Below are 72,089 nucleotides of genomic sequence, written 5' to 3'. Positions count from 1 at the left end.
ACAGAAAGCTCAGATTGGAGCATTTTGAAATTAACACCTATGGACAAAGCACCCGAGACCCAAAAAGAGATCCAGGAAGAGATTCACTCTTTTAAAAAGACGAGTTCTCACACACAAATTTAAAACACAGATGTGCTTGTTACAACACTTATGGTGTGGAAGAATATTTTTTAAATCAAAATTTCATCCCCATTTGTGGTGGTATGGACTCATCTCATATTCCAGTTTTACAACTCATTCAGAGGAATTAGAAATGATACCTAGACATTTTTAATATTTTGAGTATGGATATAATTTTTTTTGTATATTTAAAGTTAAGTGAATTTACTGAGGGCATCGTTATAAGAAATTGAACATGAAGGAAGCTATTAATAATTTGGGAACCTCGGTTCTCATAAGAAGTGTTAAATGTACCTACTGAAGAACTATACCAGACGTATTTAACTCATAGAGCCTAGTATTGTTAAATGCAAAGCAGGCTGGATATGATTTTTCATGCTATTAGGCTAGCCTCTAAATTTCTTCCTGCAGGTGGCAGACAAAGAAAAGCATAAATAGATTCTGAAGGGATTTCTGGTCCTTCTATGATGGTCAAGAGTCAGAGCTTAACTCTCCTTAGTTGGTTCAGTAACAATTGATCATTCAACAACTTTTTGAAAACTCTTTTAGCAGTCTATAGCTTTGGCCTTCAAAAAGTCACAGTTCAGTGGATACAAAGAGATACAAACAAGTAAAGTTAACAAGATTTAGTAAGGGCTTCTGAAGAGAGATGGATGCAAGACCCTAGAAGCTCTTAGGAGGGAGTGAAGATCTCTTTGCTCTTGAGGTGCGAAAGCTGTCTCGTAGAAGGTAGCATTTGCACTCCCAAAGGGAAAGCAGGAATTACCACATTTAAGAGAAAGTCGCTCAAGGCAGAAGGAAGAGCAAAATGAAAAGAAATTGGGGTATGAAAAGGTGTGCTCCAGGGAGGAGGGAGATGGCTAGAGCCCCCGGACATAGAGCATGTGGCATACAAGTGGGGGAAAAGGCAGCTGTATGAAATGGCAGCAGGGTAGATAAAGAAGGGCTAAAATTTTAGGGAAAAATAAAAAAAGCATTGACAGCACAAAAACCTTCAGAAAACCAGTGTTGGATTTGACATTCATTTTAGCCTTGTGCTTGTTCCTAATTCTGAACCTCCTAGTAGGTAGTTTATTCAAGAGAATGTCAAGCTGATGATAAAAATCAGCAGGAAAACACGTTTTTCTCTCTAGAAAAATGCTTTAGTTTATTTGCTGGAACACACTTCTTTTATATTAAACTCATGATTGTTATTTTCATATTTGAAATTGTTTACCAAAAAAAAAACCTAGAAAGGATTTGTACCTTGATTATTAAGAATTGCCAGATTCTCACAATTCTATTGGAGAACTAAAAAGACTTCAAGTATATGAATTTAATGAAACCACAATCCACATTTATAACTGAATACTTATAAATGAGACCAAATTTTCACCTCCTGTGTTTCCTCTGGCTATAATCTTCCCAAGTATACTAAAAAGCTGCTGGGAAGTATGCCTATCATGAAAATTGCTCAATTTTCAAAATGATCTATGAATCATAATGGGAGTCTTGGTAGTTAAGTGTCTACAATAACATAAAAATGCCTCCCAGCCCTTTAACAGGTGGTAGAAAAAAGTCAAAAGTGACTCTTACAATGGTCTTTTTTTCATCCTTTAAATGCCAGTATATCAGACAGTATTAGGAGAAATAAAAAAAATAGAGCATGACTATAATAAGATATATAAGCTTACAGTATAATAATGATAAGAGAGATAGGCCTTGTACGGTGGGGCCAGACTGCCTGGGTTAAAATCCTGGATCTATCTTTTCCCAGCTGTGCAATCTTGAGCAAGTTACTTAACCTCTCTATGCATCAGTTGCCGTATATATATATATATATATATATATATGGCATCAATAGTAGCTACTGCATAGGGTTATTATGAATGTTCTGAGGATCTTCTCTTTGCCTCCCCTGATCCTCTTCTGACCCTTCTCCATCCTGCTTCTGGACCGCTGGAGGCTGACCTATAAAGTTGGAAACATTGAGCTCTTTCCCCTCTGGTTTTCTGACCTGTTTGGCTGATGGGAGGCAGAGGAACATGAGGCTGGGGTTTTCTTCTTGTTCCCTCCCTGCCAGGTTGCTAGGATTGTCTGCCACCTGCCCATGGGGGTCCGGGGTGAGGGCCCCTCTCTGGGTCTCTCTAACCGCGCTCTCTGCTTGCGCCTTCAGGCAGGCCTAGGGGTGGAGAGGCTCCCTGCTGCTGTGAGCTAGCGCAGCGTGCTGCACAGTCCCCGCTGCATTTTTCTAAATCCCACTCACACCTTTGTAAATATTCCTTTTGTTCAATTCACTTTGATTTACCCCCATTTGAGTGTGCCATCTGTTTCCTGCCAGGATCCTGCCTAATAGAGTGAGTTCCCCTTTGTCAAGCACTTAAAATAATAGCTGGCCCAGGATAAGCACTATATAAGTATTTGATAGATAAATAAAATAAATGAGATTTAGAAACTTTTTTTTTTTGTAGTCAATTTTAGCATATCTTTCTGTGGCCTCTGCCATACAAAGCAAAATCTTCAGAAACATTCTCCCACAAGCAACACTGTTCCCTTCGGGAGACTTTCTGTGCATCACGTCACCATCGTTTTATTTCTAATCATGTTTGTAGTGCTTTGGTTTAAAAAATACTAAGTAAAATATTATTAAGGTTTTTAATTCCATACAAGCCTATGGGGAATTTATATAACTATACTCATTATAATCATTACCTATAGATATGTTCCCCCTTTTTTTAATACTCTTTGAGGTGTCTTCTCTATACACCTTTTATTCCATGTACAATATTATCTCCTTTGATGCTTTTAAAACAAGTTGAATTTCTACGCCATTGGTTAAATGTAACACCATTCCCTGGTTTCTAGAATTCCAAGTATATCTCTTACAAACAATAGGCTCGTTACTTCTTTGTGTGAGAGATACAAGGTTTTGTATACTGGATTCCACTTCCCTTCCTTTTTTTCTCTGTCTTCCTTTGTTTCTTTTTTATTTTTTTTTTTTAGAGAGAAACCCAGTGGGGGTGGGAGGGGCAGAGAATGAAGAAGAAGGGGAGAGAGAGAGAGAGACTCTCAAGCATGCTTTCCACTGAGCTCAGAGCCCGCCCAACCTAGGCTCCACCCGAAGACCCTGAGATCATGACCCAAGGCAAAATCAAGAGTCAGATGCTTAACCGACTGAGCCTCCCAGGTGCCCCATCCCCTCCTTCATTTCTTAAATCTAAGGTTCGAAATGTTCTAGAATATGTATCTATTTTGTACATTGCTATTTTTAAGTCACTTGAACCAGATAGCAGAAGCAGCCTTCTTGTTTGAGCTCTTATTTACTTCTTAGTGAACAGTGGTTGTCTCAGATTCATCTCAGCAGTACCATCTCCATTCAATTTTTTTTTTTTTATTCTAACTCAGATCCTAATATTATGGAGTATAGGCTCCAGCAAGCTGCAGAAGAGTCTGAAACTTTGTGATCTGCGAATATCCTTCCTTTGGCTTTTATATCTAAGTGAAAACTTGACCAAGGGGCCCAAATCTTTTTCTAAGGGTTCTCTAGATGTTACTCCAGCATCTTTCAATACTTGCTGTAGTCGAGAAATAAGGAGGTAGTCTGCCTTTACCAATTTGATATTAAGCAAAGTTGCTGTCTAGAAGACTGCCTTACAAATATCAATTGTGTTTTTCTACTCCAGCAGCAAATATTTGAAAAAATATGTAATCTTATTTTTTTTTTTTTAAGATTTTATTTATTTATTTGACAGGGAGAGAGGCAGGCGGGGGAGGGGGGAGCAGGCTCCTTGCTGAGCAGAGAGCCTGATGAGAGCTTGATCCCAGGACCCTGGCATCATGACCTGAGCTGAAGGCAGAGGCTTTAACACTCTGAGCCACCTGAGCTGAAGGCAGAGGCTTTAACACTCTGAGCCAATAAGATACTGTAATCTTATTTTTAAAAGATATGATTGACAAAGTAACTATATGCATAAGATATCTAGGAATAAATTGATCAAAAGTTATTTGGGGCGCCTGGGTGGCTCAGTGCTTTTAGGAAATCCAATAAAATTCTGGATTTTCTCCCTGGATTAAAAAAATAAAATCATAAGTATGAGTTTTGTATGTGATTTAAGATGTTTCATGGGTCTCAGTTAAAAATCCCTGGCTTAGAAGTAAAACTAATGTCTGCCATAGATTTTTTTTTTCCATAGTAAAACAAAATTCAAACAGATCAAATCTAGTTGTAAATAAGTTGAAAATTCTTGTAAGAGGGATGAGGCTAGAAAGTAGAACAAAGATACAAAAGATAAGCTTAAGAAATATATCTGGAATATGATAGAAAAAAATTCAAGAAAAGAGGACTGATGCGGAAAGGATCCTAACATGGAGACCCAAACAGTGTGAAAAATAGATGTTTGCAGATCAAACAATAGTAAAGGCCCAAAAGATAAGCAAAGTCACACAAGGGTAAAACTATCCCCAATTAAAAAACAATTAAGTCATAAAATAAGAAATATTCTCATACCCACTTATAATTAAGATACCAGATTTTTCCACTTTCAAAGAGAAAGTTAAGGCTTGGATTCCTTTTAAAATGTAATATAATTGTTATTTCAGGTTTATTTTGAAATTTTTCATATATCAAGAAAAATTTCAAAATAATGTGGCAAACTTTTGCATACTCTCCACTTCATTTAAGAAATAAAATCTTACCAAATGTTCCACCATCCACTGCCCCTCTTTGAAAGTATTTCTATATATACATTCCCAGTAGTAATGACTATATTGAGTTTTATCAACACCTTGACTTTCTAAGATAAGTGCACTTACTGTTAGGCAATATATAGTTTAATTTTGCATGCTTTTGAATTCTAATAAATTGTATTGCACTGTATGCTTTCTACTTCAACTTACATTTTTTACTCAACGTTGTGTTTTCTGATATTCATTCAAGTAAGTGGATGAACATCCCTGCTGTTCATTCACTTTCCTTCCTCCAGAGTATTCTAGAAACACATTGCACTTCACTTTTTCATTCTCTCTTCTGTGACTATTTGGATTGTTATAGTTTTTTGCTATTACCAAACCATGCTTCTGGGAACATTCTCATATGTAAATTCGTATTCGCATGCTTGAGAGTTGCTCTAGAACAGTGGTCCTCAAAGTGTTGTCCTGCGTCACAACTTGCGCATCAGAATTTCCTGGAGAGCTCAGTAAATGTCTGTGAAGGGGTCCAAATATTTGCATTGCTCACAAGATCCCAGGGGATACTGAAGCAGCTAGAACAGGACCTCTGAACTGTAACAAAAAATTCTGTGAAGTTTCAAATAACTTTTTTTTTTTTTTTTTGACAGTGAGAGAGATCACAAGTAGGCAGAGAGGCAGGCAGAGAGAGAGAGAGGAGGAAGCAGGCTCCCCGCTGAGCAGAGAGCCGGATGCGGGACTCGATCCCAGGACCCTGAGATCATGTCCTGTGACAGAAAAATGTTTGATTCTAAGAACTACTCTGTTCTTTTAATGCTGAAGAAAATTTGTCTCATCATTTTTCTGTTAATTTCTACTTTTTCACTCCCTCACATTTTCCTTCCTTATATTTAAAAATTTTCCTTATTGACAAGAATCTTGTTTTATTTTGCAGTTACCCTAACAAGGTATCACAGATTAATTTCTTGGTTTAGATTTTGATTAATATCCAGATATTTTTGTTCCACTGAGAAAAGAAAAATTAAAGGCTAAAAATTAATTCCTGATCATAGTTACTGTGAATCAGGCTGGGATTTCAGGTGCATGATAAGATATCAAATGTTCTTCATTGTTATCATACAAAATGACATTAAACGAATACAGAAGTATTTGTTTGAAAGGAAGAGGTTATTTCCAGTTGCCAGAATTTTGGGAAATGTGTTAGAGAGGCTGACACTCACCCTGAGCCTGCAGATGGGTAGGGATAGGAGAAGAAAGTGCTTTAGGGTTTAAAAAATATTTTAAAAAGGCAGCATAGCAAAGACAAGACTATCAGTAAAGTCTGCAAGAATGTCAAGCCTTTCAAGGAACCAACTGTTGGCCTTATTAACTTCCTATATTGTTTATATGTGTGTGTTGTTTTTTTAAATTTCACTAATTTCTGCTCTTTCACTCCCTCTTATTTTTCTAATTAATTTGGGCTTACTTTGCTCTTGTGTGTATAGCCCAAAACATAGGCCATTAATCTTATTTTTATCCTTTTTTTTCTAATTAAAGCATTTCAAGCTATAAATTTCCTTGCAAGCACTGCTTTAGTTATAGCCCACAAATTTTGATGTGTTATATTTTCACTATCATTCAATTTAAAATATCTCACTATAATTCAGTTTAAAATATTTTCTAATTCCCTGTATGTTTCTTATATTCCCTATATTTTCTTCTTTAATCTATGAATTACATACTGTGTTACTTAATTCTGAAATATCAGATGGAAGTGATCTAGATGTATTTTTGCTATTGATTTCTAGTTTAATTTCATTGTGGTCAGAATACATGCTCTACCTTCAAATGTTTTTATATTGATTTGGACTTGCATAATCCACATATGGTCTGCTTACTGAATTTTGTATACACACTTGAAAAATTGTGCATTCTGCTAATATTGGTGATAATATTCTGTAACCATCAATTAGGACAAGATGGTTGATAATGTTATTTTAGTTACCTATGTTTTTATTAATTTTTAAAAAGATTTTATTTATTTGAGAGGGAGAGAGAGAGAGAATGAGACGAGAGAGTGAGAGAAGCAGACTCCCTGCTGATCAGGGAGCCTGATGTGGGACTCCATCCTGGGAATCCAGGATCATGTCCTGAGCCAAAGGCAGCCACTTAACCAACTGAGCCACCCAGGTGTCCTATTTTTATTAATTTTTTAAATCAGTTTTTAAAAATGAATTATTGAGAAAAGAGGGTTAAAATTTCCAACTATGATTGTGGATTTGTCTATTTTCGCCTTTAACTTGCTAATTTTTTTTTAAATATATTTTGAAACTTTATTTTAAGACACACATATGTTGACAATGATTAGGTCTTCCTTACTTAATATACATATGTATAATCTATAATTTAATAAATACATTCATATGTAATATATATGAAATCTAAAATTATATTTTAGAATATACCCATATTCCCATGGCATTTGTCATATATATTACATCTATATATACCAAATTTCCTTTAAATTTTTCTTTTTTTTTTAAAGATTTATTTCTTTTTTTGGGAGAAGGGGGTGAGGGGCAGAGGGAGAGGGAGAGAATCTCAAGCAAGTACCCCACTGAGTGCAGAGCCTGATGCAGGGCTTGATCTCACAATCCTGAGATCATGACCTGAGCTGAAATATTTTGGATGATATCCAAGAAACTGAGAATGATACATTGCAGAGCCTCTGGATTCTGTTGTGTTCCTCTGAAGAGTACTGATTTTTTTTTTTTTAAAAGGAATCGACTATCTTAACTGACCTCACATGCCAAATTGTCTCCCTTGTATTTAGCAGCAACAGAAATCTCTGTTCCTTTAGCCTTAGCAGGTCTGGCTGCTTTGCACTCATGGTTGGGGTGTCAGCACTGATTTGTGTAGAGTTTATACTCAGAACACATTGTCTCCCTTCTTTGGATCTCTTCTTTGCACTATTCCCCCTCACTTTCCAGTTACTAGAATTACCTTGAACTCTATCTCCTGGCTGTTAATGCCAGTGAGACAACGGGGTTTCTATCCAAATTTTAGTCACTTCTATTTGGCACAGTTTGAGTCCTGCTTTCTGGTAAAAACAAACAAAAAACAGACAAACAAAAAAAGTAACAATGGGAAACTTGCCCATTGTCTTGCCATCTTCGAAATGCAGACTATACTCCTGTATTTGCATGCTTGGTTGCTCTCTAGTGCCTTTAGACAGCTGCTTTTATATTTTCTCCAGATTTATAGCTGTTATGTGCAGGAGGATTACCAGAAACCAGAAGCCCATTCCATTTCTTTGAGTTTGCTTGTATCTCATGGGTTATTTCTTTTTATTATTATTTATCACTTTTCCCTCTGGGACCCAGGGCAGCTCTTCTGGTGCCCAAAGTCTCACAGTCTTTCCTGAAACAGTTCCAAAAGGCCTCATCTTTTGAGTTCCAGAGGCTCAAATCCAATTCAAGGGCCAGGCAGGGGATGAGGATAAGCTATCAATGACCTTGTCTTAGACCATACTTCAGCATAGACTATAAACCTAGAGCTGTTTATTCAACTCAGCAAATATTTACTGAGTGTCTATAAGGTGCAGGGTTCTGTTTTTGACCTTTTGGATACATTGATAAACAAAACAGTCAAATAACCTTACCCTTGGGGGAGTAAGATTATGAACAGGGACACAGACAATAAGCAATATAGATGTAATAAATAAGCAGGATAGTATGTTAGCAGGTGGTAAGTGGCCACCCTACTTCTCATCCTTAAGCAGTTTTGGCTCTTGGGAATCACAATCATTTCAACATTTTCATTTCCCTTAACTTTATGGACTTGTTCGAGCTGTTTGCCCAGAACTCAGAATTAGGCGGTGAGCCCTGAAGGGAAAGCACTGGGAGCCAGCTCCTGCAATGATTCCCTTTCACCACTGGGTGGGAAAAAAGGAAAGGAGCCAGGGAGTTATTGCAAAGAGACAGATGGCAAAGGAAGAACAATTGTTCAATAATTGCTAAATTCCACCTAATCTCACTCTCCATGAGATGGCTCTTTTACCTTTAGGGCAAAGGTCATACAATCAGGTGAAACAGTTTTATCAGAGGGTGGTTGGTTGGTGTCTAGAAACTGAGAAAGAGTTGGGTTTTTTGGCATTGGATTTTATATGTGTGTGTATGTGTATGTATGTATATGTATTTTATTTTATTTTTACATATATTATATGTAATATATACATGTGTATGTGCATATGTGTTCTACTTGCACTAGTACCTAAATGTATATATTTTATATATTCATCATACGTGTGTACATTTTATACATATATAATCTATATATTATATATAATGTATAATAGTATATATAGTATATAATATATATATTACATCATATTATGTCATAGGCCTTCAATAAGCCACTTTTAAAGTCTTTTTGGGACATCATGTTCCATGAATGGTGATTTTACCCATTTTTCACCATCACCATCATCGTTGCTCACATTTAATAAACTTACCATGTTACAGGTCCTACATTATATTTGGATATGTAATACAATAACCCTATAAAGTAGATGCTTTCATTATTCCCATTTTATAGATAAGGAAGCTGAGTGTAAAGAGGTTAACTCACCCAAGTTGGGAATAGGATTTTTTTTTAAAGATTTATTTATTTATTTGAGAGAGTGCGTGCACATGTGTTCATGAAGCTGGGGGAGAGGGAGAGAGAGTAAGAAGCCCAAGCAGACTCCTTGCTGAGCACGGAGCCCAATGTGGGGATCGATCTCCCAAGCCTGAGATCATGACTTAAGTGGAAATCAAGAATCAGACACTTAACTGACTGAGCCACCCAGTTGTCCCAGGAATAAGGATTTTGTCAGTTTTGACTGACAAAGCCATTTTTTTCTAACCAGAATCATTAAACTTTCTCTGAAAAGGGCCACATAGCAAATATTTTAGGCTTTGTGGGCCATACAGCCTGTGTTGCTACTGCTCAACTCTTCTATTGCAGTGTGAAAGCAGAGACAAGAAATAAACATATGGGTTTGACTCTCTTCTGATAAACTTAATAAAATTGGGATTTGGGCAGGATTTTGCCTACAGGCCATAGTTGACCTGTCCATACTCTTAATCACCAGGCTTCGCTGCCTTTGTGATGGCAAAGATTTAGATGAAAACCGCAAGTTCTTCCTCTCTCCTTCTTCACTATGGTGTTCATCAAAGTCATATTGCTTGACGACTCTGGGCCTCAATCCATTGGTTCTTTGCAGGAAAAGAAAAATTTGACTGATGATGTGGCTCTGAAATCTATATTCTGGGTTTTCAAGAACTGAGCACAGCTACAAGGAGTGGCTAGAACCACCCAGAGCCAATGGGTGGAGAAGTCAGAAATTCTGATGTTTGGGGAATTCTAAATGTTAATGTGTATAGGTGCGATGTTAGTCGCTTGGCAAGGCTTCTTTTACTGACAATACCCATTTGTGGGTAAGTGTGGTATTCTGGGGTGGAGGAGGAGAACACTTGGTTGTTAAAACACAGATGGTTACAGGCAAGGGTCTCTCAGGACAATACCTTGCCTGGGAACCTGGCAGGTCTAGAAACATGATATCATTAGTACGTCCTGGGACGACAAAGTCAGCCACTAAATGAATAGGCCATTTGCCTGATGCATAGGCTGAGCTGTCAGTTTATTCACTCATCTGGGAGTATCCGTACTTAATGGGGAGAAAAGTTGATTCAACAATCACTTCTTGAATACCCAACATGGTCAAAGCCTCAGAAGCAGAGGTAGCAAAGAGGACCTGGCCTTTACCTAAATGAATTTTCTGAGTGGTCCCACATGCCTCTCAAGGATGTGAGGATTGTGGGGTGGAGATGGGTCAAGGGCCATCTGAAAGTGGGTTGGACCCAATATGGACCTACCCTTTGAAGAACACTCATCTAGAGTCTATGTATAGGATGGAAAGGACACTAAACTGATCTAGGAGACCATCAACCCTTGCTCAGCCACAGCTCCTTTGGAGACCTTGGATGATAATAATAGCAGCTCATATATACCGAGCACTCACAATGCACCTGGTACTGTGTGCTAAGTACCTTACACACATGACCTTACAACCAAATCTGAATTCCCAAGTGCCTGGTAGAGGCTTCTCATGATGCAGCCCCAACATAAGGTTCCATTTTTTTTCTCCTCTCCATGTGCCCTTATCTGAAGCCATAACACATTACTTTATATCGTTTTTATTTCCAGCTTTACCTTGCATAATCTTTTCCACCTGGATTGCCTTTTCCAACTCAGTCTATCAGAATGCTGGCCATCCTTCCAGGCGTAGCTTTCATGTTAACCCTTCCTTGAAAATTTTCTTTGGGAAGGATCTCTCTTATAAACACCAATGAAACTTTGTCCTCATTCGATAGCATTTAAATGCCTTTAAAAACCCCATATTAATGTTCTCAGTTCTGATTACAAAAATAAGACATAGCTCATTATAAATAATTCAAAGAATAATGGCAATTTTTTTAATAAACATATTACAATCTTCTTATGGTTTTAAGTTCCTTAGGGACAAGGACTGTGTTTTAGTCATCTTTATATTTCCCCAGAATCTTTCAGAATGCCTACCCCAGGCTTGATTCATAGTAAGAACAAAGTACATGTTTATTTGAGCTATTACTCCTATGCTTAGGACTTTAATAGCGAAACTAAGAGCTGATTTTCAAAACTTAGGTGAGATTTATGGTCAATGATGTTATTAACATGTCTTTATTCCTAATATTACAATACTTCTTCAAAATTTGCTAATAAAATCATTTTGTTGCTAGATTCGCGATATGTCTTTGCTTTCTTGGAGCATGGGCCGAATCCATCTCTGATCATCTGTTATTGCTAGAAATTCTATTGCCTCTATCTTCAGACCACTTTTGAGATGAATTATTTAATTCATGCTGAGAACATTTCAGTACTTTGGGTTGTTCACCTTTCAAAGTTCCTCAGGTATCTGTGAGAATTTGTGAGTGAAAATATTCTTGGGTTATAGGTCTTAACTTCATTGAAAATTGACTGCACATTTTTATCATTAAATCATGAGCATCACAGATGACTTTCACATTTCTGCTGAAGGCATGTTTCTTATTAGGCTAAAGCTTTTCAGTCTGTACAATTAATGGTGCATAGCACACTAGGGAACATTTATTAATTTTCATTTTCCTCGTTTTTTGAAGGTTATGGGGGTTACAGGTTCTAAATTAGAGTTACTGAAATTTTAAAAGGTATAAATAGGTAAATATTATGGTTGCTGGAAAAGTGAGACTTTTTTCTTTTAAGCATGTGATTAATATGACTAATAAAAATGTCATCAACTTTCCCTGCCAGGGTCACACAGTTAGAAAGATATTTTGTATAGATGAGTGTGGTTTGGTTTCCATATCTAACAGGATATTTTAAGAGAATGCTGAAGATAAGAAAATTACTTTTAAAAGTAGGTCCTTGATGCTTTTTTGGTCTTATACAATAATTCTAAATGTCATATAGCATCTCCCTATGCGTTTACCAAAGATTTTTCCTGACTCCATTCGGTGGCTTATGTCAGCATGTGAGATGCAGGGAATATTTCCCTCCGGTCAGATGACTTGACATAAATACCATTCTTGTTGAAGGCTACAGATCTGAAAGGCAGACCTCTCTCCCACACTTTTGTGGATAGATTGCCGATTTTATGTTTCCATTTATTTTCACTTGTGAGCGACTCTCCTAAGTAGATACTTCCTCTTACTTATAGTTCATGATGTTGTTTATATATGGTAAAATATTTATTTTGGGCATATGTCAAACAATAGTTTTTAAATACTTTTAGTGAAATTTGATTTATATGCCACACAGTTTGCCCATCTAAAGTGCACAACCTAGTGGTTTTTAGTCAATTCACAGACTTGTGCAATTTTAAAACATTTTCCTCTCCCCAAAAAGAAATCCTGTGTTCACTGCCAGTCACTCCTTCTTTCCCCCACCTCACCTGAACCCTAGGCAACCACTAATCTATTTTCTCTCTCCGTAGATTATGTAGCACTTTTTAGAACAACTTGTAATTATCTAAAAATGTTGGTGATTTTGAGACATTATTAAAGCTTGTACAGTCAACGCTATCCTTAGCTAATGCCATTTTTCTTTGCCTTCTTATCATCTTTATCTTTAAAATGAAGCATCTGTCTGGTTTGAGGTGATTTCAGATCTACTGGTATTTTACTTGCACTGCCCTTCCTCTTGGCTGGTGCTGTAGAGCTCCATGTCTCTGTCTACACCAATGTAGAAATGCCAAGTTAGAAAAAAATGGTAAATAGTTAAATGGTCAGCATGAAGCACAATCAGAGAAGAATATCTCAAACTACTGTATTTTTCTTCCTTTCCATTCTTCAGTCCCTCCCAACACACACACACACACACACACACACACACACAGCACACACACACGCGAGTAGCCATGGTCACATATGGTGGAAGACGCTAGTGACTTTATTCAGTGACAACCCAAAGTAGTAATGCACGTCCAGTATTGATATATTCTTACGCATGCTATAAAAATAACATGTGTATTTTGACTGCATATACATATGGTCTATTTCCAAATCATAGTGGGAGTCACATTCTCTAGAGGTTGGAAGTGTTAACACAGAAAGCAGAAATGTATAAAATACAATTCTAGGTCGATGCTTGTTTCTACTGATATTATTCATGGCATTATCAGAAAACCTGGAGGGCATTCATCTACTCACTCATTCTTGCAACACATATTTATTGACTAAAGACAATGTAAAGTACGTAGGCAGGGCCCCAGGTAATAAGGGATGCCTAAAAATCAGCTTTCTTGGGAAGTGTTGCCCAACCTCAGCACATAAAAGGGGGAGCTGTCTTCTGAGAAGGAAATAGCTCAAAGAATCATGTGTCTCTTCCTTTTTTCTTGAAAAACCACTGCCTATATTTTTCAGGAAAATTCAACATAATTGGTGTATACCCATCTTTTTAGGTGAATTAGGCCTTAACTGACAGATAACCCATTTTGTTCTAAAATTCAACAAACTCTTGGAAAATCTTATTCCATACAATCTTTTGAATATGTCATTTGCCTTTTATATTTGATGGCCTTAAGCAAAAAAAAGTTATAAAAAGGTATTAATGCAAGGAGATAATAAAGCTGCATTCTATAAATCTGTAGCAGCTTACAGTAATCATTAAAGCATGCAAAAGTCTTTCATCTATTCAAAAATATGCAGTGCACAGAATGTCTGCTAAGGTGCATGACAAGTCAGAGTTAAATATATATTAATAAATGAATTAGCTTCATAAATAATAGCCATAATGACATTTTAGGAGACAATAAGTCTGAGGATTGTCAGAAAACGGTTGATGTATGAGCTTCACGTCTCAGTGATTCTTCAAAATGAATAGGCTTTGCGAGATAGTTCAGACCCGCGACCAGCCTATTTCCTTGAATAATTTACTTGTTGTCAATTTGTACAGCCACATTACACATGCAAATTGTGCTGCCTGTGCAAACAGCACTTGGAGATGATAAAAACAAATTTACGAAGGCTATAGAAGAAGGATTTATTTCACTTTCTCACCCAGGTCAAGCAATACATGTATCTGACGATTGTGTGTACCCAATTTTGTTGTAATTATATCAGCAAATTATTCCTTATAATCTTATTATTTTTAGCAGTCTCCTTGTGCTTGGGATAATTAGCTTTCTTCACTCAGTGTAAAAACAATTCAACTTGCCAGCCAGGCAGGGCATAGCTCCATTATCTGTTTTGGGTTTAAATTTATTCCCTATATTCTTGGACACTTTGTGTAAATTAAAAATTTCATAGTCCCTAATACTGTACACGCTGTTCATTCAGTGATGAATTAAGGCCCCTAAACCTCTCCGTTTGCTATTAGATATCTCACCCACTTTATATGTTAATCTGTGCTAATGAATTCCACAACCCCTAGCCACAGCGAGATGACTAAAATTATTACCACTTACAGAGATATGCCTTTTTCATTTAAAGTTCAATTCAAATTGCTCCCATAAACAGTCTGCCACACAAAGATACCTCCTATAAAGGAGAGTTACTTACCTATAAGTAGAGTTCTCTGAAGGTAGTATTATCTTGGGATGCACATTCCTAGGTCACGTGCCCTCAGGTCTCTGGCCTTGGTGGGAGGGGGAGAGAATTCATAGCTGATAGGTAAGACTTTCTTTCCTGGGGCACTTCATTAGCTCTGAGGCCTATATTCCTGAGGGCTCTTTGTGCCACACCCCTCCACACAACCAATCCCTTCTTAGCAGAAACGCCCCAAGTGAAGCAGTAGGGCCGTCTAACTACCAAAATAGAGTCAAGGCGCTGGTTGCCTACGATCAACAGTTGCTGATGGTCAAGAAGCACATTTCCTGTGTTCACAGATGACACCTATAAACTCCTGCATCCGGTAATCAGGGGAAAAAATCTCATTTTTCTGGACAAATAATATGAAGTTTAAAATCTATATTTCCTTTTTTATATAAACAACATTTTTGTTGCAGAAATAACACATTTTTATTATGGAAGAATTAGAAAGTGTAAACCACAAGAATAAAAATCGCTCATGTGCCTACCCATGGTCCCACCACTTGGTGCCAACCACAGCTAGCGTCCGTGTCTATATTTATAGACGAATTTAATACATACCCTCAAGTTGGCAACAAAACCACTAGTCTCTTCGCGTTTTCTCTTCAACCCATTCCAATCAGAGGTTCTAGGCCATTTGCCTCTGTCTCTGACTTAACCCATTTTAAGAATGTTATTTGCTGTCTTCCTGTGAAGTTGAGTGGTTCCTAGAGTTTCAGGTGCTGAGCCCTCTGCCTCCTCCACCCCTTTTCCCTCAAAAAACCTTCAAGCAAGTTCTCATCCGCCTTTAGCTCTCAGGTGCGGTTGGGGATTACCACTTTCCAAAAGAGCCGTCCATGAGCAGTACAACAAGGCACAGGGTGTCAGGCACCGTCTGAAGTTGGTTCTTGTGCCAGATGGCGCCATGCTTTGTAGGCATGAGTGTCCTATTGGTATGGGTACGGACCCTCATTCATGGCTGCCTTTGCGCTTGAGCCTCATGGCGGTTGAGGAAACTGGGACTGTTATTCCTGTTTCACAGATGAGAGTATCTAAGGTCCAAGAGGTGAAGCCACCTGCCTGTGAGAAAACAATTAGTGCCCAGGTCTATGTGACTTCAGAGCAAAGCGTGCTGCCTTTCCATTCTTGCCCTCAATTGTCCCCAGTGGCCCTGGGACTTAGGGTGCCTGGTGTGTTTGCAGTATCTCTCCCTAAAGACAGAGTATTTCCAAAGGTAAGTCTTTGGAAGTCTTTTTGGTTAGAAATTCAGAGCTTCATACATTACTTTATTTTGAGCTTCCTTAATTATTGATTACCTCGAGAGGACTATTTACATAAAGCAAATACAGTGTTTTGCTTCAGGGGAGTTTATGAGTCTCCCTTTTATGGTATCCTCTGCTTAAAAGTCAAAACAACTGCCTGAGGATGAGATTTTTTTAGTCCATGGTCAAGAAAATACTCACAGGTTAACTTAATTCAATATCACACCTGGATGTAGCATAGTTAGATCTGAACCTTCCTCATTCTGTTTGCTCTTCTCTTTTTGCCACTGGGTCACACACAGCATCAAGCACCCAAGCAGTTAAGATGGCGAATCACACATGACGTTCGGTGTGGGAGGAGCATCCATCTAGAAGAACGATGTGACGTGTCACTTAAAATTGTGAAACCATCTCATGAATGCTAGATTGGGCAGCCTGCCGCTGACTGAGTTAGTGTTTGGCCGAACCAGATGGACTGATCCTAACATCTCATCTCACACTAAGCGTCATATGTTCTTTAGTTAATAAAACACAGATGCACTAAAAAACAAAACAAAAAACAAAACAAAACAAAACCCCAAAAAACAAAAAACAAAACCCCAAATGCACTTTAACTCAACATCTTCTTTGGAACAGTGTATTCACCTGATTGTCTCATCCCATTTGTGAATCACAAAGGTGAGTCTGGCTTTAGCCCAGGAAAACATGAAGTAGGCAAGGTTGGTGTCCTGTGCCTCCACCTTCCCCAAGAGCGTCTTCTCCCATCCCCGTCCCCCTGGCCCTACCCTTTCCTCCTGTGGCCTACTGGTCTCCTTTTCCCTACCGAAGCCACCTGTCCTGACACCAGCTCGTCCTTCAGTCACAAAGCAGTGCGGTTAATTAATAAAACTTCCTGTATTTTCACTTCCAAGATTATCTTCATCTTGAGGGGGACAAATCCTGGCAAAAATATTTAGAGACCAGGTAAACATTCCCAGGGACCGTCAAATAATGTGACTTAGCTCAACATTCTTGGTGATTAGGGATATTTTACTCATAGACTTGTTGAATGCCACATGGAAGATCTGCTTCCTTTCCGGGTCCAAGTGACAACTTACTCTCTTTTGGGGAATAGTGTACTCATACACAAAACCAGGGTAACAAATCTCTCTCATACGATCGCTGTGATGACTTAATTAGTTGGTATGAGTAAAAGTGGATGGCATGGCGCCAGCATTTAGGAAGTACTCTATTCATTTTGTGGATACTCTTCACCCCTTTCTCTTCCTCCTCCTCATCTTCCTGGTGGAGGCAATGTGGCAGAAAAGAAAACACAGAGAAGAGGTTGGAAATGAGACGATTCTGGGCTCAGATCTGGATTCTGCTATGTGATAGTGGGCCCATTACGTTTCAGAAGCTAAATTTCCTTTTGTATAAAATAGGGATTATACAAGTATCTCATCTTGTTATATTAAGTGAGAGAATGCATATGTGGTGCTTAACAAGGTGTTCTGTTGACATGCATTAATGAATTATTGTTGTTGATGCTAATAAAGGCAAAAGACATCCCTATATATGAAGTCAACAGCACAGTTTTCTAAGTATTAAATTGCCTCTTAGAGTCTCTTCAGTAAATATGGTGGCAGCTTGTTTGCACTTAAATAGTAAGAGCTTCCAGGTTTATGAACCATAAATACCATCTCCTTTATGTGAATATTTTCCCACTATCCAAAACAAATAAACAACAGCAAAAAAAAAAACAAAAAAAAAACCTCACTAGTATTATTTGGGGAAAGCATTCCAATGAAATACTAAGCAGGTGCTAAGTGAATAGGTTGTTATTATGAAGAAAGCTTTAATATATTGGAAAGTATGAAGTCTATGTTAACAAGACTTCAACAAGCAAAAAAGTAGAAAAAAGAAAATATAGAAATTTTGTTTGAAGCAAAATTGTGGAGAAAGTTTCTTGAGTTACTTCTTAACTAAAACATTAGAAAACTTTGCATCCAATGTCACTTCTAAGCAGCTGATATCACTTGCTGAAAGTCTTGCCAAAGAAAGGCCCACTACTTCCCCTGTGAGGGAATTCCTGCCTCCTATAACTTGTTATGCCAGTTTTTCTATGACTCTCAGGACACATTCTTCAAACAACCAAAGGGATACTGAAACAGCTATATTTAAAGGAAAATCAATTTAAATTTTATATGACAAATTTTCACAAAGCTACATATAATTGCAGTGCGAGGATAAAAATATAAAAGTAGTGACAGGATCAGAATAAAACAATTAGAAGGAACAGAGAGAGGGCTTCTCTCTTGAGCATCTAGTACAAGTGTAAGGAGGAAAAGGTCCCAGCTTGAAATTGACCAGTTTATAACTGCTTGCTTTCATATAAAAATCTAAAAAACCCCACTCAACCAATTCCCACATATATAAGAATAATAGTAGATCAATCAATCAATCAATAAATAAATAAATTTAAAAGATTATTTTATTTCCCCCGTTGGGGGAAAAATTAGAAGACTTAAAAAATTGTTTTTTGTCTGGGCATCTTTAAAGTTCCATTATCACTTATAATTATGTTAAAATATAATATGTCAGATAATTGCTTTTATATCAGCAACAAGGAACCCAAGGCATGTACCGTACTGACATAATAACCGTCATCTACAATCTGGTTCTGGCTGTTTCCATTAAACTCCCTGAGTTTCACTTCTTTCTTGCATAAAATCTGTTGCCAAATCCTGTATGTTTGTAATGTCTTTTTCATATTTTTCCTAAAACAGAAAACATGGTTTTTTGTTTCCAGGTTCAGCTGTTGTCAGTACTTGTCACCTAGATCATTGTGCAGCCTGGTCACTGGCTTCCCCATGACAGCCTGAACACCTCCACCAGCCCATCTCCACGGTTTGATCTTTACTCAACTTTCCCATTTTTTTTCCAGTGATGATGAAACAGGCTGAGGTTTAAGAACTTTAAGACATTGAAACTAGTCACTTGTATCTTTGTGACTGCAAAATCCCAAGTCTTACTCTTTTTTTTTTTTTAAGATTTTATTTATTTATTTGACAGAGAGAAATCACAAGTAGATGGAGAGGCAGGCAGAGAGAAAGAGAGGGAAGCAGGCTCTCCGCTGAGCAGAGAGCCTGATGTGGGACTCGATCCCAGGACTCTGAGATCATGACCCGAGCCGAAGGCAGCGGCCTAACCCACTGAGCCATCCAGGCACCCCCCAAGTCTTACTCTTAAATCATGTTACTCTTCCCTGAGCATAACCCACATTTCCCTAAAGTTAATTTCCCTATGAGATACACCTATTAAATTCTTTACTCCCTCCTAAGATGAGCTGGTGGTAGACTTCCTTTACCAAGAAACTCACCTGCCCTACCTATCTGATTTCAATGTCTCCTACTTATTGCAATAGAACACTTTGTTCTAATCTCAAAATAGCACTTACCATTGTCTGCTTTATATTAAGGTTATTTAACATCTGTCTGTCTCCCCACTAGCTTTTGGATTCTTGGATGGCAGGGACCATGTCTTACCTGTCTTATGCAATTATTCTTCCCTTTTATCCTAAAACAGTCAGTATTTCCCACATTGCTTTGCATCTAATAGATATTAAATCAGTGTTGGATAAATTAATTTAAAACTCCATTTTAAAATAGAAGAAAGTGGTGTTCTGTGTTTTTGAAAGAAATTTCAATGTTTTCTTTCAGATCCAATGGCAATTTTTATGAAAAAATAGCTATTATTAACTAAGTGTTCCTCTAGAGAAGAATTTTTCTCAACAAGAATATATTTTGTATACATTTTGAATGTATTCTGTATAGGTAGGGAAAAACTTACACTATGTTTACTCATTATTCATCTTCTAAATATTTACCAAGGACCCACGGTATAGAACTGTAAGGCATGCAATAGTTGAGTGGTGCCAGGTAAATAGTATTAGTCCTTGATCTTAAAGACTATAACCTGAAATGAATAAACTCTAACAACAACAGGAAGAGTCCATGAAAAAGGCAAGGATGTTTAAGAACACTTGCACTTATCTGAATCAGAAATGCTTCCACATCCAGTCATGGCCAAGTAAGCTCTGTCGGACCAATCTATCCACTGATAATAACTTGAGACTCTGGAAGAAGCAAGGTAACTTCTTGAAGACATAGAGAGTGAATGAAAGCAGTCATACTGCAGAGGTTGATTACTTGGAAGAAAAAGATTTCAGGCAAAGTTTAAGTTTGTTTTACAGCTCTTATCCTGAGGGCAAGCCATAGTCAACACTGTGTAGAAAGTTTAGCTATTGAACAGAAGTCTGATCTTACTGAGGAAAGGATTTGGGCTGATGACAACTACTAGAAAGTAAAAGGGAATCTTGAAAAGAGATAGAGAAGGTGAGCCTAAATTCTACTTATAAGCTATACCAAAATCTCTGGATGACCTTGAACTATGCAAGTGAAAGTTCAGACTCTAAGCATCCCAGCTAACCTAAAATAAGTGAGCTTGTATTTGGGCTTCCACCTAGCACAGGGAGACAGAGCTTTTACTCTGAGCTCACCCAGGAAACTGCCTGTTTAAAAAAAAATGGTGTTCTTTGGAGACACATAATATAATCTAGAGTTACTACAAAGTTTCTATCATTCATAATTTCCACAATGAAATCTGAAATTCCGTATTATAAAAAGAAACAGGAAAACATGAGCCATTTCAAGAGAAAAGAAAATCAGTGGAAACTAATCCTGGGATGACCCATGTTCGAATAAAGATATAAGAATTTTAAAATAGTTATGCTGAAGGTTGAAAAGGAAAATATAGTGAATGAAAACATGGGAAGCATCAGTCAAGAGATAAATAAAAATTTTGGAACTGAAAAATAAAATACACAAAATAAAAAATGTGCTGTGTCTTAACAACAGCATGGATACAACTTACAAGAGAATCAAATGACCTGAAGATACACCATTACAAATGATATAATCTGAAGAACAAGGAAAAAATTGTAATAAGTGATCAGAGATTCAGTGCCCTGTAAACCAGTAAAAAAAGGAGGAGTGGAATGAGAAAATGGATGAGAAAAGGACTATTTGAAGAAATAATGGCTCAAGACTCTCCAAATTTGGTTAAAGATAAAAATTTTCTGGTTCAAGAAGTTCAGACAGCTCCAAGCAAAATATGCAAACTATTAACTGCAGGTCTGGAAATATTATAGTCAAACTGTTGAAAACCAAAGATAAAGAGACAATCTTGCAAGCAGCTGAGAAGAGTGACACATTTCATATGGGGTAAGTTGATGGATGTCTAATCTCTCATCAGAAACAACAGAAACTAGGGCGCCTGGGTGGCTCAGTGGGCTAAGCCTCTGCCTTTGGCTCAGGTCATGATCTCAGGGTCCTGGGATTGAGCCCCACATTGGGCTGTCTGCTCAGTGGGGAGTCTGCTTCTTCCTCTCTCTCTGCCTACTTGAGATCTCTCTTTGTGTGTCAAATAAGATCTTTAAAAAAAAAAGAAGCTAAAAGCAGTTAAATAACATTTTTTTTAAATAATGAAAAAAAATCAGCAAAAAGTATCCTTTAAAACTGAAAATGAATTCTACATCCACTTGCATGTATGAAACTTTGGAAAGAGCATCATTCATACCATAAAAAAAGGAAAGTGCTCAGGAGACTAAGTTTTCAGGATAAATAAATAGCTGGAGATCCAAGGAATGACAGAACCCATTAAGGAGAGGTGAGCACAAGCTCACTTGAATAAGGAACAGAGAAAAGCACTGATGTAAGGGACAAAGGAAATGTGGAACAAAAAGAACATAACGAAAAAGATAGTAGATTTTAATCTGACCATGTGGATAATTACATTAAATATAAATACTCCAGTTGCAGTGAAAAGAAAGATTGTAGGATAAATACGAAAGACCCAAGTATATATTGTCTACAAGAAGAAGACTTTAAATGTAAATGCCTCAATGTTTTAAGAATAAAATAATGGTAAAGATGCCATGAAAATACTACTAAAAAAAAGAGGGGTTGTATAAATAACAAAGTAGTCTTCATAATGAAGAATTTTGCCAAGAAAGGATAGCTGTTACATAATGACAAAGAGATCAAGTGACAAAGAAGTCAGAAAAACTTAAATATATATACACCTAAAACTAGCTTCAAATACTATAAGCAAATTGATATAAATGAAAGGAGATATAGACATATGCAAATTAATAGCTGGAGAAGTCAGCATTCCTCTTTGATAATCAATTGAACAAGTAGACAGAAAATCAGTAAAGAAGCAGAAAACCTAAATATCACTATCTACTAACTTGATCTAATTAACATTTATGGAACAGTCCACACAATGGTAAAATCCACATTCTTTTCAAGTGTATGATCAAAATTTAAAATTGCATTTCTATTTAATAGAAATTAACAGTTGGAAATTGCAATTAGAAACAACACCATGTACAATATAGCACAAACACTGTGACATATTCGGGCAAAATCAGAAATATGTACATGACTTACAGGCTGAAAATAACAAAATATGAGAGAAATTTAAGAAAATGTAAAGAAGTCAGAGATAAATTACTCATGAGTTTGAAGACTCAGTAATGTTAGGGTGTCAGTTCTCTAAAAATTGATCTAGAGATTCAATGCATTCCTGATCAAAACCTCAGCAGTATATATATATATTTTTAATAGCAACTGAAAAACTAATTCTAAGATGTTTATGAAAAAGCAAGGGACTAGAATAGCCAAAACAATTTGGGGGAAAAAAAAAGAATATGGTTGGAAGACTCATATTACCCAATTTCAAAACTCGCGTAAAACTACTGTTATTAAGAGAGTATGTTATTAGACATAGACCAAAGGGACAGCATTGAGGGTCCAGAACATAGATGTACATAAAGGTGGTCAATCTGATTTTCAAAAAAAGTGAAAAGAGAATTCAGTGGATGAAGTAGTTTCAGCGAATTGCCCCGACATCACCCTTGATTTATAATTTGGACCATACACATAATTAACTTAAAATGGATCGCAGGTCTAAAATCTAAAACTACAAGTCCATAGAATAAAACAGAGGGAAAATATCTTTGTGACCTTGGGTAAGGCAAATATTTCTTAGACATAACACAAAAAGCACAAACCATGAAAGAAAATATCAACAAAATGAACTATATTAAAATTGAAAACGTTTGCTCTTTAAAAGACACTATTAGGAAAATAAAAAGTCACGGACATCACTATTATTAGGAAAATTAAAATTAATACCACAATGAGAATCCACTATACACCTATTAGAGTGGCTAAATTCTGTTCACTGTCCCTGATAAGAATGTGGAAGAGCTGGAACTTCCATATGTCACTGATGGGAATGAGCAATGGTACAACCACTATGGAAAACAACTGGCCATTTCTTGTATAGTTAAACTTAATCTTACCGTACAACCCAGCAATCCCACTCCCAGATATTGACTCATGAAAAACAAAAAGCTTTGTTGGGGCACCTGGGTGGCTCAGTGGGTTAAAGCCTCTGCCTTAGGCTCAGGTCATGATCCCAGGGTCCCACATCGGACTCTCTGCTCAGCAGGGAGTCTGCTTCCCTCTCTCTCTCTCTGCCTACTTGTGATCGCTCTCTCTCTCTATCAAGTAAATAAATAAAACCTTAAAAAACATATATTAAAAAAAGATGGTGGGTGGGGTGCCTGGGTGGCTCAGTGGGTTAAAACCTCTGCCTTCGGCTCAGGTCATGATCCTGGGGTCCTGGGATCGGATCAAGCCCCACATCAGGCTCTCTGCTCAGCAGGGAGCCTGCTTCCTCCTCTCTCTCTGCCTGCCTCTCTGCCTACTTGTGATCTCTGTCAAATAAATAAATAAATCTTTAAAAAAGCTTTGTTCACACAAGAACCTATATGTGAATGTTTTAGCATCTTTGTTTATACCTCATAATTGCTAAGGATGAAAAATAATCCAAATATCCCTCATTTGGTGAATGAATTTTAAAAAGTACGTTATAGCTACACAATGGAACACCACTCAGCAGTACAAAGGAACAACGTGCTGATGCATTCAAAATGAATGATCCTCAAATTCATAATAGTACATGAAATAGAAGAGACAAAATTCTATATGCTATTTGATTTCACATACATGACTTCATTCTATAAAAGGCAAAACTATGAGGACAGAAAACATTTCACTGGTTCCAGGAGCGAGGGTGGAAGGGTGGTTTCCTGCTAAAGGGCGTAAGGGAACTTGGAGTGATGGCAATATTCTCTATATTGTTTGCGGCAGTGGTTACATGATTATATGTAGTCTCACAGATCGTGCACTATCAGGGGTGAATATTATTGTATGTAAATTCTACCTCCATGAATCTGACTTAAAAAAAAAAAAAAAAAAAAAAGGAATGGACAGGGCACCTGGGCTCCGCAGTCAATTAAGCATCCAGCTCTTGGTTTTGGCTTGACTTTGGTCTCAGAGTCATGAGATAGAGCCCCGAGTATTGCTCCATGCTCAGTGGGGAGTCTGCTTGAGATTTCCTCTCTTCCTCACCCCTCCCCCTCCCCACTGAGTGCAATCTTTCTCTAAAATAAATAAATCTTAAAATATAATGGAAGTGAAATAAAGATATTTTCAGAAAAAAGAAAACTAAGACAATCCAGGGCCAGCAAAACTACAGTATAAGATATACTGAAGAAAATTCTTTAGAATAAAGGTAAAGGAAAGCAGATTAAATTCAGGACCACAGGATGAGATGAAGAACACTGGAAATAGTAAATATGTGGGAAAATGTAAATGACTTTTTTTTGCTCTTTATTCTTTTATTTTTTAATTTAAAAATTTTTTTTAAAGATTTTATTTATTTATTTAACAGACGGAGATCACAAGTAGGCAGAGAGGCAGGTGGGGTGGGGGGGAGGGGGAAGCAGACTCCCTGCCGAGCAGAGAGCCCGATTTGGGCCTCTATCTCAGGACCCTGGGATCATGACCTGAGCCAAAGGCAGAGGCTTAACTCACTAAGCCCCCTAGGAGCCCCTATTTTTTTAGAAAAAGTATTTATTTGACAGAGAGCAAAAGCAGGGGGAGTAGCAGGCAGAGGGAGACGGAGAAGCAGGCTCCCTGCTGAGCAGAGAGCCCAACACAGAGCTCAATCCCAGGACCCTGAGATCATGACCTGAGCCAAAGGCAGAGGCTTAACCAACTGAGCCACTCAGGCACCCCCGCTTTTATTCTTTTAAAATACATATGTTGTTCAAAGCAAAACAAAACACTGTATTGCGGGATTTACAATACATGTAGATTTAATGAATGTGACAACATTAAAGATATGTTAAGAACAGTAAATGAGCTTGTCCAGTTTCAAGGTTCCTCCAATTTACAGGAACTGTTAAAATATTAACCTTAATTAATCTGTGAAATGTTAAAGGTAGATACTGTAACTCTTACAGTAACCACTAAAATATAAGACAAAGATGTAAACATAAAAAGCCAATATGTAAATGAAGGTGAAATTCTAGAAAGGATGTAGGAAGTGAGCTGGGGAGAAGGAAGACGGTCCTCTAGGGGTGCACAAGCCTAGAGGCAGTATGGCAAGGTCTGTGGGGCTGAGTACCAGATTTGGTTGGATCACTGAGAACATGCCTATTATTCAAGACTATGGAGTGGAATGTGCTTTTCCTAACTGGAATAAGATAGGTACACTCAAATTTTAAATCAAAGTTTAAAAATAGAAAACACTTCAAAACAATTTCCAAGATAGGACCTTGCAAGATTTTATGAGGCAGATCGTTCAAGATGACCTCAGTTTAGCAAATACATAGTTGCAAGTAGTTATTTCTAAAGAATTATAGGAAACTCAGAATTGTTATTTCATTGGAGACAGTATCCTAAGTGCCGATTAGATTCCCAGGCCTTAGTAATGCCACATTGCAATAAAATCAGGCAAAATATTTAAATTATAATGCTAAATAAGAAATGACTCTCCCTTACTCTGGTGGAAACTTTGGAAGGCATTCTAAAGATTTCTTTTGAACACATTCAGGTGAGATGCTAGTTCTTTATTTAGCTATTTCACTTTAAACTTACAGCTTTCTTTTTCTTTGCAAGCACAGCATCATCTCGTGCTTGGCAGCTGGGATTGGTGTGGTGGGAAGTGGTGTTTAATAGGTCACAAAAAAGATGATGGGAGAGCAAGACACCAGCGCTACTGGGCTAAAACTGGAAAGAGATTTCTAGGTGGTGTACCTGTATCTGTGAAGAGGAGATTAGTTGACATGGGATTTCCAGACTCTGAACTGTAAGGATCAAAGGAGAAACAGAAATCACATTCTCTCTGTGCCAAGCAGAAAATGTGTTGGGTTGCTCTGAAAGCAGAACACTAGGAGGCCACCTAAACGACCAGTATGTTCCTGGAACAGCTTTGCTATTCTTTCTTTTTTTTTTTTAAGATTTTATTTTTTTATTTTTAGAGTTATTCTTAAGAATGAGTCGAGGATGTGGTGCTGTAGGTGGAAAAGAAGCAAAGTGGCATACAACAGGTTGTTTGTGAGGGTTATTTGAAAGAGTGATTTAATTAAAATTGTTTTGTGGGAGTTCATAGTTCATAGTAAAGGAGGTGTCCCTGAAGGTTGGGTTAAATTTGTAAAACTGAATGCAGAATATAGATTTTGGAAAGCAGGGAGCCAAAATAAGGTCAAAAGCATGCAAGTAAGAATGAAAAGAAATGAACAAATGAATTAATGAATGAATGAGGAAGATACTAGACTTCATGCTCGATATACCCCCAGCCTCTATGACCATTGCCTTTGTCCAGACTCTGACCACTTATTCTATCATTGTTTTCCAGCTGCGTGCCTTTCATGTTGGCTCAACTACCTCCAAAATCATCTTTCCTATTCACAAGACTGTCATATTAATTTCCCTGGGGAATCTGCATCATCATTTCCTTGGCCCGAATTCTCTAATTCCCTCACTGTATTCAGGCAGAACCTGTCTGTTTGCATGACAGAACGCTCCCAGAACACCAACGTGGTGTTATGTTTTACCTAAACCACAGCTTTCTTGCCCCTCTGCATTGGTTCACGTGATTTTCCTATGTCACCTTCCCCATCTCTCTTCATTGCATGTATTGACATTTTTGTTTCTGTCATCCATCCATCCTCTCCACAAACATTTACTGACCACTTACTACTTGACAAGGATTGTGCCTTCAACAGAACTCACAATCTATCTGTATAGACTGACCTATGACAACTAATTGTATCTTGATGGAAGAAAGCCCTAGTTGTGCTATGTATCAAGTATTATGAAGACATAGAGAAGAAAAGCATGAACTTCACGAGTCAGGGAAGGTTTAACTTAAGAGGTAACATTTGATCTTGTTTTTGAAGGATCAGAAGATGTTCCACATGTATAAAAGAGAAACAGTGGCAAGTGAGTGGCACAGTTGGTTAAGCGTCCAACTCTTGGTTTTGGCTCAGGTCTTGATCCCAGGGTCATGAGATCAAGCCCCACGTCAGGTTCCATGCTTAGCACAGAGTCTGATTAAGACTCTTTCCCTTTCCCTCTCCCCCTCCCCACTATGGTCTTGGTCTCTCTCTCTCTCTCTCTCTCTCTGTCTGTATGTCTGTCTCAAACAAACAAATAAATAAATAAATTTTTAAAAAGAAAGCTATCCCAGTCAGAGGAAATAGCCTGTGTTGAATCCCACCTAGCTTACATTTCCATTCTATAGGATTTCTATAGTTTCTACTTATATCATGCACCTCACAATTTTACTACTTATGGTGTAAAATGTATAATTTATAATCACATTAGCTGTCTCAGACTACAAACATCTTGACCAGCCAGTTTGTGTACTTCATTTGCATTCTCCTTGAACCCTAGCAGGATTCAAGGTTATCACTGGGCACGTAATATGGCCCACAAAGATGGTGTCAGATTAATCTGGTAATCTGTCAACACTTATGGACTCCTTACATTTTTTGTGCATATGTTCTAACAGAACTTTATTAAGACACTAAAATTTGGATTTCATATGTTTTTCATCAGTAATGGACTATTTTTCTTTTGATTTTTAAAAGACTTATTTTTTTGTAAAGCAGTTTTAGGTTCACAGCAAAACTGAGGGAAGGTACAGAGATTCTTTCACATGTTCATTGTCCCCATACCTGCACAGCCTTCCCTGTGATCCATATCGAGTGGTACATTTGTCACAGCTGATAAACCTACATTGACACTTCATCATCGCCGAAGTTGATACTTTACATTACAGTTCACTCTTGGTGTTGCATACTCCAAGAGTTTGCACAAATGCATAGTCATATGTACCTATTATTATGGCATCATGCAGTAAATTTTCATTGTCCTAAAAATCCTCTGTGCTCTGCCCGTTCAGTCCTCCTTCCCCAAACACACACACACACACACACACACACGCACGCACACACACACACACACACACACACACACTTAGTTTTTATGTGTAAGGGAAGGAAACTAGTATTTATTGCAGCAAACTGTTGACTACATGCTAGATTCTGTGTTAAAAGCTTTACACATATTCCTTCATTTACATTAATCATGCAGTGGGCTGTTTTGGAAGATGAAGGTGTTCTGGAAAGGTAGATGAACATAGACCTCAATGTAACAAACCAGAAGTAATTGAAGAGGATTCCTCTAATGGGGTTTGATCACTTGCTATGTACTAAGGGGGATGCAAAGTGGAGATACATTTTGCTCCTGAAACCTCTCTTTTCATAAACTCTCACCAAGTTCGCATCCTACTTGGTAGCAACGATGTCTGTACTTTTCTGACTGTGCTAAGCTGGGCTTCATTGGGAACTTCACCTTAAAAGGAGCAGTGTTGACCATGAAAAGAGCATGAGCTTCAGAGTCCGGTGAAACTTCCCACCTGGTTTTCCATGTTGTGAGCTGTGTCACACTAGGTAAGTTTCTTAAATTCTTGAAGACTTAATTTCCTTGTCTGTAAAATGGATACAATAGTAACTACCTCATGAAATGATACGATTATCTGTTGTAAAATACACAGCATACAGAAGTGCTCTAAAAGCCTCTCTTCCTATGTACAACCTATTGGAACTGAAGAAGTTGAAAGTGCCAGACGTGACAATAGGATGTAATAAAGGATGTTGCCAAACATCCTTTATTACAGAAATTTTGTTTCCTCAAATGTCAACTCTTGCTGATGTCATAGTGTTAGTTGTTCAACTTACCCATGGAAGGCCAGCACTGTTTATAGATGGTTCAGTTGTAAACTTAGAAAGCAAATCCAGGGGGAGAAATTGTCACACATTTCCAGAAATTCAGAACTCCCTTTTTTCTATCCTTTTGCATTAAGTCACTAGACTACTTTTTTTACAATGCAGAACACGAAGCATTTTGTACAGGCGGAAATTAATTATTCTCTTTCTCAGTTTCAGCAAGAAGGACATTTATTATATGTTCCACGAAGTCATAGTCAGTTTTCCAAACTGAGAAATATTTAAGGGATTTCATTATATTTGGGGAAGTTTTCATCAATCAGAGACTTAACAGCTACCAAGAAAGACCTCCACAATTAATCTTTTATAACATGAGTGTGACTTGTAATCTCCACACTAAGAAAAAAAATTACTGAATATAGGGGAAAACTCTTCATAAACTATAACATTTCTTGGCAAAGAAAAACTGCTTTATGATTTTTAAGATATGTTTGAGAATTTAAATGAAATGTACATGTTTGAAATTAGTGCCAGATGCAACAATTCAAGCCCAATTCACTAGCTGCATCACATTTACTGTGATTTAGTAAAAGGGATTCAATAATTCTATGTTTCATAGAAATCTCACAAATACAAGTATTTCATTCACAAAATGCATGGTTTGGCAGGTTTCCAGGGCAGGAATTTGCTGGGGGAGAGGTAAATTTATTGATTAAAATAAATCAAATGACTGACAGTTCCCCAGAAAACTGGCAAAACAATGGTATTCAGAGACTGGAGGTCTTACAACCAGAACCAGAAGAAAAATTTGAGCTATTTACGTTTATTTACATTTATTACAGGAATCCAATAATATGATAGAGTAAACAATCAGAAATTTTAGAATTCTCAAATTTTAAAATACATATTTTTGGAGTAGGACTTTCCAAACTTTTTTTAAAAAAGATTTTTTTATTTATTTGACAGACAGAGATCACAAGTAGTCAGAGGCAGGCAGAGAGGGATGGAGAAGCAGGCTCCCTGCCAAGCAGAGAGCCTGATGAGGGACTAGATCCCAGGACCCTGGGATCATGACCTCAGCTGAAGGCAGCGGCTTTAACCCACTGAGCCACCCAGGCGCCCTTTCCAAAACTTTTAATATGAAACCCGGTGTTTATGGGTCTTGGGATTAATTATATTTCTCCTCTGTCCTTTGTACATTTATATGTGCTGAAAAATGAGTACCCTGAAAGACTATGTGCAGAAGCAGTTCTTAAACAGGTCAACATCCCTTCCCTTCTACCCTGTGTCTCAATTCTTCCCCCTCTGTGTTCTCTTCCTCCGCTCTGGTCACACTTCCACCAATAGCGTTTGTTATGAACCAAATGTTTACTGTACCCCCAAATTGTTTTGTTAAAACTCTAACTCCCCATTGTGGCTACATTTGGACACGGGCCCTACGAGGAATTAATTAAAGTTATATGAGGTCATAAGGGTGGGGCCCTGATCCTCTAGGATTAGTGTCCTTATAAGACGAGGCACCACATAGCTTTCTCCTGTGCACACGTTCTTTCTCTGCAAACACAACAGGAAGGGATCCTGGGAGCACACAGCAGGACTGCTGCCTACAAGCCAAGAGAACAGGGTCCTGAATGAAACTTGTCAGCACCTTGATCCTAGAGTTTCCAATCTTTAGAACTGTGTGAAATTAATTTCTATTGTTTAAGCCACCCAGTATTTTGTTATGGTAGCGTGAGCACGTTAAGACAGTAATGAAGAGGCCCAAATGCATTAACCATAGCAGCACTTTTACTTACATCCTTTCTTTAACTGCCTGACTTGTTAAAGATTTGGATTGGGGAAAAATGCTATTTGAGACCTGGACACAGTTGGCCAGGAGACTTTCACACAGATCCTGAAGTCACTCGAGACTTTCACACAGATCCTGAAGTCACTCAGTCTGCTTCTATTTTAGAATCAGAGAAGGTCAGCAGGAGAAGGACTTGTGTGACCTGATCTTGTCAGTTCGGGTTTTATTGTGATTCTGAGATTACAGAAATCTATGCCATAAACCTGGCATATCCCTCTGGGAGACCCTGGGGGTAAACAGATGTTTAAGCTAATAAGCTTAAACATCTGTTTACACTAAATCATGATATATTAGAGTGCAGTGCAAAAATTCTTACACATTTTCAGAATGCTTCAAAGAAAGACATTATAATGTTAACAACAGTAACAAGTAGCTAAGACTAAAATTACTATAGGCAAGATGATGTGTTAAGGACTCTATGTGTATTTTCTTTTCACATCCTCACGAGGATAGGAAAGTGGTCTTATCATTATTATAGAGCACTATTTCGGAAAGTGGAAGCATTTCTAAAAATCGCCCGCACTCTCATCACTATTACATTATTCTGCTTTGTATTCTTCATAGCACCTTTTTTCTCTTATTTTCTATGCTCCCCCAAACCCCTCCTCGGGACCCGAACCAGTGGCTGTCACGGAAAGGGGGCTCAATAAGCTTTTAGTCAAGGCCACACATCTAATCAGTGTAGCAGATGGTAAGCACCAGGAGAGCAGGAGTCGGGACTGTTCTCCGCTAAGCAGAGGCTGGCAGGGTGCCTGCTCCATAAATATGTACAGAAGGAAAAGAGGAAGGAAGGGAGGGAGGGAGGGAAGAGGGAGTGAGGGGTATAAGGCTGAAGGAATGGAAATATTCCTTTAAGAGCCTATAGAGCATCTACAGCGAACCTCCCGCCTAGGTGGAATGAACTCAGTTCAAGGTCTAAGCCAGCAGTTTCCTCATTCCCAAAACCAGCGAGAAGCGGGGAATGGGGAAGAGAACAAAGCCTTTAAAAATGTCCAGAAGAAAGGGGGAAACAGTGAGAGAAAAGAAGCAGAAAGAACGAATCTGGCGCTGCAAACAGATCTGAAAGCGGAGCTAAGCGCGGTCGGTTGCCATGACGACCCTGGGGCCAGAACGGCCCCCGTCCATTGGCTGAGATGCCGGAGCCAATGGGAAGGCGCGGTGTTGGCGGGGTCTTAAGATGGCGGCCGAGCGGCCGGCTCCCGACGGGTGAGTACTGCCGATAGCCGGGCTGCTTCCCGGCCGCCCCGACCTCCGACTTGGCGGGTTCGGGAGGGCCGGGTGCAGGGAGCCAGTGAGCAGGTGTGGGCGGCCTCACGGCCGAGCCGGCAGAGCTCCCGGCTAGGCCCACGGAAGCATTCGTAGGGCTGGTCGCTCTCTGCTTCGCTTGGAAGGGACGTAGCGCCTTCCCGAAGCCTGTTGGTGGGAGAGGGGTTCTCCGTCCCACCCCGGCCAAAGAGAGAGGGTGAAGAGGCTTTCGACTGGGGAAACAGCCTCCGGTTTACAAGTGCTGTAGCCCGGGGAAGAGCTGCAGTTACGGGGAGTGTCAGCGGGCTAGACGTCCTGCACCCGAATCTGCGGCGCTTAGTTCTGTGCTCCGGAGGGGGTGCTTCCCGCTGGGGGGTCGGAGTGTGGCCCTGCCGCCGGCGAGTCTGCCGAGTTCCGGGTCGTGCCGCAGGCGGGAAGCGGTGTACCCTTCTAGAGCCACCCTCTTGCAGTCTTGAACCTTGTAAGTATTCTCGCGGCGGCATCCGCCTTAAAGTGAGCCTCGAAATGTTATTGGTTAAGTGGAAATCTTCCCGTGCAGGGCCTTGGGACGTGTTTTCCAGGCCCTGACCGAACACGGTCTTTTATTGGAACATATGCATACATACAAACTCCTGCCAAGTAAATAGTTTGGGTAATCAGACTGGGAGCTTAATTCGAAGTCAGGCCTCTGATTCAGTTTATCTTTTTGAGAAAAGACAACATATTTCATGAATGGGACTTTTACATGAAGGTTGATACATGCTTGAAAGTATTTTAGTTAGGTAATTCCGAGTCATGGAAACTGACTATTGTGTGAATTATTTAACATGATGGTGGGTGGATGGTGGTTTATGGTTATTATACAGGTTGGGATTAAATTCAGATCAGACAAAATTCAGGTTTCTGTGATTATTCTAATTGAATACAAAATATGAGAAGACAGCTTCGTATAGTGAAAGTGGAGTTGAAATTCTGGAATAGTAGTGACAGGAGGCATTTACCCATTAAACTGCTCAGATTGGGTTTTGGTTGTAGGCAGTCGCCTGATCTTCCAGAAAATGAGACATTATTACCCCATGTCATTTTTATGTATACATTTAGTATAGGATCTTACCTAAGTTTCTGCTTTTAAAGAGTAAGACATTTTTTTTCTGAAGCAAAATTTTAACAAAATTAGAGGCTAGAGTCATTCTTTAGACCCACTCTCAAGTCTTTGTCTCCAAGAATATATTACTACTTAAATTGCATCCTCTAAAAGTTAATAAGTTGATGCCCTAGAGTTCTGTTTTTGTAAAATAAGTGGATCACAATGCCTTAGGCAAGTCAGTTTCCTCACCTGTACAAGGGGTTTAGATAGTAATTTCTAGTGGAAGGGTCGTTGTAGGGATTAACGGTAAAAGAATTTCTGTCATCTTGTTTATATGTGACATTGTGTATATGCCAGATACATCATTGACTTGCTTTGTTTTTCTTTCTGATTCTGCTTCTGTGTAACTGGGGTCTCCTTGGCTTTCTCCAGAGCATCTTTCAGGTGTTTTGTCTGACATGCAGTCTGACTGAAAACTAGAAATCTGTAGAAAGCTGTGGTAGCGGGGTTGAGGAGAGAACCCTTATCCTCTGGGGTATTGGGGTTTAACCAGTATTGCATCTGACTGGTACATCACATCTCTTGAGAATGGCTGAATAATTTTCACATTTAAAGGGTAATTTGGAATGATTTGCTTTAGAATAAAGGCATAGGGTAAGAGACATTTCAGAGAATTAGAGAATCCTCTTTAAGAGCAGCCAAAACAAGTGAACACGAGGCCTAACCTAGTACCAGTTGGTACCATAGTACAGTTGGTAATGTATGAGTGACATGTATATACTGTGAATTCAGAGTGTTTTCAAACGTGAGCCCAAAGCAAGTCACAAAGCAGCCACTCCATATTGGCTGATTTACAGTTGAGCTGCTGCTCACGTGGGCAGCTCCACTTTGCAGTCTTCTCGGTGAGTTATCTGTGTTTTTCGGTGACCATGGGGTTGCCCTCGTGTGTATATGTGTGTGTGTGTGTGTTTGCAGTCACAGGAGAATGGCACGCCACTTGAACGATATTCAGGGATTGAGTTCAGACGTATTATTTGAATATTGCCTTTATGGATTTGGATGTAGAATCTGCTTTCTAAAATTTATTTTAGTTCTTCATTTTTCCATGGGCACACACAAGAAATTATCATACTAGCCAGTGTCATACTGAAAACAGTACTTCATGCCACAGCAACAAGAGCTAAAAATAGATGATTTTGAGAAGGTCCAAAATGTGATTAAAAAATGCTTAAAAGCTGATGGGGACAGGTGACTCCAGGACACCAGAGAGTGTTCCTCAGGGTGAGGCTCATGTGGGTGCCCAGAGCACAGACACACCCTGTAGGGATGCTAGAGCAGTGTGGAGCAGCAGAACTGTGCGCATCAGAGAGGCACATGCCTTTCACTAGCAGCCACAACGGAAGTCTGGGCCAAGTGGTACTTGGCTGCTGATGGACAGACACTTGCCATGTGTGTAGAATGCCGGTTCCCTTAGATATTTTTGCCTGTCTTCATGCCTTAAAGAGAGCCTGGCACACAGTGGCCATGCACAGGCTGCTATGGACAGGGAAAAGAAACTGGTTTCAAACATAGAACCCCAATTTTGCTAAGAACACTGAATCTGAAATGTGTTACTGTCCTTAAGTTCTGAAATGGATAATGAGCCTAAAGGCTTATTATTTGTCAGTGGCAAAGTCATGTTGAAGCTTATTATCATTCCCCCTCCATCTACTCCTCAGAACAGTAAAAATATTTTTATTGATGGCATAACATTCGTTTTTCAATATTGGCATATTTCACATGATGTCTTTTGTGCTAACAAAGTATCTAAAGTTTACCCATTCCGACTATTAAAATCCTCAGTCTAGGTTTAGGCATGGGTCCAGGTTTTATGGTTGAAACTTATATTATGTTGGGTCTCCTCTTTAAAAAAAGGAATACAAATTCTAAATAGAAATTGGGTATAATGCTTTGGAAAGACCTGTGCAAAAGAGGAGCCTTGACACTTAGGCTCCATTGTCTTCCTGAATCTGGTTTTATTGCTCCATTCAGAAAACCAGACTCCAATATTTTTTTACAGAAACTTATGTTAGACTTTGGAAATCAGGGAGGTAAATGATTTGGATCAATTGCTAAGTGAATGCACCTCAAACTTAGAAACTTCAAAACTACCTTGTGAATGCTGCCACCCATAACAGAAATGATAAAAATATAATACATGGCCACAGAAATACTAATAGCGAAAAGAGCTCGGCATTGATCAAGCCCCTAGAACCTCCTAAACATTGTGGTGAGTGTTTTCATAGCTTATCTCATTTAATTCTCAGAATAGCCCTGTACGCAATATAATTATCCTTGTATTACAGCAGAAAAAACCTGAGGGTCAGAGGTGGTAAAAATGATTTCTGCATACTGCTAGTATATGATAGGGTCAGGATTACAGCTGAAGCAGGTAGATGTCAGAGCCCTTCTTAAAAAGCCAAAAGAGTATTTTGGTGAGGTGGTTTTAGAGGGCTAACAGCTCAGGAGGCTGGGATCCATACTGCCAAAAATAAGATCTGATTCTTCGGATCTGGGAGGAGATCCTGAACGGGTATCTGGAATCCATTATTCAGATTAATGCAAAATCCCGTGATGCCTTTGTCTCAGAGACAATGGTGGTGGTTTTCTCATTAGGTTAACCACAATAGAGCGCAGAAAAGTCTGCAAAAATTTCCATCCTTGCATTTTATTCCTTCAGGTAAATCATGAGCAGGCAGTATAACTGACTTCTCTTATTTACGCATCTTTTGAATGAAGTGGTTTTGAGTCGATACATGTGCCATGTGATTAATATTGAAAATGTACTCCATTATTATTTTAGCAAATGATTATAACTCCCAATTTTAAAGGTCATTTTTGATAAACTTAACAGTAGTTAATATTCCCTCTACCTGTGGGCCAGATAGCTAATGATAAATATTATCCTGAACTTGAACCGCAGTTTCCTAAACACGATATTGTTACTCAAAAAAGCTGTATCTTTTTGTTAAATTGTTAGGATTAACATTTAATTTTCCATTTGGTATTTTAGCAGTCACTCGTAAAATTTAAAACTAGGACATTCTTTTTACCACCATGCTTTCCTCAAACTACTTGCACAGCCTAAAAATTTTCCTTTGCATAATTGTTTTTGTACTCCTTTGGCAGTAAGTCCCCTGAAAGTTCATTTCAATACCAGTGAAACATCGGACTTTGTTTTCTTTTTTGATTATGATAGCTTGAAATATAATATTATAAATATTGAATTGTGTGACGTATATATTGTTAGGTTCCTAAAACAATGAATGCTTTTACCGAATTTACTTTTTTTAGACAAAATTATCTATATATATTAGAGAATCCAGGTCCTATTTTCTTTAAGTCATTCATCTGTAAGTTTGTCTTGTAACAAATTAACTACTTTGTACTCTTTAAAACATCTCATACAAGCAAATTTTTTTATTTAATTATTTTTATTGACATATAATGTATTATTTGCCCCCAGGGGTACAAGTCTGTGAATCATCAGGCTTACACATTTCGCACTCACCATAGCACATACCCTCCCCAATGTCCATAACCCCACCACCATCTCCCTACCCCCCCCCACCCCCCAGCAACCCTCAGTTTGTTTGTGAGATTAAGAGTCTCTTATGGTTTGTCTCCCTCCTGATCCTATCTTTTTCATTTTTTCCTTCCCTGTCCCCCAGACCTCCCACCCTGCCTCTCAAATTCTTCATATCAGAGAGATCATATGATAATTGTCTTCTCTGATTGACTTATTTCGTACAAGCAAATATTTTAATTCTTTTAATATGGAAGATACATGTGATTTTAGATTAAAAGAAAAAAGTCTAGATGGACTGTTCCCAAACCATTGGGATAATTACTACACTCTTGGGGTTTTAAATTCCTTTCCATGTCCACTTTGTATGTCTAAATTCATTTTTTTTCTCTTCAGAAGAAAAGATGTGGAGTGGGCTGCTACCTCCTGGCCTAAATGAAAGTGATGTTGAGTTGAATTCTGAAGATGAAGCCCCATTAGAGAACTCTGGACTTAACTTGCAGGAAGATAAAGAAGATGGGGCCATTACAAAAACAGAGATCTCAGATTGCCAAAATGATGGACCAAAACCTGGGGCAGAGGCAAATGTAAATGCATACAAAGAGTGCCCCTCTGGAATTCCCTTAAATATGTGGCATGTAGGTTTCCTCTGATGTGTTCTTATTAAAGCCTGTGCATGTGTGTTTGTGCACGCTCCTGTCTCTGCCAGGGTCAGAGTGCCTGCCTCTACTTGGGAGGTAGGGAAGATTGACTCAGAATACTCTGGGTTTGTGGTCAGCTCACTGGGCACTCAGATACTTACTCTCATCTTGGTTGTGTGTTTTATAAAAAGAGGAAGTAAAACATTTAGTAGGATTAGCTACTTTGCTCAACATAATACATGAGCTTCTGTTTTAATTTGATCTCTTTGTCATCTGTATGAATCATCGAAATTTACTCTCAGCTAATCAGATTGACTTATGTCAAAATAAATGAAGATAAAAAATCAGGTTGTCAAAGAATCTTGGAAAATAGGGTATCTCAAGAAGAACTGAACTACTTTTGTTAAATTTGTATTTTTATAAATGCTAAAATATATTTTTATCACATGTTTGTAATTTTTGAATATATGCTTTGCTTCAAAATATATTTACTACTTTTTCTCTTTTTTTTAACTTTTATATAGAAATTTCAAGAATTGCATAAAAAACATGCTGAACAGAAAACCTCAACTTCAGGATTCAGAAGGAAGAAAAGGAAACGCTCCAGGAAAGGTGTTTTGTTTTCATTTAATTTTAAGTATTGCTAATGTTAAATTGTGAATGATTGAGCTCAGCAGTTTTTAATAAACATTAATTTTGAAATAAATGAATATTCAGGTATTGACACTTTGTGAATTCTTTTCAGGTAAATTGAAGAATGAGGAAGAGACTCATAGGTAGGTTCTATGAATGAATAGGTAAAATATCTACTTACTCTATTATTATCTATTCTAGATAATATTGTAAAACTTGTACCAATAGTTGAACTTCTTACCTCTTAAACATAAGAACTAGTTTTTATGATTTATAATTGTAGTAACCAATTAAAAGCACTAAAAATAAGTTATTGTCTGTCTTGCAGTGAACAGACCTCAAGTGAAACCCAGTGGAAGGAGCTTACTCAGTATTTTGGAATCAATGATAGGTTTGACCCCCCTGTTAAAAAGAAAAAAGTTGACAAGGTAAGATCTTTTTTTATCGCATCTTATATTTGCCAGTAGAAAATGGTTGTGGTTAGCCTTGCCTAAGGTGTTTTCCTCATTAATTCATTCAGTGAAAAAGTTAAAATGCCTACTGTACACGAAATAAGATATTAGGTAATAAAGTAAATATATAGTTACAAATCATTTAAAAAAATGGTGTTAAGGATTTAAACAGGATGTTGCGAAGACATGAAAATGGAGATTCCACTTTAGTGTAGGTGGTCAGGGAGGACCTTTCTTGGAAGATGCCACTTCATTGAGACCTGAAGGATGGGAAGGAAGCATCTATATACAGATGCCTCCTCCTATACGCTCGTGTAGAGGTACTAACCTGGGTAATTAAAGGTCCTGGGGAAAAGGAGTCATCATGGAACACTGGAGTACCTGTAAGAATATCAACTTGGCTGGATGGGGTCAGTGAGGAGAGTGGCCCAGCACGGGTTCGGAGAGGCAGGCAGCCAGGGACCAAACTGTGAAGGCCCTGAAGGGGCAGAATAAGGAACTGGGTTTTAGTTACAATGGAGCTGAGAGTCTGAGGTTTTAAGTAGCTGAGGTTTTAAGTTAAGGGAGTGATATGATCGAAGTTATGTTTGTAAGATCGCTCTTGTGTAGAGAAAGGGCCAAAAAACAGAGGCAGCAAAAGTAGACAAGAAGAGACTCTTCTAGGCACGAGAGGATGGTGGCTTGAGCAGGAATGGTGCTCCTGAAGATGGAGAAAAGTGGGTGGATTTGGGGTCTCCTCTAGGAGGAGCATGGACAGTATTTACCTCTGATGCTTTGTGAAGTGGTGGAGAGGAAGTGGGGCGTAAGGAGAGGAAGAGAGCCTTTCCAGTTTTTACCTTCAGCAGCGTTGTGAATAGTGACGCTAGGTACAAAATGGGAAGGCTGGGTGGGGAGAGGGGTGGATAGGGCCTGTCCAAAGTTCACTGGGGCATGAGCGATATCAGTGGGCAGGAGTAGAGAGATGGTTGGTAAAAATGAGGCAGGAACTCAGGAGAATCTGAGCTGGAGATCCACATTTGGACGTCATCAGTCTATCGATGATGTGAACACTTAGTAGAGTCTTGAATGCATGAGTGATTTACATATTCACATCAGGGAGTGTGGACTCCAGGAGCATGAAAATTGAGCACGGAATGATAGGGCTAGAGGTTCAGGGGCCTGCCTTATTGAAGCCCAAGTATATTGTATCCTGCCTGTGTAGACAGATTCCTTCTTCATGGATCATTTCTGTAGACTTGTAGACTACTGTGGGTACATAGAGACCATTCTGATCAATATTTCTTGTGAAACAAACCTCAGAGATTAAACTCATCATTGGGTGGTACTGCATCATTGAGGGTGTGTGCATGAAGGAACTGACAGTAGAATTTTGCATGTGAACCTTTTGATTCCAGTTTTGCTAAGAATTTTTGTCATTTAGTCCCCAGAACCCTGGGGAATTGGAACCAACACCACTTCCTTTTCTTTCTTTCTTTTTTCTTTTTTTTTTTTTTTTTAAGATTTCTTTATTCATTAGAGAAAAAGAGAGAGAGTGCATGCATGCGTGTGAGGGGAGGGGTAGAGGGAGAGAATCTCAGGCAGACTCCCCCTGAGTCAGGAGCCTGATGTGGGGTTCGATCCCAGGACCCTGAGATCATGACCTGAGTTGGAAATCAAGACAAACCCTTAACTGACTGAGCAATGTCTGTTTTACAAATGTTCAAGCAGGTGCAAAAACGCTTACATTCTTACAAAGAGAGATCGCTGGTAGAGGTGACAGTAAAACCCGGGCTTTATGACCTCATGCTCCGTTCTCTAGCTTCACTACAGAAGAACTGGTCAGTGCTTCAAAATGCAGTTACTCTGCTCTTAACCCCTGTGAGTCTGGTGGGTGGGGAGGAGGGATCTTGCGAGAAGGATACTCTGGACTGCGTAAGCCTGTTCTAAAGCCAGAGGGAGGAGGGCCATGGCTGATGGGAGTGGGCTGGTCTCCAGCCATCCTGCTGTACAGTCCCCACTGCTGACTCCGTTGTTGTTTTGAAGGAAGGAATGCTAAATATTGGTTCTAATAGGAAAGTATTTTTAAGTTTTACTCATGAATTAGGTGGTTTTTGATCTTCCCTTATTTATAGTATTTGTTATATTTTCTCAGAACTCTTGACTTCAGAATGTCTAAACTATTCCTTAGTGAAGCTGTAAACCATTCCAAAAAGTAAAAAATTAATGATTTTTTTATAATTTCTCCAAATTAGAATTTTATTGTTATCCTACATATAGGAAATTGTCCCTTCTTGATCCTGGCTAGGTATGGCTAACTCTTACTCATTGTCTAGAATTTGAGATTTGCATAGAGTTATCTTAATAAAGGCTAGAATGACTTGGGTGAATTCTTTTAAGCAACTCGGTTTTATGAACTAATGTTCTGTTTCACATTGTATGTTAAATGGACTCTAGGAAAAGAAATTTAAGTCAAACATCATTTTAAAAAACAAGATTTCTGTTTTAAGGAAGCCCCCTCTAAATCCTTTCGTGATCACTCATTAATCTATTTGATGAGTTTGGATTTTCTTAATGACTGAGCCACCCCGAGTTGGATTTTCTGAACGGTAGACATTCCTCTTTATGAATGACAGCTAAGAAAGTCACGGCATTTTTCTAAACAAGGAAACTGGCATTGGCCAGGCTTGCCTCTGCCCAAGATTTTGCCAGCACATACTATTCCGTTAAAAAATGCAAGCATGAAGGAAGAGAAGGATTTAATGGGCCAGATGATGTCCTATTCTCTTGATAGTTCAGCATGAGTGTGCGCCCGCAGGTTTGTGCCCCTCCTTTGGATTGGGATCACTGTCTCCCTGTTTTACTTGCGCCCCTTTTGCTGTCATGCTAAAATCACTGTGAATCCAACAGAGTAAATAGACATTAAGGAATGTCCACATTGGAGGCACCAAGATAAAAGCTAAGAATAAATGTAAGTCTAGCCGATAATAGCTGCTGCTGAAGAACTACAGAGAGGATCATGAAAATCTGTGATGCAGTTTGGACAGAGCTCTCATGGATTTCTAGCCCATTATTTTATTTCTCAGGAGCAGAGGCTCGTCTCTTACCATATCTGAAAGAGCCCTTTTATTCTGTATCTCACTCAGTCCTCAAGAATGGAAAAACAAAACTTCTTAATCTTGTGTCTATAGTGCAGTCCTCCCCGACCATGTTTTCTTTCTTGCTTGCTTTGCTTGCTTCCTTTCCTCCTTTCTTTGGAACCCTGCCAAGCTAAAACTTGCTCAGCCAAGGATGTGTATTTACAACTGTGCTGTCACCTCCTTTCCTCACAATACAGAGAGGATTGTTTGTTTTTTTAAAATGTAATTTCTTAATATGCAAAGCTGTTCTAAAGTGTTCTTTGTATTAATTACAGCTTTAATACTGTTTCTATAGTACTGGGACTTAATAATAATTCTGTAATAATAATAATTATTATGAATCTATGTAGGAATATCTTTAGAACAAATTTAACTAATTAATTTCATCAAAAGTATCTCAAGTATTCTTTAGTTGAATCAGTTTGATTCGTCAGCAGTTACTATTGAAGTAGTTTTATATATACTTAATGTATACTTTTTGGCATGAAAAAAACCAGACTTAAATTTTAATAATTTTAAGAGTGATTGCACAATGTCTTTGATAATTTTTTTAGTTGTTTATGAGAAGAAACTTGAATTGTATAGTGTAGCTTTTTTCAAATTTTTTTTCTAGTAGGATGCTTTTTCTAACCAAAATTTTACTTGAAACTCCAAAACACAGATGAGATAAAAGACTGACTGCCCGTGTAGGGGTTGGTGGGGGAGGGATGTAGGGTAGTGGTCTGGAGGAGGCAGAAGTGGTGGTGTGAAGGGGAGGGTTGGAGTGGTTCCATGACCATTCCCCTGGTGTCAGTTACACAACTACAAAGCATTATCTTTTTTTTTTTTTAATATTTTATTTATTTATTTGACAGAGAGATCACAAGTAGGCAGAGAGGCAGGTAGAGAGAGAGAGGGAAGCAGGCTCCCCGCTGAGCAGAGAGCCCTATGTGGGGCTCGATCCCAGGACCCTGAGATCATGACCTGAGCTGAAGGCAGAGGCTTAACCCACTGAGCCACCCAGGTGCCCCCAAAGCATTATCTTTTGATCCCCAGGTGGTGATTCAGATAATTTAAGTAGGTATGATTTATACATAAAGGTAACACCACTAATTCTTAGTTATTTTCCTTCTTTATGGAGAGATTGCCTAATTTTTTTTCTCCCTTAGATATTAGTTTTAATTAGACACAGCAAACTTCAGTGGATAGTTCATTTGTATTAAGCTTTAAACATTGAATATATTATCCAAATATTTAGTAGCAACATTTCTCTAGAAATATATCATACAGTTTGCCCGGAGGTGCTCTAATCATATGTTCAAACAGATTCTGCATGTGCACATATGGGTGGTCGGTCCTTTGTGTTAAACCTCGTACCCATACATTTCTTTGATATTTGTCTTCTTGAGATCTGCAACAAAACTGTTAATTAGAGGTTATTTATGGCCTCTTTTATTTAGGTTATTTATGGTTATTTATGGTTATTATGTGGGAACCTGTTAGATACTGGCCTAGAATGTTTTTCCACCTGTGGCCGAAATGCTGTCTCTAAATTTGTTTGCCTGTATTGAAGTGCGTGTGTCTTAAGCTAAGTTCTGATTCTTGACAAGAGGCACCCGAGAAGCATACCGAGGACCCGCAGAGTATCATCAGTCCCACTTCTGTGCTATGAGAGACATCGGAGATAATTCCAGTAAAGGTACTCTTGGGTACCACTTAATTTACTTCATGAGACTACTTTCTGACTCAGAGTTGAATTCTTGGGTCTTACGCTTGGGGCTGAGGTCTTGATGAGTTATGAGGAGATCTGTAGCTGTATAGAGCTAGACCGCCTGTTGGTTTTAATGGTATCCTGATATTTAGATAAAATAATATGAACAACTTATTTATCGAATGATGCTATATTCTAAAGTTTTGCTCAGCATTTTACATCTATTTCCTTTGACCCTTACTATAAACTTGCAGAGGATTCGGTATTACTCTCTTTTCGCAAATGAGGTAACTATAAGCTGTAGAGGTCTAGGAATCACTGAGTTTCTCAGCCATTAAGTAGAGGAGCTGGAATTTGAACCCCTGGGTCTGACCTTACCAGCCATATTCTTTGTAAACCGTTATTATGATATTAAGATGATGGAAATGTTTTACCTTAAGATATTTTTTTTACTAATGTTAGTATTTTGAGTGTATTTACAATGTTAGTATCTTTTTAGATGGAACCAGAAATTTTTCAGAGCCAAAAGGAAGTATTATATTTACTTAAATTTATTGTCCAAAAAAAGAAAGAAAGAAAAAGGGGAAAGGGGAGAGAAAAATGAAGTTTTACCTATTGAAATTTTGTTGAATTAAAAAAAAACTTTTAAAAGAGCTGAAAACAAAATTGAACATGTAAGTGCAATTTTTATTTCTAGGAGAGAATTTTGGTTATCATGCCTGTCATGTCATTTTTCTTGAAGGAAACTGAGGCTTTGCTCTTCCTTCGAGGAAATCTCATTTGCCGGGAGCCATGACCACTACTCCCGACCACCGCTTCTGTTCCAGTGCTCTTTCTGCTATATTGTGCCAGTGCTCTGAATGGCTGGGGGAATGGGAGTTGGTTGATGGTGGAGAGATAGATGTGTAATTTTAGCTGACTTCTTTTTAAGTGAAAATTTATACTTACAAACTCAGCAGTTCATATAAGTTTCTAGAAGAGGGGAGTATTTTTGGTTTCTACCTTTGTGACATTAACTATAAGCAGTGGCTCCTTGATAACCAAAGGGAACTTAGCAAGTTGATGCAGCAAAATGACTTGATAAGCAGACCCCTGGTTTATTCAGGGTATTGGTGGTAATAATAGAGTGGGTTCCTTTTTACTCACTCATCTGATTACTCTAGGTCCTAGACTAAAGGAGTACAGCACCCAGGTCTAACTAATCTTAGGAAAGCTGCATAATTGGAGGGAAACATACAAAGCTATTATGTGGAATCAGCTGGACAGGCCCAAGAATGGATGACATTAGGGACCAGGTTGCTGAAATGAGAGGTTGGGATAGATGAAGTCTGGGTTGATTTAACTGGCTCGTCCAGAATTTGTGGTGCAGGGAAAATTGAAGTTTGCTGTTAGTATTTTATTTTTATATATATTTGAGGAGATAACTAATATTCTGTGCAGGAAGGAGAGCCATTTATTCTCTTTTCTTAAATAAGATATTTTATTTCTATTGTAAAAACAAATAATAAAATTCTAGAGACAGGGACTGTGCTACGGCTCTGGGAGTCCAAGACGAAGAAGATATTCTCCATGCCCTCAAAGAAATGCATATGCCAGTAGTGGGAAAGATTTATACATCAAGAAGTATAAGCAAATGTGGCTCTTGTTTAGTCATAGGGGTACTATTACCCCAATATTACTGTTGTAGAATTCTCCTGGGAACTTGTCAAAGCAGTGGCTAGGTCACGAATGGTCCTCATTTGGGTGGGATCCTTTCAGTATTAATGCAACCATGGATTATTGCACTGTGACTGTTAACTCAGTAACAGAAGCTGACTGAGTGCCTCTCAGTCAGGTTAGGTGCTTAAACAGGTCTGTGCTTGGTGAGCCTAGAACCTGGGAGGGGAGAGAGACCCATGGGTGCTAACGAGAGTCATGGAGTACAGTGACAGCACAGCATGGGGAGAGCAGTGCTCATGGCACTTAGGTACTGGGCATGGGGCAGAATAAAGCAGGGTCTGTGGGTGTGTACTGGTGAGTGAACCTACAGAGGTAGGAAGGTAACATTTGACATGGGACGTACAAGGATGGTTAAGATTTTCCCAGTAGAAACAAATCAGATGCATAGGGGACAGTAAGAGAATGGTAGATGTGACCAGAGATTGGCAAGTAGAGCATTACCCAAGATGGGACTGAGAACGCATTATGGGAACCTATTGTGAAGGCATTTTGGTGCAATTCAAAAGGAATAAAGAAGTGATCTTGTTTTCAAGCTGGCTAGTGACATGGTATCTCTACTTTAGAAAGACAGAAAACTAATTTGGAGAAGACTGTCATCTTCCCAACAGGAGATGATGAGACCTTGAAGAAGCCCAGAAAGGAAACATGAGACACTCTACGAAAAGAGTTAAAATAGGAGCAAAGGACTGGAGTCATTGAAGACCACTAAGGATTCTGTCTGGGGTGACTAAGTGGGTTGTCAGCTCTGAAGGGGAAGCAGGGCAGTAAGTGATGAGCTTGTTTTAGGCATAACAAGAAGTTAGAGACCCTGTCTTCGCAAGGCTTCAATATGAAGATAACTAGCAAGTAGCTGGCGATATAGATCTTGGAATAGCTGAGATATTTTGAATTAGTCAGCGATCTGTAAAGCAGCTTATAAGAAGTAATTGAAGCCCTAGGACTGCATACATTACTGAGAAGAAGGAAGAGGAAGATGTTAAAGTAGTAGAAACAAGTGGTTGGGAGTAGCCAAAACAAGGTAACATGTGGAAGGAAGTTGAAGGTATTGCTTAGGTCAGTGGTTCTCAAACTTTGGCCTGGTTAGCGTCAGTGAGTTGCTGGGCCCCAACCCCAGTTTCTGATTCAGAGCATTTGTATTTCTGACAGGTTCCCAGTAATGCTGATGCTGCTGGTCCAGACTTCAACTTGGAGAACTCCTGGCTTAGAGTTAGAAAGATTAATCATGGGCGGCAGGCCAGAGAAGAAGGTTAGGAGAATCCACGGAGGGACTGAAGGACTCTGAGAATGAATACAGTGGTCCCGGGGCAGGGTTACAAATGAAGACAATGCAGGTTCTCTGGCTGTGAAACTTGGGATAAGTCAAAGGACAGAATCTTGAGTTCAGAGAGAATTCCAGATTGTAAAGCTTTGGAATTAGAGCTTTCAGGTGATGTCTATTGCCTGGCTCAGAGCAAGCCTTTTCAAAGAATTGGTCCTCCAAGAGATACAGAGCTTGTATCTGAATATAGCTCAGTGTACTACTTCCTGATCTGAGAAAGTCTTGTTGTCCTTCTCCCTTTAAAAAAAAAAAAAAAAAAAAAAATCAAAGCCAAGTATAATCATGTAGTTGATTTGCATTCTGGCACAAGCTCAGTTCATAGACCGGCACCATTCACAGACCTGAAGAGGTACACAGACCTGTCACTGGCCTGGAGTATGGACTGTGGGGTGGGGTGTTAGTTAGAGGTCCCTGAGGATGAAGGATGTTGGAAAAGTGAGTCCAGGATGTTTTTTGGATGGTGATAAGAGTTCTTCAGAAATACAAAAAAGAATTTCTGTGTTTTGTTTTTTTTTAAAGATTTTATTTATTTGAGAGAGAGTGAGCAGGAGAGAAAGCACAAACTGGGGGTAGGGCTGTGGGAGAGGGAGAAACAGACTCCCTGCTTAGTGGGGAGCCTAACCTGGGGCTCGATTCCAGGACCCTGGGATCATGACCTGACCAGAAGGCCGATGCTTAACTGGCTGAGCCACACGGGTACCCCTAAAAAAGAATTTCTGGACACTGGTGATCATAGGGCCAGAATGGGAAAAGGACAGGAGAGCCACCTGGCCTAGGATCAGAGACTAAGGCCTACTGAGTGATGGTCTTAAGCTACAGCTGGGAGCAAGTTTGTCATCCTATCAAGACCTTAGGTAGGGTGAGGGATTGTGAGAAGGGATGATCTTCATTCAACTAGTGATAACCTTACTGGTCTGTGTTCTATCATCTTTTTAAGCAGATTATGTGTGGGCATTTTTTTTTTCTTTTCAAATTTTCATTTAAATTCTAATTAGTTAACATAGAGTGTAATACTGATTTCCGGAGTAGAATTTAGTGATCCATCACTTACGTATAACACCCAGTGCTCATCGTAACAAGTGCCCTCCTTAAGACCCATCCCCCATCTAGCCCCTCCCCCACCTACCTCCCCTCCATCAACCCTCAGCTGGTTCTCTACCATTAAGAGTCTTTTATGGTTTGTTTCCCTCTTTCTCCCCACCCCCTGCCCCATATGTTTATCTGGTTTGTTTTTTAAAGATTTATTTACTTGGGGAAGGGGAGGGTGTGAGTGAGCAGGGGGTGGTGGGAGAGAATCCTAAGCAAATTCCATGCCCAGCGAGGAGCCTGATGTGGGGCTTGATCTTAAGACCCCCAAGATCATGACCTGAGTGGAAATCCAGAGTTGGATGCTCAACTGACTGCACCACCCAGGTGCTCCTCGTGTGTTTTATTTCTTAAATTCCACATATGAATGAAATCTTATGGTATTTGTCTTTCTCTGATTTATTTCCTCAGCATAATACACTGTGGCTCCATCCACATCATTGCAAATGGCAAAATTTCATTCTTTTTGATGGCTGACTAGTATTCCGTGTGTGTGTGTGTGTGTGTGAGTGTGTGTGTGTGTGTGTATGTGTGTAAATTGGCATTTTTAAGTCTTGTTTCCACAGAGGCTGCACAGGAACAAAATTTCACTTAGTTGATGGGTGTAACCAAACAGTACACTGACAGGCAGAGGCATTCCTGGCGTTCCTTTTACTAGATAGAAATTGGGAACTAAAAACATGGAGGACACACTGGCTAAGCCATTGTTAGGGCAGAATTTTCTTGTGGGAACCATACATTAGACTATTTTAAATATTTTTTTATTTTATATGGTAACTATTGCCACAGGCTAACCTCAGTTATTTAAGTCTAAGCTTCTTTCCATAAATGTATGATGAATCCTACCTGGTATGTTTGGTAATCACATGAAAATATTAATTATGATTTCCTAAAGCATCTTCACCTAGTAAATAAAAACATTTCCATAAGAAAATAAAACTTGTTCTCTTATGTAGCATTATTCTCCTATTTAATATCTAACTTAATACCCATCGTCAAAGACTAGAGGGGCTGTTGAAGGAAGGCCTCAAGCTACAGGAAGGGGCAGTAGAGAGAAGAGGCAGAGGAAAATGGTGGTCGAGAGCACAGGCTCTGGGCAGGCCCATATTCATGCAATGGCCTTACCGCTTACAGATTCTGACCTTGGCCACGTTAGTGAGTCTGAGGCCTCTGTTTTCTCATGTTCAAAAACAGGGTAACAGTATTTTTTGAAGTTGTTTGAAAGATAAATGAGCTTTCTTATAGTGATAAGTCAGGGTCTACTTCATAATAAGTGTGATATCATTTTAACTGTTGTTATCATTAACATTATATTGTTATCAAGGGAAAGCGTAGTCCTTGAAGTCACAAAAGTCTGTATTGGCATCTCCTTTTTCTCAGTTCAGGAAGTTATCTGGCCTTGAATAAGCCATTAGGTATCTCTGCGTGGCCTTCTCATCAGTAAATGGAAGTGGTACCAACTACCACAGGGGTCATCATGAACATTAAATGATCTAAGTATGTAACATGTTCGGTGTAGCCCTGTGACATAGTCTTTGCCAGCAAATACTTGCCTTTTTTCCTGCTTTTAAGCTTTAGATTTCTTTACTTTCTAGTCGGGCCTTGAAAAGAGCATAGACCAGGCTGTGGAAGAGTGGAACATCGAGAAGGCTGAGGAACTCAGCAACCAGCTAGCTACTCGGGAGGTGAGTCAACTGTAGTATTTCCAGATTTTCTAAAATGAATGTACATTCTTTTTGTGACCATGAGTTTCATATTCAGGTATTTTCTTAGCTTTGTTTGCTTGTTTGTTTTTTAAGTAGACTCCACGCCCAGTGTGGAGCCCAGTGTGGGCCTTGAACCTCATGACTCTGAGATAAGACCCGAGTTGAGATCAAGAGTTGGATGCTTAACCAACTGAGTCACCTAGGTGCCCCTCAAATATTTGATTTTAGATTTTCCTTCCTGTCCATTTTCTTTCCTCTCATGCTGCCATTTATTTTGAAGTGCTGGGTTTTTATTTTTGTCTTTAATGTTTTAAAATTATTCTGGTCTAAAACTTATGGTGGAAATAATACATGATTGATATTCAGCCCTAGATTTCACCTAGTTCAGAGAGTTTTTGCCAGTTATGATTAAAAGACTAGCTTTTTTTTTTTCCATTTGCATCTTTAATTCGCTTTAACTCTCCCCGAAGGCAGCTGTGTGTTCTAATGTCATATCTCAAAGTTTTCCTTGCCCTCACTTCCCCAAGTGCCTTCTTGCTGCACATTCTAAACTTTCCCCAACCCTAAATAATTTTCAGCTTTTTAAAACTTATAGTCTAGAATATAAACTAATAAATATATTGAATATTCTTTTTCCAAGTACAAAGAACCTTCCAGAAGGTTCTCGCTTGCACCTTTCATGGGAGATATTTCTACATTCGCTGCTGGATGTCACTAGGCAAAGTCACACATTGAGTAAAGAGCTCATCTCAGCATATGTTGTGTTGTTGTGATTCTTTTTTGTCCTTTTTAGGGAAAGAGTTCTACCATAGCTTTCTTTTTTAGTGTATCCCTATGTTCTTCACCTTACTCTTAAACTACACTCCCTGGGGTTTAATTACCTAGAGAGCACCAGCAGTCACCTGTGCAAATGGCTGGCCACGTGCCCTGTTCTTTCTTACTCACCTCCAGGTGAGCATTTGTTTTAAATCGAGACTAATGACAAACTTAACTATTTTAGTAAATTCTTCTGTGGAAGAACCGTTTTGCTGTTCCATCTGCTAGTGACAAAAACCACTGTTGATTGCTGTTTGTTGGTTTGTTTCCTATTTTTGGGTGCTGGGCATAAGTATCTTGTAAGCTATATGTTTTTATGTAGGGAAATGAAGTTCAGAAGTGGGGCTTCAGGATTCAGAAGTCATCTTTTTTCCCACAAACCTTTAAGATCAGTTGACACAGTAAATACTTCTGTTTGTAACATGTCTATGTATTTGTGCTTATTTATTAAATGGCTAATCTTCAGGAAATTATGAGGGTTGGAGCTTGAGTTTAGGACTTAGGCAAGAAGCAGCATAAATGGCAGTTAGGGGACCTTTCAAAAAGTGATATTTTAAAAATTTAATGTTTACTTTTTCTTTGGAAGAGTCATTCTTCCCTTTTCAGCTTATGATATTTCTTATGCTTCGATATTTGCTCTCTTTCTTTTTTAAAGGAGCCATATTTTGATTTTATTGATTATAACATTCATTGGATATAATGGCATTTTATCACTCTGTTTTCAAATAGAATGATTTAGGCATTACATATTTTTAAAGATTTATTTATTTTTGCAAGAAAGAGCGCACATGTGTTCAGGTGTGCAAACACGGAGTGGGGGAGGGGGCAGAGGAAGAGGGAGAAAGAATCTTAAGCAGACCCTAAGATCATGACCTGAGCCTTAACTGAGTCGGACACTTAATGACTGTGCCATCCATGCACCCCTGTTACATTTTGATAAAATGAATTTGATAGTATGTTGAATGGTACCACAACCCCCATAGGATTTAAGTGTCATTTGGCAGTTATCATAGTGGCTTCTTTAGCTTGGTATATACCTGGCACTTACCTCTAAACATCAGCTTTGTGTTAAAGACCATCTTTAAAGTTCTGTTCAACAGTAGAGCACTTAATGTTTGTTGGTATGGTTTTGGTACCTGGAAATTATTTTTCCATAGAACTGTTGTTAGACGTAGTAGTTAAGTTTCTTGGGTAGCCTGCAAGTATATACAGTATAGCAAATTGTATCATTAGATCTCATCTTCAGATTTTGGGGAGTTGACCCTGAAATGTCAGAGAAGGATGGGGAGGGACATGCTTTGGAGCTTGGACGAGAGTCCAGTGGGGAGGGTAGATATGGCTGCAGGGATGGGGAGGAGTGGGCACAGTAGGGCGTATGATGGAGGGAGTGGCTGAAGGCATTGGTCGGCTTTCAGAATCTGAAAGGCACATAGGGCAGCAACACCAGTCATTAGTCTTGGTCACATCGTGTGGAAGCTGTTGGCAGCTTTCTCTGGATATCCACCTTATTTGGGTGAGAAGCAAAACTTTCTGGAGAACCGGTCCTTAAAGGCACCACTTAGGTCCATGTTGTGCCTCATGTTTGAGCAGGTGTCTCTTGAATCCCTTTAAAAATTGTGGGTATTTGTGACTGCTCTCCAGCAAATGCTGTACCATTAGCATGTGGCTGATCTCGGGATGACTGTGTAGTTCCAGTAAAGCTAAGGATAGAAGCATAGTAAAACCAGCAAGGCCTTAGGGTTTGGCTTCCTGATTGTTTTCAGAAACACTGTAGACTTCTTCGTCTTTACCTCTCCCCCATGGATCATAGGACTCAACAAACTGATGTCCCCATGTCATTGTTTGTCCATTCTTCCTTTTGGAAGACCTGAGAGTGGTGTATTTTGTAATCTCTACCAAATAACAGGCTGACTGTGACTCAGCCAGAGGCTCAAGGTCTGTAAGTTTTCTCAGATCTTGGCTTAGTAACAAGAAGGAATAAAGCAAGGCCTAGTCTGCAGCATTATAATGTGGGCTCCACATGACCCATGTATGGCTGGCTATTCTTCTTTTTGTCTTTTTCTGTTGGTTTTCACCCCCATCTGAGGCAAGGGGAATTCAGAGAGAAGCATTTACTTCACTGCAGCCTCTGTGTGTTTTCTAGGTAAGTTAGTAATGCTGAAATTTTAAGAGTTGCTTACATTTGACTTTTTTAAAAAAAAGTTTTATATTGAAATAATTTTGGACTTTCAGAAAGTTGCAAAGATTTTCTTTTTACCTTCACCTAGGTACCCAAGATGTTAACATTTAATATTTTCTTTGTCATTCATTCCAACTTATATACCTCATTTAGATTTGCAAATGTCTCACTGATTTCCTTTATAGAGGAAAGGATAGTTTCTTTTTCTAGGTCTAGGACATTTCATTTTGTTGTCACGTCTCTATTTTTCTTTAATCTGGAAAGTTCTTTAGTCTGTCTTTACTTCTCAGCACGGTAACATTTTTGAGCAATAGAGGCTAATTATTTTGTAGAATGCCTTTCAGTTTTGGTTTGTCTGCTATTTCCTCATGCATTTTTGGCAGGAATATCACAGAAATGATGCTGTGTTCTTCTCAATGCAAGATATCAGGAGGCACATGATTTCTGTTTGCCCCATTTATTGATGATGTTACTTTGAGCTTTTGATTAAGGCCAGGTTCTCCACATTATAATGTTACTGTTTTCCCATATGTAGTTAATAAGTATCTCCTGGAGAGATGGGAGATAATTTGAGACTAGGTAAATCTTCTGTCATTATACTTTAGCTACTAGTTTTAGCATCGACTGCTGATTCTTTTCCTGTTTGGGACAGTTACTGTGGTGGTGGTTGCCAAACTAGATTTTTAAAACATTATTAGATTGTACTTTTCATCTTTACCTGGCAAAGCAGACCTAAAATTTGTCTTAAATGAGATATTGAATTATGTAATCTTTTGCGTATTTATTAAATCTTGCAGTAAAACCTGGACAGTTGAGAACTGGATATAGTTTTTTAAATGAGGCACTGGGAGGGGATGGGGTCACCCTGGCCTTGTGCTCAGTAGCAGCCTCATGTGAGTCCCTCCTTAGCTGCTTCGTCAGGGATCATGCGTGAGCTTTCCTTCCTCTGCCGTTGGAAGCTGCGTGTCAGAATGTACAGAAGTAGCTCCTTACCAGCCTCAGAGATGCGTGTTTTCTTTCAGGATATTAGGTTTCTTTTTTTGTGTTTGGTTTTGTTATACTGCTCTTGTAGAAATGAGAATTGCATAGCACTGACTAGGTATTTTTTATTTTAAGAGTGTTATTTCCTATGACCTTTGTGATAAATGAGGTTGCTTCAGAAATAAAGGATATTTCCATCACTTGCAAGGATAATAAACCTTTTTCTCAAGTGTTTTGTTTTTTTAACTTCCATACAAATATAATGCCTGATTCTAGTAAAATAAATTAAACTTATTTAGGGTGGGCTTAAAGAATTCTGTTTAGGAGAAAAAATAAAATGTATTCTATTCTTTTCCTTGTGTAAATGGCAAAACATTTGGAAAGTGTTTGCTGTTCAGACACAGACTTTCGAAAGACACCGATGCTGTGTTCATTAAACACCCGTGAAGAATAACTAAAGTAATCAAGATGGAATTCTTGAATAAAGAGTTTAGTTTGAGATTTAATTTTTTCTATTTATCCCCTTGGTGCCAATCACCGTGGATATGAGAGATGGGATTTTGAGAAGTAAGTAATTGTGAGTTTGGGGCAGAAACCCTTTATGAATTAACTGTATAAGTGCATGGTAGGTGTCCTTTTGGAAATCAGGTATATTGGTTTTTAATCAGTTCCGTTTTCTTTTTTCAAGAAGCAGTGACTGGGACCTGCTGATAAAGCCCTTGCTCAGAGGCACAGATCCCAGAGTTCTTAAAGCCTTTTCCAACCGTAATAAGTGAAACTAATTTTTGATGTTTAACATTTTTAAGCCTGTGAAACCAATAGGGCAGCATCAATATTGAAAAAAAGGAAGCCAAAAGTAGGACTGTGCCTGCGAATGGGCCTTGAAAATTGTTCCTCAAAAAACAAAAACAAAAACAACCGTATGCCGTTTGTCCATGCGCTAGCATTGTGGCAGAGCAAATACGTATTTTCCAGAATCACATTCCCTTAAATTAACGATCACATCAAGGATGCATATTTTCTGGTTTGAGGGGACAGCTCAAATTCGTATGTTTGAAGCGTAGATTCTGCTGACATCTTTGGTTTTTGTCATGTAGTAATATAGTTGCCTTGGGACTGTCCCTCCTGTTGATTAAAACTTCTTTGTCATTAACAGTCTTGGAGGAGAGATAGTGGAATAATATACTTGGGTTTGTGTCAAAATGATGAAACTGTTCTGGTTTTAAAAGAAAGTTGTTTTTAAAAAAATATTATATCAGTTTTACATGCGCACAGAATATCTGAGCGTATTTGTGGCTTGTTAACCTAAGGCCTGGATTGGAAGTACATTGCATTCATTGATAGTGATCCTTAAAAATTCCATCCTTTGGTACTGGTCTTTCATGACATATTTTCTTTTTTATATTTCAAATTATACCAGTTAATAGAAATGAGTAGAGACATATATTTTAAAATTAAGTGCTAAAGCCTAGATTAAATTAAGTAGGCAACACTTAGGTTGAATGTCACATTTTGGAAAGAGAATTTTCTCTGGCGTTAGCCTGCTGTAGGTAAATGAGACCCCCTTGGTTTGGCAGCAGTGAGTTTCTGCTATGGAGTGGATCACGTCTCCGCTATCTAGATAGATTGCTCAGATTGATTTCTTTTATAACTGTACAGTGTCAGAGTAGAAATGAATGAGAGAGATTGTCTGTGAATTTTGTTTGAACTTTGTATAGCTAAAAGTCCTTAAAAATTACTTTTTCTGTAAATGACTCCAGTAGGATAGTGTTTGGCACCGAAACATAGGTAAAGTTCATAATGTTGAAATATGGGTAGTTTGTTAATATTTAAATAACAAAGATGGGAATGGCCTTTAAAAAAAGAAAAGCACTAATGTTTGAATTGAGTCGTGTTCTTTTCTAGTTAAATAAACAGAATGCTCTCTGATTTGGGGAGATCATTAATTTGTAGCCTGAGCTCTGTTTCTAGAGCAATTTCCTAAAAAAATCTGAAGGCATTCTCATCGAAGAGGGGCAAATATACATTGGAGGAGATCGTTACTGCATTTTAGGTTCCCGTCTAAGAAGGGGTCCTTTCTCAGAGATGCCGTGAATGCTCCTGCAATTGCTGTCGCGTTCAGAATTTTTCCAGTGCGCTGCATTGTTTGGCTTTAGTTTCTCTGAGAGGACTCTGGCTACAGTTTACTCTTTTCATCTTGGGTTTTAGTTTTATGTTGATGTACATGTGGTGCTGTCTTAATGGAATAAGAACTTGAATCGCCCCACTCTCCCCAGATAATGCGGTTTTGGCAGATTTACCTGTCAGAGTACCTGGAACATTATCATGCGTAGCATTCAGAATTGATGTATTTGTTTAAATTGTTGAAATAAAGATTCTGTCAAACTTGGTAAGTTTAAAGTTACTTTTTGTCAGTGCTATTTTCAAAGCTCTAATTGTTTGTATTACATACAAAAAAAAAAAAGCTGAATTGAAAAATATATTACAATGAAGCAAATCTTGACATTCTGAGCTCTTTTAGGCTATAATCCAGAGAGCAAAATTATTTTCTTTTCATTTTCGTGAATACTTTTTTTGGGTAGAAATATCTTAACAACCATGTTTCCAAAGGTAAAACAGTTCATTCAGATACGAAACTGAATGTACATTCCAGTTAGCTATTGTAAGAATTTATCATTGGAATGTGTGACTCTAAGAAAGATGGTACATACTCTGTTTTCTTAATTATTGTAATCTCTTACCACTAAAGATTGGGTATACAAAATATAATGCATTAAATATTATATATATAGAGAGAGAGACTCTAAAATATCCATTTCAAGGAAGGATATTATTTTTGTTGCTAATAACAGAAGGTGTAGGTGAAGAATACATTATTTCATACAAATACATCTAAATGTCTGCCAAGTATTTTTTGTGTCTGTCTTTGAAATGTTACTGCCCTGCCTTCTGTCCTTTACTTTTTCTTTGGGTTTCTTTTTGTTTGTTTCCTATTTCCAGTTAGGAGAGTTTAGAACCATTTTCTTTGTGGTGTGTTTCCCTGATACGCAGCGGAAAGGCATCTAGGACACTGGGGAGAGAAAAGCCCTCTCGGAACGGCCTTCTGCTGGCCGCGGTGTGCTCAGCCACCTGGGGAGGCTGGGCCTTCTCTGCTGTGGGGGCTGTGTGTCTGGTAAGGATCATCTAGAACTGACTGACTTTCATTAACTTTGGTCATTTCTCAGTGGTTTCTTAATTTAAGTGTTCTTCTGTCTATCATTCCATACTCTGAGCATAGTCCGGGGGGCTTTTTAAATGGTGATTTTAATTCTTTGAAGCCTTGTTCTTCTTAGTCTTAGAAGTAATTTCAGTAATTTCATATAGATGAACAGTTAGCGGACTGTATGGGAAATAAGCTGTGCCTCTCCTGGTAAGGGAAGGTCTAGCTGTTTGAATTCCTTTACATTGAGTTTAAAGACATATTCATTCCCATAAAAAATTGTGTATAGCCTTGAAGTTGGAGCATATTAATATAAGAAAAATAAAAATGGGGCCGAGTGATAGGTTTTCCTCTCAGGTTTTTAGGTGTGCCTGCTTAGATCTCCTTGCGTTGAGGATGTCTTCTTTTAACCTTTTCTGTATGATTGGGTGATCACCTAGAATGGTGTTCCTTATGCTCTCTTTTAATTATGTTTATCTGTGCTTTAACAAATCTTAAGAAAAGATTTCAGATGTTACAAGTCTAATTAAAGAGACAGACAAAGCACAGTTTATACTGTAGATTTTTTCTGCAGTTCAATTAATCAGCATGTTTTCTCTTTTAATTAAAACCATTTTAGTAAATTAAAGCCCACAGCAAAACACATATATAATTTGTTTGTAATTAGCTCTTAATTGGTGGTAGTTGAAGCTTAGCACCCTTGGTTTCTTTCTTCATGATTGCCATTTTATTAGCAGCCAGTCATTAATTAATCTTTTTCTAATTAGCTTATAAAACTGTTGATGGCACATTATTGTAAATGTGATTTTAAGTTCAAAGCTTGTTAATAAGCTTTCTTACTTAGAAGAACAGAGATAAAGAAATTGCTGAAAACAGTACTACAGTTCTTTAAAAAAAAAACTGTCTTTCTTATGGGGGCTGTGTAAAGCATCTAACAGCTTATGGTTAATTTTTTAATGCTTTTTTTCCCTTATGAATGGGATAAGTTGCTTGAATATAAATGTCTATATCCAGGACTAATTTCAACAGTATAACATCTTTTCGCTCTCCTTTGGATTACTGTAATCTACATATAATTTGAAGCCTTAATAGTCATCATTAAAACAGGTGTTATATAAACTATTTCACTGTGAAATCAAAGTTGAGTTGAGGAAGCAAAGTATATCTTCTTTACACCTCATGGACCAAACACATACTATTTCTATAAATTGCAGATGAATCATATATGAGTGTGTATATGTGTACACACGTACTCCCGGTATATATGATATGGCTAAATATAAATATCTTTGTGATGTGTTTGAAAAATAGAATTTGGTGGCTTATGCTTGGAAGTATAAAAACTACTTGGCTCTAACTCCTAGACAGTTGAGGGTATAAAAATAAGTAATAGGTGTTTCTACAATTGAACACATACAGATAGGTGTAGCACACAAACGTGTAAACCCGTGCGTGCACATTTTAAGATGACAGTGAAATTAGTTTGTTTGTGTAACAGAAGACGACTTGATGTAGAAGGTGACTGGAGAGCGCGTGGCCTGTTTGCAGACATCACAGCTTTGGCATCTCAGGTGTGACCACGGAGAGGACCCAGTCCCAGTGCAGACACCCCAGATTTACTACAACATGTCGCCACATTACATTGTAGTTTGAGTGAAGCCACATCATATTGTTTGTTGAAATTTACCACTGATTTCCCAAAACTCCTTAGCTGCGTGGTGTTCTGAGCCATTTATCAATATTAGCGCAGAGTTTTGAAAGTTGTAAAAAACAAGAAGCGTCATCAGTCACTGGAAGAGCTTTTTCTTATTTGCTTTTTGAACTTTCCATGTTATTTCAACTTTGGCTATTTCTGTGCTTGTTTTTATGAAGGCATTTTATGATGCCATGCAAGAGACACTAGAAAGGGATAGCTGACAAGGAAAAAATTAAAAATTGGATAAAAAGTAAATGAATAATGTCATATTACCAAAAAGATGAGAGGCTAATTTGTGCCGACTTTTTGCTAATTTTGTTCAAGCCTCAAAATGAGGAGCTGTCACCCGTTCTGTGTAGCACTGATGACAGTGCCAATGATCCATGAAATAAGCTGCCGCTGGCTTTGTTCTGATAAGAATGAACAAATCTGCACAATGTTCGGCTCCCAGAATCTCATTTTCATACTTGCATGCAGGCTAAAAGAAATAAGCTGTTTGCAGGCTTGATTAATCAGACATTGGAGGGGTTTTTGTCTCTTTGATCTCTTTCGTCTCCTAGGTAACTTGCTTGACATTAATGTTGAGCTTGAGTAAAGACAATCAGGAATTGTCGACCAAACTGATATAAAAATTAAAGACCTTAACACTTTAAGTACTCCAGTAATGGTTCCGCTTTACTTCAGAAAACATCTGTTTTCATTTAATTAAAGAACAAAAGAGAATGGCATAAATATTTTTCATAGAGACCTATTATTCCATAAAAAGTTAAAGTATGATAATTGGTATTTTTAAATAAGTGCCTTGAAAGTGTTCAAAAGGGAAGAAAACTTCATAAATCTGTTACGAGCTAGTAATTTTGAGATGAGTAAAATATTTTATGAAATGGATAAGAAGTTTACAGTTACACTAGATGAAGCTGTTTGAATCAGATGCCTCAAATGATTATCAGCAAACTTTGGAATGGCACAGGTTTAGCCGGAAAAACCAACTTGATTTTGAAAGTTTGTCTTTTAAAAATCTCTACTATGTTACAAGATGCTCCATTATGTCTGTTTTACAACCCAATATGATTTACACATGCTAAACCTGTAAAATTGAAAGGAATTAAAAAAATGTCACCGTGCATTTGCTTGAGGTTATGCAGACGCTTTTACAAATCTTCCAAGTGGCTGTAAAGATGAATGCCCCAAGGGTCCAGCCAGGGCCCTGCTTTTCCAACCAGCTAAAGCCCTTATCTTAAATCCAAGCAAAGTACCATTAATCTTTTTGAAAGACCTTTTATGGCTTTTAATATATCCCAAATTAGAACATTTTACACCCTTGGTTCCTGAAATATGGTGATAAAAAGCCTTTAGAGCTTAATTTTCCTTACCGCTTGCTCTGACCAATTTGCAGTTCTTTGTGATAATGTTTAGACACCTTAATTAAAATGCAGCAAAATATTGGATGTTCTATATGGAAAATGCTGATACTTTGGCTACACATACAAGAAATTCTGTATATATTTTTATTCATTTAAAACATTTTCTTTCCACACTGGGTTGCTGTAGTTATCTGATGACCCAAAACATTTTTTTTTTTTTAAATATGAAAACCATTGACCAAGCTTTTGTGATGTTTACTTTGGGCATGAAGATGCATTTTTCTTTTTACAGAAGTGAAAGGGGGATTCTTGTTGGCCTATATTATTTATAATACTGAAACATAGCACGATATTCTTTTATCTTCGGGAGCTCGGGTTAGTCATCTTGCCTGGGAAAATGAGTTTCTTCTCAACTGTCTCTTCCATAGAAGATCTTATTATCCTTTCATATTTCCAAATATTTCTGTTCTTTTTTCTTTCTCCCTAGGAATAAGTGAAACACATTTTAAGCATGTGAAGGACACAAAATTGATAGGACTTTTCATCATCATTACAAGTTAAGAGATTCTTTCTGTAAAATACATAAACGAGGCTTGTTGAATGTTTATCAGTTGAAGAATATTTCATTTAACCTAACCCAAGGCAAAATATAGTTGGAAAATATACCTTTTATACAGACAGGTCTGTTTGGAAGTATTACCTGTATTCCTGGACATTTATTATTATCTACTTAGTCCACAGAAATGATGGAGCCCTCTCATGTAAATATGTGTCTTATACATTTTAATGAATTATTTTTAATAAATTTATATATGCCTTATGAAATATATGCTCTAAATCCTTACTGTGATGCTGATTGTGCTGGTCTGGCCTAAACGTTGCCAGAAAACTAAAAGCTTTTACTTTCTTAGGGTGTGTGACCATGTTGAGATGATGAGTCCCATTTAAATCAAACACATTGAGGTATCACTCTTCGGCTTATCCATCCCCAATCCAAAAAACCCGTGTTGGGAAATTTCAGTAAGTCAAAAATACAAGCTACATGTAAATTTACAACAGTTTTAGAAAATAATTTTTTCACATGCTTAATGGTACATGGCAGATATGGTTCAGACCATTTTTGCTTTATCCTCCAAGTATATTCTCAATTTAAATATAAGATAAACTTGCCAAATGGGACTTTTGTTGGGAGGTAGACTTGGCAAAACTGTATCATATATCAAATTTGCATTTGATACATAATACATAGGAATATAGCTAAATAGAAAAACACAGAGTTCTACATTTTACCTTTTGGAGGGTGGGGGCAGGGAAGTTGCTAAATATTTTGCAGGGCTGTGGAGAGACAAGGCGTGCATCTTCACACAGGTAGCAAGCTGGGTTTTAGGACAGTGGACAGTTTATTGGGTGCATCTGCTGCTCCCCTGGGAGCCCGCAGCCCCCACGTTCCTAGCCGCTTTACTTTAGGTGGAACTGTGTGACTAGTTGTGAGCAGAGGACTGTGGGCAGAAACGATGTGTGTCGCTTCTGGACGAAAGCCTTTAAGAACCAACGTGAGACCCTCCACATCCTTCTCTTCTTCCGCACCAAACTGGAAAGTCATGCACTGAGATGCTGGTGTCACGAGGTGGAGGAGCGCCCAGCCATGCCATGGCTGACTAGAAGGGACAGATGGAGAGTTTCTCTGGTGGAATCCATCTTCGTGATTAATAGCCACCGCGTCTTTCGGGCTGTATTTTCTCCTCAGGTGGTGCTGCTGTTAAGCCCTTTGATTTGTAGCCTTTTCTTAGTTGACTTATCTGAACTTTTCTATGATGAAGAACTGGAAATAAAAGGCAACCAGGGGAAGGAGACCAGTATTGAAAGAGTCAAACAGTTCACATCACTGGCAGTCCCTTCTGCCTAGGCCCCCAGTGTGAAGATCAGCTTTTTTTGTTCAGTGCTGTACCTCTAGCGCCTAGAACAATGCCTGGCCAAACAGTGCGTTTGGGCCCTCATGATAGTTGTTGAATGAATGTTGTCTTGTGAAAAAAAGACGATGAAGGTTGCGATGCTGGTCATATCGGTGTGAATTTGGGGACTCCGAAGTTAGTCTTTCTAAAGTGCTCTCCTAAGTCGCAGTGGATCCTTCTCTGGTCAGTGGTTTTCCTGTGGGTGTTGACCAGTTCAGCACTCTGGTTTGGTTGTCGGGTTGCTTCCATTCTTCATGTATATTCTTACCTGGACTAGAAAATGAAATCGATGTGTGCTGTCCTTCATCAACTCTAAGCAGTGCTCGATTCCTACTTGTTCGTTTCATCCTAAAGGAAACTGTTCTCCAGAATAAGCTAAAAGAAGTGTCAAGCGTGTCAAACCTCACTTTCCTAAATTGGCTTCTCATACACGTGCTCTTAACCCACCCACGATGCCTCACTGTTGGCCCGCAGGCCCCTAAAGCTCGGGCTTTACCACCTGGGCCTGACAGTGGCTTCTTTCTTGTCTTCCCATCTGTTGTCCACTCATACGCATTTGAGTGAGTCCAGGGACAAAAAGGGAGATTTTCAGCCTTTGTTGTTCAACCTGGGTGCTTAACAGATATTTTTATTTTTGAGCTATCCATGTAGGCAGGCATTTTGGAAAATCAGAGCCACTACAACAAGAAGATCACCCCCCTTGTCCCGGAGGTACTTGCTGAGCAAGTTCAGCAGCCAGAGAGCTGTGTAGAGTAGAGTATGCAAACTGTATGTAGGTTATGGCATAGAGGCTAAAGGGCTGGAGAAGTACAGAAAGGAAGACTGTTTCAGGTTGATTTAGAGAAGAATGCAGAGGGGTGGGGTGGGGGGCGGGCTAGGGTGGGTCGGAGGCTTTGTTTTAATGGGACCTTACAGGACTGGTGCAGATGGGTGTCAGGCCAAGAAGGAACAGAGGGGCCCACAAAGGGAACACTTAGGTGCTCTGGTCCTCAGGCCCGGCCTTCTCGCCTCTTAGCACCCCCTATATTCTGTTTTCTATCAGTGAATTAAAAGCTGTCGCCCATCATACCAAGTGCGTTTATGAAGCAGTAATTAGCTTTCCCATGTTTTATTAATCACATCTATGACTGCCAATCAGAGCTTCTGATCAGCATGAGATAACTGATGTGACCATACTGAGTTGCTATAATTCTAGCCCAGAGCAAGGAAACTTGATGTCTCTGTCAGTCTGCGCAGCCTTATCAGGGGTAAATTCCTGTTTGGCCTACTGAAATGCTGGAATAGCTTGAAGATCTTCATCATATCCTTGTGGACCCTCGAGGGCCCTCGGTTTGGGAAGGATTTCCATCCAGGAGACTGGTCTAACCAGGGTATAGGGTCTGCGGGAGGTAAGGGAATACGGGCCTCCTCCGTGCATTCCGTGACTTCGCTTCTTCAAGGGAACCTGAGCATAAGAATTTCTAATTTGTAGCTACGGCTTTCATACCCATAAGTTCTCAAGTATTTGTCTGACTGTCATTCTTGTATTAGCTGGAATTTTTTTTTCACTTTTTTTGTTTTCTCCTTTGTAATTCATAGCTTGGTGTAAAAATTGCTAAGGCGGTTGCCTGCCACAACTTTGTAAAAGCCAAAAAGGATGCTGAAAATTCACAGGTTGCCCGAAAAAAGAAGAAACTTGCATGGGGGTAAGTTTGTTTTAAGACTTAGTAGTAATTCTAATAACTTCATAGGAATTACAGAAATCCTGGAATACATCATATGAGTCCAGTTTGTGTGTGATTGTTACTCATTTTATTCTTTGTATCTTTGCTGCATATTTATCATACTGTAAATATGGAGGCATTTCTTTATCCTTTTTGATACTTACTTTGTGTGGAAATGTTTCATTTTACTGTGGCACTTAGAAAGCATGTTTAAGAAAGCATTTCAAAAATAAATTGAGATTTCTATGTTCTTTATTTTAGGTTTGAAGCAAAGAAGAGATGGGAAACCAAGAGCAACATGGGATATATGTAGCTTGCCACAATTCCTCAAGACGTTGGAGTCTTGACTTGGGTTTTTGCTTGAGTCTCCAACTGCTCAATTTACTGAAAAGATTTTCCTGCTTATGTTAACTATGTCGGGAAACTGGTAGAAATTGGAAAAATAAGCATAAAATTTGGGAGTTGATTATTAAATCTTTTCAAGTCTTTCTAAAGAGTTGATTAGATTGAAGTGAATGAGATGGAGCATTCTGTTGTTTGTACAAGAAATGTCCGCGTATGTAGCAGGAAAAAGGATAGGACTTTGTGTGTTTATTTATTTATTTACTGAACCTGAACCCTCCAGTATAAAATCAGTTGTACTTTTCATTCATCTGGTGTAGCGTACCCACTGAGCTCTTTCTTCTTTCTTATCTATATCCAGTGTAACTGCACTTATTCTGGAATCGTGTTTTTAAGATTGGCGTTTGTTTATAATGGATTAGTCATAAGTGCAAGAAAGTCTCAGTTTATACTGTCTTTATAAATGACTTTAATTATATTAATGTTATAAAAGTAATTACTGGTTCTTTATTGGAAGCAGTAGAATTGATATTTCATAGTCAAATAATGAAAGCAACTGATTAATTTTTATATACCTTCAGATAAAATATTAATAATTTTTAAAAGGTCAGAATGTAGTATTTGGACAATGATTCATCTTTGCCTGGAAATGTCTTCCTGAATATCTCTTTCAGCCTTACCATTCCTTAAATTATGAGATGGTTCTTAGAAGAGAAGAGGGTATAATTGTACTAGGCAGTTACAACTCCAGGCCATACAACTTGGAACCTTCTAAGAACAGTTTGATTGTTTTTCCTCTTTCCCATTACTTTTTTTTTTTTTAAGACTTTATTTGAGAGAGAGTAAGAGCATGACCCGGGGGAAGAGCAGAGGGAGAGGGAGAGAGATTGCAAGCAGATCCATGCTGAGTGTGGAGCCTGACCTGGGGCTCCATCCCAGGACCCTGAGATCATGACCTCAGTCTAAATCAGGAGTCTGATGTTAAACTGACTGAGCCACCTAGGCACCCATCCCATTACTTCTTAAAAGATTGAATGAATTAATGAGTATAAAGGGGATTGGTGCCACAGGAAGTAGTTTTCATTAGATGTGTGTTTCATAGACCTAACTAAAAGGGTCTTTGAGAAATCATATAAGAAGTAGGCAAATAAGACTGGATGTTTAGTGGTTTGACATCTTCGTGCCCAGCAAGTGCTCAGCAAAGGTAGAGAACTGCTTACTGCTGCTTTCCTCAGTTTACCTCCCTTCCTCAGCCTTCCTCAGAGGTTTGGTAGCTTCTTTTTATTTTTTTTAAGCATTTTATTTATTTATTTGACAGGCAGAGATCTCAAGCAGGCAGAGAGGCAGACAGAGAGAGTGGGGGGGAAGGAGCCTGCTTCCTTCCAGAGAGCCTGATGCAGGGCTCGATCCCAAGACTCCGGGATCATGAACTGAGCAGAAGGCAGAGGCTTTAACCCACTGAGCCACCCAGGCGCCCCAGAGGTTTGGTTGCTGGCTGGTACGAACTTTCTCTGGGTTGATGATATAAATTTGGGAACATTAGGAAATAAGTTATGATTATTGTTTGATTATTATTTTATTATTAGCAAAATTCTACTAATTTACGGTAGCATATTTAATGTTCTTCCTATGTTCTGGAATAAGGAAATAACTAGCTGCTATTTAAGAGAACAAATATCATATCTTGCTTCCATTTCGGTGAGAAGAACCATTATAGAAAAAGCAAGATTTTAGGAGATTAGGTATCTACTTACAGAATTCATCATAAAAAGGCGTCCAGACCAAATATGAGAAAATCTTTTATTTTATGATTTAATATCCCCTGTTTTGTTTACCTACAGCATTTCATTTCAGACTCCTCATAAGGGAATACAAACTTCCAGTATGGAAACCTTTTCCCTAAAAATCCCATTGTGGGGTATCTCTCTACTGTGCAGTCCGGTGGTTTTGCTGAAGCATTAATACGTCACCGTGGCACAGGCGGGCAGGGTAGGTACTCGCACGCCCAGGGCCCGCACACCGCCGGTTCCCTGCAAGCTCTGTTTTTCCTTTCCCGTATCCACTTCCTTCACTTAGTGACCCCCTCAGGCATGTTTCGCCTCTCTGCTAGTGCTGATGCCTTGCCAGCGAGGCCTCTTGAGGGGCTGATTTGGGAGCCCGTGAGCAGAAGTGCAGCCGTAGAAGCCCTTCTTCAGCCTGTCCAGTGCCGGCGGTTGTCCTGCCCTCCTCGGGGCCCTAATGCAGATGGGAACGTTTGAAGCCCATGGAAGGCATCCCGGTGGGATTGAATGTAGCTGCGGACTCATTTGATGAGGGGGCCGCATCTCCTAGGTTTTCATTTTTGGGGGGCCTGGGTTGCGAAAAGCTCCAAAATACGGTATAGCAGGAAAGCGGGGTCAAGGGAGGGAATTGAGGGACAGGAAGGGACTGGTTGTCTGCGATGAAGCCGGCTGGTATGTCGTCAGGACTGGGTTTATTTTGCCAGCTTTAATTTGCAGTAGACATTTTGCTCAGTAAAGCAATAAAATGGGAACATTATTCTTAGAGCACCCGTGTTGCCCAAAAAGTGTAGTCATTTGTCTTCTCCATCTGCTCACAGCAAAATGAGGATTCTTTTTGGATCAGTCATAACTTCAGTTCCTGAAGCTTCAGCGTGTGCATTTACTCCTGCTTGAAGGCCTGAAGTAGACGGGGGATGTAGACGTCAGTTACTGTGCACTGAGAGGGGTACGTTTCCGGCCATTGGTGTAGCATTAACGTAACTGTCATTTACGGGTTCAGTCCTTCAGGCTAAAACAGCTTACTAAGGAACAGTAATTTTGAGCTTTATAGTGCTGGTTCTGAGAAGGAAGGTTGGTCGTGTGTTCTTGTTGGGAGCCCTCGGGTTGTTTCTGATTTTCAGCAGAACATTCTATTTCTTTCACCAAAAGGAGAGTTTGAATGTATAATCTCAGGTTTGCTATAATTAGTTCTGATGACAGAGTTAAATACCTTGGCCAAAACTATAAATCAGTAGTTAAACAGGTTTCTGCAACTGATCATAAATCTCAGACTCTGTATTTTAAGCCCATTTATTTTTTCAGAGAGACAGCTAAGGGAGGGGCAGGCCAAGGATGGGAATAAAATGTTATCTGAACTTTGAGTAACAGCTTAGAACTTCACCTTTAAAATCTACTGATTTCCCTGCTACCTTTGGTCAAAGATGTTCTCTTTTCGGTATTTTAGTTACCTCACTTATTGTTTACTCTAAGCCAAGTTTGAATTTAATGCTTAAACTATGAAGGCTAACTTCCAAAATGTCCAGATTTTTATTTGCTAGGTAAAGATACTGCTGCGGTCCGGCTACCCTATTAAAAAAAATATTGTATGAGGTCGATATTTAAATAAGATGCAATTGCATGTGTTTTTTTATGAGATAAGGTTTTGGGGAAACAAGGTAATATTATGTCAGACCTCATTTTGGAAAATTAACTTAGTGTGAAACCCAGTAGTCAAATTCAGAACCAACTGAAACAATTCAAGTTTTTCCATGTTGGCAGAAGTTGCTTTTATTTTTAGTATCTGGCAGAGCAACAAATGCTTTGCATGTCAATTTAATATTTTTTCAAGCCAACTGTTTATTCATTGGCTTAAAATTTACACTCTACTAAAGTCTTAGTGCTAACTTTCATGAAACAAATAGTAATATTTGGACAAAATATGTACATCGAAATCTTTTTCCAAAACCAAATGTAGATTGGTATTTGTGGCATCAGTGCCTTTTAACATGGTAATGGATCTAAAAGTACTTTGCAAGTCTAAGGCATTTAGAAACCCAGGGCAATGAATTTCAAGGAATTAATTTTTATTATGAAATAATCAGAGGATCTTTCTAGGTTTTCAGGTTTAAATTAGTGAGAGGCTTTCTGCTAGGAAGTGGAATATATGTAAGAGTAAATTTCAATGAACTATCAAAAGATTATTTTATCAGTGTCTATCTATTCATGACCTCCATAGCATACTGAGACAATAAGACCCATTTTCCGTTTTGAGGTTGGGATGCTCTCTGTAGCTTTTGAAAAAATGAGCAGAGCTGCCTTTTTCAGTCTCTATAATCTTATCCTCCTTCCACACTGCTCACCTTGAAAGAAACACACACACACTTACACACTCTCAGTGTTGGAGTTGTCATCAGCCCAAGACTTCGTGGGAAAGCGATTTGTGACTCCAGTCAAGAACATGGTAGTATGAAGCCAGTCAAGATGGCCACAGAGAGACTGAGAAAGGAGCCTCCAAACCATTGTGCTCTAGTGTTAAAATGAAGTGTGTTGCTTCTTCAACAGTATCTCCTCCTTCTCCCTTTTGAGTATTCTAGAAATAAGTGTTCACTTTGCTAGACTTTCTTCAATAAAGTGGTGCCGTCAGAGTAGCTTCCTGCAGCATCGGCTTTTGTGATCTGGATCCCTGGAGCATAAGGACAGGCTTTGGGTTGGGGGGATACTCCATTAAATGCCACGCAGTGTCCTATATTTTTGTAAAATCAAGTAACTGAGGGATATTTCTCTTTTTTATTAGTATTAGTAACAAATTTTAGATTTAAATAGAAAAGGCATAAAAAGATTCCTAGTGAGATGGCATTTTTTAAAAAAAGATTTTATTTATTTATTTGACAGAGAACAAGCAGGGAGAGCAGCAGAGGGAGAGGGAGATGCAGCCCCCCTGCTGAGCAAGGAGCCTGATGCAGGGCTAGATCCCAGGACCCTGGGACCATGACCCAGGCCGAGCCACCTGAGCCACCCAGGTGGTGCCCTGTGCGATGGCATTTTTAAGACATTGAATTTGGGTACCTGCCTTTTATGTCCAGAACAAGTTTCTTAAGGAGGCACAGAATTCAAGGGAATGGAAGGAGAGAAGAGGCTAGTGCCCAAGAGAGAAGCCTTCGCTCCTGGGAGCTCCTCTGCCAGGTTTCCATTTGTGCCTAGTCCCTGGCATTGTTCTAGAAGCCTCGGCCATTACCTCCTCTGGGGCCCATGGAATGTCTCTTGCTGAATTGCTGCAGGGGACCTGCTGTGTGATAGGTATGGAATGAGGTCATCTTTTCCCACCTCTAATTTCTGAAGGGTGTGTCTGTCCAGTTATTACTTGTTCATTGAACTTAAAGGTTTAGAAACCAACAGCTCCAGTACAAGCTGTAATTATTGATGTCTGTTTCATATTCATCTCTACGTTCTGGCATTTGATCAAGAAGTTAATATATCACTTCATCTTCAGGCTGAATGTGCCTCAGCTATAAACATTTTATTGTTTGATGGATAGTGTATAATTATGACTGCCCAGAATAAAAAGTTCTCATTTGTAATGTGGTGATACTAGAAGAAGTAATTAAGAATGTCACAAGGAGGAGTGAAACAATGCAGCCTTGGATTGCTGTGAATTCCTCCCTACATAACATCTGAGAAGCGTTTACTGAGCACCTAACTCTTGTGGTTGCACAGTTGAGTCAGCACCGTCGGTTGGGAGATCGGGGTAACGCATGTTTGGACAACTTGATTTTTAGGTGGGATATTAGAAAATCAGTGACTTTTTTCTTTGCCAAATACAAAGGAACCATGTACATGTAATAAATTAAGTAACTTTAAAAAATTGAGTCACGTGGATGGTTAGGACTTCTTCCAGGATGGAGTTTCCTAGCCGGCCAGCTAGCCACAGCCTCTCACTAGCTTAGTGACTGACACACACGTACACACCTCACCGTGAGTGGGCTTGATCCTGATTTTCTCTTTATTTCCCGGACTTGCTACAGGGTTGAGGGTCATTGATGGAGTAGGATTCAGGAATGGATGCAGCTCTTTTTGCACAAAACTTGGTAATTTTAGGCTTTATGTTTTTCTTAGACTGACTTAGACTAACACAGACTGTCCTCTTTGTTAGAAACGCTGTGTCATAGTGTCTGTCCATGTGAGGGTGACGTTAACTACTGCAACAAATAGGCCCCCAAAATAGGATGGCTCAACACAGTAGAAGTGTACTTCTTGGTCACGGAACCAAAGAAGCTCTGTCAGTATGGCCTCTGCTCCATATAGTCACACAGAGACCCAAGCCGATGACAGCTCGCATCCAGAGACCCAGGCCGATGGCAACTCGCATCTTCTTTCCCTAGTAACGCTGGTGTCACCATCTCAGGGAACCGGAAGGGACAAGAGCATGGGAGGGCACTCACGGGAAGTTTGGGGCCTGGCCTGGAAGTGGAACCCATTACTTGTCCCTCTGCACTGGCTCTGGCTGGAACTTTGTTAGGTCCCCACAGCTAACAGCAATGGAGGCTGTAAAGTGTAGGTTGGCTGTTCCCCAAGAAGAAGAGGAAATATATTTTAGCAAATCCCTAGCCGTGCTTGGCACCTTGCCTCAGTCGCATAGGACCTTGACTTGGAGGCGTAGCTAAGCTCTGCAAAGGCATGATGTTGAGTGGCGGCGACTGCTGTTTGTGACTTGCTGTGGGCATTCTCACTCGCACGTGCTGACAGAGCTGATCAAAATTGCCCCTCAGTTACCAGGCAATGTGCGTGGTAGGGGTCGCGAGGATCTAGGATGGTGTGTTAAGTGCTGAAGTAGAGCTGTGCGCTCAGCGAGGCCACCAGTGAGAATGTAGTTGCGACCCGCGGAAGGTCGATGGAGGCTTCGCGGCAGAGGCGATGCTAAGCAGAGGTCAGAAAGGATAACTGGGACTTCAGCCCGGAGACGCAGCTGAAGCACGAGGATCCAGGGCAGGAGCAGCGTGTCACAGCGGGAGCACAGCAGCGGGTCGGCAGCGGGGCGGGATGGCCCTTTGGAGGTCAGTCAGCTGAGTGATGACACTGGAAAGGGTGCCCGGAACCCACTTGTACAGCTTGTGAGACACGCCAGGAAGGTTGGGGTGAGTGCAGGGAGTAAGGGGACACTGACACCTAGTAAGTGAGAAATGCGCAAACTCATGTATGAGGAATGGGGGGTTGGAAGGCAAAACCAGAGAGGCCGGTTAGGTTGTTCAGTAGCCCGGGGAAGAAGTGAAGAGAGCCTGAACCAGAGCGGTGGGCCTCGAGAGCAGGACTCCGGAGGTGTTCGGGCAGCAGACCCGGCAAGGCGCAAGGACTGCACGGGGCGGGAGGGGCGCGGGCCGGACGGCCGCCTCTGGAGGCCCCTGCGGCCTGAGGGAGGCGTTGGAGAGCTGGTCATGCGGGTCATTTAGCAACTGAGTCCCATTTAGTCATGCCAAGCCCCACATTTTGTAGTAAGTCGTCTTTGGTGATGCAGACCCGGAATCCCAGTGTGTGGAGGTACCTGCGAACGTTGCTGAGCCACCAGGCAAGATAACCGTGCGGGGACAGCCCTTAGACACAGCATCAGATAGCCCTGGGGATCCAGGCCAAATCCAGGATCAAGGCATGATCACAACAGGCGGTGACTTTGTTCCAGTTTCTTAAAAGGGATGTCTCATATGCCTCGTGGAAGTTATTTTTAAAGGTGTGTGCTTCTGGAAAACCTGTAAGGGAGGGAGGGAAGCTGATGTGGAAAGGAAAGAGCCAGTAGAGTCTTAGATCTGTGAAACCCCTCCCCCGAAACCCTTGCAGCAGAAGAGTCTGCCTCTCCTGCCTTCACCGGGGTGGGTCAGGGGCTGTGGGCTGCCCTTAGGGCGGAGGGTCATGGCTTCCCTGGGCAAGGTGGCCTCCCTCTGTGGTGAGCAATCCTCTGGGAAGGGGGACCTGCCAGCAGCCTAAATAGCAGCTGCGGGTGGGGGATGGGTACACCAACTCAGTAAAGGGGAGATACTGGGAGTGTGAATTCAAACCGGTACGTGCACAGACAGTCCCAGTTGTGGCTTGGGCCCAGGTCTCCCCGAGCAGCGTGGGGTGGTGGACCAGAAGCCTGGAGCATGTAAACAATCCACAGCTCGCCTAATGTCCTGAGTAAATGTGAATTGATGTGACCGATGGTGCTACATGGATTTGAAATCCGAAGTGTTGGGAGTATTGATTCCAAGAATAAATTAAACCTTTTTTGAGATAGTATGAAAACTAGTGAGCTGTTTAAAGAATTAAACTCATGATTAACCTATAACTGTGCATACAGCAGGTGCTGTTCAGACAGTGGAAAAGGAGTAAAAAATAAACCTACTACAACAGGGTATGTGCTTATATATGTAGATAAATAGGTATCTACAGACACATACATAAATACAGATACAAACAGAGAGAGAGTAACTTCTGAAATAAGTTCCATGGAATCTTGTCCCATAAGGGGAAACAGATTTCTAGGGCCAGTTACGGGAAATATCACATGCTGTTGTCCCAGGGCATGTCATCAGCACATGAAGGGCTCTAGAGCTCAGGACACCTCTGCTGATATTCATCACGATGCTTATCAGTTTTTGTTTAAAAACATGTTTTTGT

General features: G+C 39.2%; 1 protein-coding gene across 3 annotated transcripts; it reads left to right on the top strand.

The window, feature by feature from the left end:
* Positions 1-32,286: 32,286 nt before the first annotated feature.
* FAM204A (family with sequence similarity 204 member A) lies at positions 32,287-63,836 on the top strand. 3 transcript variants are annotated; one of them, XM_032312906.1, is made up of 8 exons: positions 32,287-32,400; positions 37,488-37,678; positions 38,257-38,344; positions 38,478-38,508; positions 38,694-38,793; positions 49,342-49,431; positions 63,218-63,324; positions 63,604-63,836. In XM_032312906.1, exons 1-8 carry the CDS (start codon positions 32,328-32,330, stop codon positions 63,653-63,655), a joined length of 732 nt encoding a protein of 243 aa, XP_032168797.1. In that variant the 5' UTR covers positions 32,287-32,327; the 3' UTR covers positions 63,656-63,836. The 3 variants fall into 3 exon arrangements, with proteins under 3 accessions (XP_032168797.1, XP_032168796.1, XP_032168798.1); XM_032312905.1 differs by having other exon boundaries at positions 37,488-37,729; XM_032312907.1 differs by lacking the exon at positions 32,287-32,400 and adding an exon at positions 32,437-32,920 and having other exon boundaries at positions 37,488-37,729.
* Positions 63,837-72,089: the final 8,253 nt, after the last annotated feature.

This window comes from Mustela erminea, chromosome 14 (genome assembly GCF_009829155.1).
Source record: "Mustela erminea isolate mMusErm1 chromosome 14, mMusErm1.Pri, whole genome shotgun sequence".
Lineage (NCBI taxonomy): Eukaryota > Metazoa > Chordata > Mammalia > Carnivora > Mustelidae > Mustela > Mustela erminea.
This window is presented reverse-complemented; position numbering and strand designations above follow the sequence as displayed.

Excerpts from the sequence above, each read along its gene's own strand:
- FAM204A (XM_032312905.1), top strand. The coding sequence starts at position 32,328 with ATGCCGGAGCCAATGGGAAGGCGCGGTGTTGGCGGGGTCTTAAGATGG. Across the intron at positions 32,401-37,487 it reads GAGCGGCCGGCTCCCGACGG|AAGAAAAGATGTGGAGTGGG; the intron begins GTGAGTACTGCC and ends TTTTCTCTTCAG. Across the intron at positions 37,730-38,256 it reads TTCCCTTAAATATGTGGCAT|AAATTTCAAGAATTGCATAA; the intron begins GTAGGTTTCCTC and ends ACTTTTATATAG.